At 33.6% G+C, this 72,089-nt stretch overlaps 3 protein-coding genes across 3 annotated transcripts; 2 read left to right on the forward strand and 1 right to left on the reverse strand.

Moving 5' to 3' along the window:
• The first annotated feature begins 24,665 nt into the window (after nt 1–24,665).
• Nucleotides 24,666–25,636, forward strand: LOC139871089 (uncharacterized). Its single transcript, XM_071858830.1, has 2 exons — nt 24,666–24,972; nt 25,167–25,636. The coding sequence occupies exons 1-2, from the start codon at nt 24,666–24,668 to the stop codon at nt 25,634–25,636; spliced, it is 777 nt and encodes a 258-aa protein (XP_071714931.1).
• A 3,090-nt stretch (nt 25,637–28,726) lies between these two features.
• On the reverse strand, nt 28,727–32,381 carry LOC139871090 (YTH domain-containing protein ECT3-like). The gene is made up of 8 exons (XM_071858832.1): nt 32,251–32,381; nt 31,852–31,913; nt 31,568–31,703; nt 30,698–31,068; nt 29,730–30,191; nt 29,273–29,485; nt 29,040–29,186; nt 28,727–28,882 (listed from the first exon to the last, which is right to left on the reverse strand). The coding sequence occupies exons 1-8, from the start codon at nt 32,276–32,278 to the stop codon at nt 28,727–28,729; spliced, it is 1,575 nt and encodes a 524-aa protein (XP_071714933.1). The 5' UTR covers nt 32,279–32,381.
• A 4,356-nt stretch (nt 32,382–36,737) lies between these two features.
• Nucleotides 36,738–40,456, forward strand: LOC139871587 (elongation factor 1-gamma 2-like). The gene is made up of 8 exons (XM_071859287.1): nt 36,738–36,813; nt 36,910–36,954; nt 37,794–37,943; nt 38,024–38,084; nt 38,165–38,208; nt 38,300–38,401; nt 38,748–39,240; nt 39,937–40,456. The coding sequence occupies exons 2-8, from the start codon at nt 36,946–36,948 to the stop codon at nt 40,314–40,316; spliced, it is 1,239 nt and encodes a 412-aa protein (XP_071715388.1). The 5' UTR covers nt 36,738–36,813; nt 36,910–36,945; the 3' UTR covers nt 40,317–40,456.
• Nucleotides 40,457–72,089: the final 31,633 nt, after the last annotated feature.

Genomic DNA, 72,089 nt, shown 5'->3' on the forward strand with positions numbered 1-72,089 from the left:
ACTTAATGATTTTTAAACGAGACATATATGTAACGATTATCGTTGTAAAGACATTTAATATATATATATATCATATTAAGAGATATTCATACATGATAATATCATGATAATATAATAATTTAAAATCTCATTTGATATTATAAACATTGGGTTAACAACATTTAACAAGATCGTTAACCTAAAGGTTTCAAAACAACACTTACATGTAACGACTAACGATGACTTAACGACTCAGTTAAAATGTATATACATGTAGTGTTTTAATATGTATTTATACACTTTTGAAAGACTTCAATACACTTATCAAAATACTTCTACTTAACAAAAATGCTTACAATTACATCCTCTTTCAGTTTCATCAACAATTCTACTCGTATGCACCCGTATTCGTACTCGTACAATACACAGCTTTTAGATGTATGTACTATTAGTATATACACTCCAATGATCAGCTCTTAGCAGCCCATGTGAGTCACCTAACACATGTGGGAACCATCATTTGGCAACTAGCATGAAATATCTCATAAAATTACAAAAATATGAGTAATCATTCATGACTTATTTACATGAAAACAAAATTACATATCCTTTATATCTAATCCATACACCAATGACCAAAAACACCTACAAATACTTTCATTCTTCAATTTTCTTCATCTAATTAATCTCTCTCAAGTTCTATCTTCAAGTTCTAAGTGTTCTTCATAAATTCTACAAGTTCTAGTTACATAAAATCAAGAATACTTTCAAGTTTGCTAGCTCACTTTCAATCTTGTAAGGTGATCATCCAACCTCAAGAAATCTTTGTTTATTACAGTAGATTATCATTCTAATACAAGGTAATAATCATATTCAAACTTTGGTTCAATTTCTATAACTATAACAATCTTATTTCAAGTGATGATCATACTTGAACTTGTTTTCGTGTCATGATTCTGCTTCAAGAACTTCGAGCCATCCAAGGATCCGTTGAAGCTAGATCCATTTTTCTCTTTTCCAGTAGGTTTAATCAAGGAACTTAAGGTAGTAATAATGTTCATAACATCATTCGATTCATACATATAAAGCTATCTTATTCGAAGGTTTAAACTTGTAATCACTAGAACATAGTTTAGTTAATTCTAAACTTGTTCGCAAACAAAAGTTAATCCTTCTAACTTGACTTTTAAAATCAACTAAACACATGTTCTATATCTATATGATATGCTAACTTAATGATTTAAAACCTGGAAACACGAAAAACACCGTAAAACCGGATTTACGCCGTCGTAGTAACACCGCGGGCTGTTTTGGGTTAGTTAATTAAAAACTATGATAAACTTTGATTCAAAAGTTGTTATTCTGAGAAAATGATTTTTATTATGAACATGAAACTATATTCAAAAATTATGGTTAAACTCAAAGTGGAAGTATGTTTTCTAAAATGGTCATCTAGACGTCGTTCTTTCGACTGAAATGACTACCTTTACAAAAACGAATTGTAACTTATTTTTCTGACTATAAACCTATACTTTTTCTGTTTAGATTCATAAAATAGAGTTCAATATGAAACCATAGCAATTTGATTCACTCAAAACGGATTTAAAATGAAGAAGTTATGGGTAAAACAAGATTGGATAATTTTTCTCATTTTAGCTACGTGAAAATTGGTAACAAATCTATTCCAACCATAACTTAATCAACTTGTATTGTATATACTATGTAATCTTGAGATACCATAGACACGTATACAATGTTTTGACCTATCATGTCGACACATCTATATATATTTCGGAACAACCATAGACACTCTATATGTGAATGTTGGAGTTAGCTATACAGGGTTGAGGTTGATTCCAAAATATATATAGTTTGAGTTATGATCAATACTGAGATACGTATACACTGGGTCGTGGATTGATTCAAGATAATATTTATCGATTTATTTCTGTACATCTAACTGTGGACAACTAGTTGTAGGTTACTAACGAGGACAGCTGACTTAATAAACTTAAAACATCAAAATATATTAAAAGTATTGTAAATATATTTTGAACATACTTTGATATATATGTATATATTGTTATAGGTTCGTGAATCAACCAGTGGCCAAGTCTTACTTTCCGACGAAGTAAAAATCTGTGAAAGTGAGTTATAGTCCCACTTTTAAAATCTAATATTTTTGGGATGAGAATACATGCAGGTTTTATAAATGATTTACAAAATAGACACAAGTACGTGAAACTACATTCTATGGTTGAATTATCGAAATCGAATATGCCCCTTTTTATTAAGTCTGGTAATCTAAGAATTAGGGAACAGGCACCCTAATTGACGCGAATCCTAAAGATAGATCTATTGGGTCTAACAAACCCCATCCAAAGTACCGGATGCTTTAGTACTTCGAAATTTATATCATATCCGAAGGGTGTCCCGGAATGATGGGGATATTCTTATATATGCATCTTGTTAATGTCGGTTACCAGGTGTTCACCATATGAATGATTTTTATCTCTATGTATGGGATGTGTATTGAAATATGAAATCTTGTGGTCTATTATTATGATTTGATATATATAGGTTAAACCTATAACTCACCAACATTTTTGTTGACGTTTTAAGCATGTTTATTCTCAGGTGATTATTAAGAGTTTCCGCTGTCGCATACTTAAATAAGGACGAGATTTGGAGTCCATGCTTGTATGATATTGTGTAAAAACTGCATTCAAGAAACTTATTTTGTTGTAACATATTTGTATTGTAAACCATTATGTAATGGTCGTGTGTAAACAGGATATTTTAGATTATCATTATTTGATAATCTACGTAAAGCTTTTTAAACCTTTATTGATGAAATAAAGGTTATGGTTTGTTTTAAAAATGAATGCAGTCTTTGAAAAACGTCTCATATAGAGGTCAAAACCTCGCAACGAAATCAATTAATATGGAACGTTTTTAATCAATAAGAACGGGACATTTCAGGTGGAAGGTTCTTAATAGCCGTTACCTTCGCAGGATCCACCTCAATACCGTCCTTAGAAATCTTGTGCCTGAGAACTATGCCCCCTTGAACCATGAAATGGCACTTCTCCCAATTGAGCACAAGATTAGACTTTTCACACCGTTCCAACATCCGTTCTAAATTCAGAAGGCATGAATCAAAAGTGTCACTAAAAACCGAAAAGTCATCCATGAACACCTCCATGCAATCCTCTATCATATCATGGAATATGGCCATCATGCACCTTTGAAAAGTGGTCGGAGCATTGCAAAGGCCAAAGGGCATGCGTCGGTACGAAAATGTGCCATACGGGCACGTGAAAGTAGTTTTCTCCTGGTCCTCGGGTGAGATAGGAATTTGGAAATAGCCCGAAAAACCATCAAGAAAACAATAAAAGTTGTTTCCCGCTAACCTCTCTAGCATTTGATCCATGAAAGGTAACGGGAAGTGGTCTTTACGTGTGGCGTCGTTCAACTTTCGATAGTCAATACAAACACGCCACCCCGTGACAGTCCGAGTGAAAATTAACTCGTTTTTATCATTGGTGGTAAGAGTCATACCACCTTTCTTAGGTACACAGTGTACCGGGCTAATCCAAGGACTGTCAGAGATCGGGTAAATCAGACCTGCATCGAGGAGCTTAATGATCTCTTTCTTCACGACATCTTGCATGTGTGGGTTCAACCTCCTTTGACGTTGCACCACAGGTTTGGAGTTATCCTCCATTAGAATTTTGTGGGTGCAATAGGAGGGACTAATACCCTTAATGTCGTGAATTTTCCTATCATCTACTTCCATATCTAACAACACAAAATCGGCCGGGAAAAACCAACGACCCGGTCTTAACTAGCATATTCTCGATAATTCCACGAGGGAATTTAATAGAGCGGTCTGCTAGCTGAATAGCCATTCGCGTGGGTTTCAACTCCCCGGGGTCTAGCTTCAAATAAATAGAATAGGGCATTAAATTTATGCTAGCCCCCAAATCTGCCAACGCCCTCATACAATCCAAGTTACCCAATAAACAAGGAATGGTAAAACTCCCAGGATCCTCAAGCTTCTAGGGAAGCTTCTTTGCAACTACCGCTGAGCATGCGGCATTCAACCTAACTGAAGACACATTCTCCAGCTTCTTCCTGTTAGTTAGCAAGTCCTTAAGAAACCTTGCATACTTGGGCATACCTACAATCACATCAATAAAAGGCAAATTAATGTTAACTTTTTTAATCAAGTCCATGAACTTGGACTTTTCCGCCTCTAGCTTCTCCAGTCTCTGCTTCCTCGGGAATGGGAGCGGTGGTTGATACTCTTTAACTACCGGTTTAGCAGCAACAGTTTCCGGTACCCTCACAACCTTCTCAATCACCTGTTCCGACTCCTTATCCCCCTCCGGTTCACTAACAATAACCGGCTCACTATCCTTAACCAAAGGTATTCGTAAATCATCCTCATCGGGCTTAGTCGGTGAATCATATGCTAAACCACTGCATGTAGTGATAGCATTAACGTGCCCATTCTTTGGGTTATTATCGGTCTTACTCGGTAACTCCCCCGGTTTCCTCACATTATTCTGACTAGCAAGTTGACCAATTTGCTTCTCTAGATTCTGAATCACTGCTTGTTGATTTCGAAACATTTGATCATTCTTCTCATTGTTCTGAGTAACAGTAGTAACAAGCTGAGTTTGAGATATCACAAGCTTCTCGATCATAGCTTCAAGATTGGACTTTTTCTCTTCGGCTTGGGGTTTCTGAAAATACCCTGGAGCTTGCTGTTGATATCCTCCACTAGAACCTGGCTGAAACCTCGAACCTTGATTACCTTGAGGATTATAGGGATTGTTGAAATTCCTATTAAACTGCGCACGTCCCTGAAACTGATTGTTGTTCTGCTGACTAATATAAGCAATCTCTTCCTTCTGATTCATAGTCAAACCTGCATCACAATCTTTTGCCAGATGTAATCCCCCACAATACTCACAACCCACCTTCATACCATGAATATCCTTATTTATCTTTTCCAAATTCCTACCAAAGGAATCCAACTTAGCACTTATAGACCCAAAATCGTCAAATGCACCATGGGTTTCGGTCTTCTTAACTGAAGCTGAATAGAATGACTCATGATCTTGATGCCATTCGTGAGAGTAAGCAGCTTGCTTTTCAATTATCTCTAAGGCCTCTTCTTCGGTCTTATCCATTAACGTACCACCTGCTGCTTGATCGATAGTCTGACGAGTTGGGATATCACACCCCTTGTAGAAAATCTGAACCTTCTGTAAATCATTCAACCCGTGTTGCGGACATGAGCGTAACAAAGTAGCAAAACGGTCCCAAGCATCAAATAATGTCTCACTGCTCTTTTGTCTGAATTGTGAAATTTCTGCTTGAAGTCTAGCAGCTCGAGACGCAGGGAAAAACTTCGATAAAAACTTATCCTCCAAAGTCTCCCAAGAGGTAATCGTGCCCTCTGGTTGCTTATCTAACCATCTCTTGGCTTCTCCCTTAAGAGTCCAAGGAAAAAGCCTTGTCTTGACTGAAGTATCGGCAACCTCATGCAACTTAAACAAATTGCAAACATCATTAAAATTACGAAGATGCTCGTTAGCATCCTCAGTATCCTTGCCATAAAATCTGCAATTAGAAGAAATCAAATTCAGGATCGACCCTTTAATTTGAAAAGGCTGAGTGATGTTCGGTTGAGTAATCGAGTTGCCTTGGCCCCCTCGTGTGGCCTTCAACTTTTGTGCCATAGTCTGAGGACGAGGTGGTTGTTCTTGATCGGCCATATCTTCAGTCTCGAAAAGATCTAATGAAATGTAAGATTCTTCTTCTTCTCTGAATTCAGGTGGTGTATCGGGCACCACTGTTTCAGAATTACTTCCCAAATTAATTATATTAGCACTTGAAGAAGAAGATAAATCTACTGTAGACTGTTGTTCGTGACTTAACGCTCTGAATAACTCTCTTTCGGGTTCTGCAAATGGTTGAAGAATCGGAGAATTAGAAGAACGCGTATGCGGCATGCACTACCTGTTACCTGCGAAATCACAACTAACAACTGATTAAACGCACCGATTCAACTAAGAATAACGAAAAGAAATAATAAACTATAACTAAACTAAACTAAGAACAATTAGATAACAATCTTAATTTTCGACACAACTGTCCCCGGCAGCGGCGCCAAAAACTTGATGTGTGAAATCTAGTATATAATTTATCTCTGGAAAATGCCGGTTTAAAGATTACTACACACTAACGGGCAGTGTACCCGATCGTGTAATAGTATAAAATTGGTAATCCGAAATCGTTCCAAGGACAGTTTAAACGTGAGAATTAAGATTGTACTAATAAAATAAAATAAGTTAATCTACGAAAATCGAAAGTACGAGATAGTTTGTTTTGGTGGCTATTTAACGATTAGCCAAATCAAATATTGATTAAAAGTAAAAGACAATATTTTTGTATTTTTAAGTTTATAAAAATAAATGCTGACTCAACAAAAAGTAAAGATATTTGAATTCAATAGATAGAAGAATGTTCGCCTAGATCTCCTATTCGCAGTGTTGGATGATTTGTTACTAGTTCTATTTATCAATGCACGTAATTACAGAGTCGGTTTACCCAGAGTTCTCTTTTAGCAAACACGTCAGACTTAGATTTATTGGCTTAGGGTTCCCTTTCACCAAAGACCTCTTTCGTTTGTGACTTTGTAATTAGCTAATTATAAGATTAAGATTCAATTGGTTACGCGTTCGCCTCACACAATTCACCCCTATTTTGTTCAATCAATGTTACCCGGTTTACCCCCCTTGGTCCAGTAAGCACCCAATCGGTTAAGACAAATCAATTGGAAATTAGATCACTAAATTGAAACAGGGTTCCCTTTGTTCAAACAAGATTCACTAATCAACCTAGTAACAATAATCAACACCCACAAGAATGGTTCTTAATCAAAACTCATAATTATCATGCATTAATTAATAAAACTACATAGTATCATCCAAACACATGCAAATATTCAATCTAGACAAACATTAAAAGTTTAGCCAAAAATTATGGCTAGAACAAAAATCACAATCAAAGTAATAGAAGAATTCATTGTTTTAAACAAAGAGATTAACCTAATTAATGATTGAATCTTGAATGATAAACGGATCGAGACTTGTTTCCAGAATGATTGATGTGTTAGAATGACCTTGAAGTTCTCCAAAGATCACCAAAAATCGTCCAAAAGCTGCCCCAATTCGTCTGGATGGAAGAATGAATAATTAGGGTATTTTTCGGGCCTTTTATACTTGCCAAAAATCAGCTGAACCGACACCCGGTCGTGCCGCGGCCAAAACTGTCACGCCGCGACATATAACTTGAATTTTTAACCTCTTTAAACCAACTTCTGATCTGGAAACTCTTCATTCGTCGCGCCGCGGACGCATTTGTTGCGCCGCGACATAACACTGAAATTTGTTCCTTCGTCATTTTTCTCTTTTTACTTGCTCTAATTATCTCAACACCTCATTAATCAATAAAACATTAACGTTTTAATCCTCGATGCACTAATAATAACAACCAATCGACAAAATGCCTCAAAAGCCTCAAAAACTGCATCTCTTCTACAAATAGCTCTTCAAACTCGAACATTCTCAATATTATCAAAATAAACACCAAATCGTATCCGAACGGACTAAATTATGATCGATATCGCTAAAGAAAACGTGTATAAAATATGCGATATCAAGTTAACATTAATTTGCCTTTTATTGATGTGATTGCAGGTATGCCTAAGTATGCAAGGTTTCTTAAGGACTTGCTAACTAACAGGAAGAAGCTGGAGAATGTGTCTTCAGTTAGGTTGAATGTCGCATGCTCAGCGATAGTTGCAAACAACCTTCCCGAGAAGCTTGAGGATCCTGGGAGTTTTACCATTCCTTGTTTATTGGGTAACTTGGATTGTATGAGGGCGTTGGAAGATTTGGGGGCTAGCATAAATTTAATGCCCTATTCTATTTATTTGAAGCTAGACCCCGGGGAGTTGAAACCCACGCGAATGGCTATTCAGCTAGCAGACCGCTCTATTAAATTCCCTCGTGGAATTATCGAGAATATGCTAGTTAAGACCGGGTCGTTGGTTTTCCCGGCCGATTTCGTGGTGTTAGATATGGAAGTGGATGATAGGATTCCACTGATTTTGGGTTGGCCATTTTTAAATACTGCTAGGTGTATCATTGATGTATATGGCCAGCAGTTGACCCTTCGGATAGATAATTTGCATGCAACTTTTTCAATCGACCATACTTTAAAATACCCTGCGTACACCGATGATGTATGCTATTTTCTTAACACTGTGAATGTCCACTCTGAGTTGTTGCAGGAATTCCCAGAGTTACAGGGTTCAGGAGAATGCTCATTGGTTGAAATTGATGAAGAGTTGCAGGTTGAGGAGGTGGATATTTTGACCATCTTGATGGAAAACGTGTAGAAAATCTGAACCTTCTGTAAATCATTCAACCCGTGTTGCGTACATGAGCGTAACAAAGTAGCAAAATGGTCCCAAGCATCAAATAATGTCTCACTGCTCTTTTGTCTGAATTGTGAAATTTCTGCTTGAAGTCTAGCAGCTCGAGACGCAGGGAAAAACTTCGATAAAAACTTATCCTCCAAAGTCTCCCAAGAGGTAATCGTGCCCTTTGGTTGCTTATCTAACCATCTCTTGGCTTCTCCCTTAAGCGTCCATGGAAAAAGCCTTGTCTTGACTGAAGTATCAGTAACCTCATGCAGTTTAAACAAATTGCAAACATCATTAAAATTACGAAGATGCTCGTTAGCATCCTCAGTATCCTTGCCATAAAATCTACAATCAGAAGAAATCAAATTCAGGATCGGCCCTGTAATTTGAAAAGGCTGAGTGATGTTCGGTTAAGTAATCGAGTTGCCTTGGCCCCCTCGTGTGGCCTTCAACTTTTGTGACATAGTCTGAGGACGAGGTGGTTATTCTTGATCGGCCATATCTTCAGTCTCGAAAAGATCTAATGAAATGTAAGATTCTTCTTCTTCTCTGAATTCAGGTGGTGTATCGGGCACCACTCTTTCAAAACTACTTCCCAAATTAATTATATTAGCACTTGAAGAAGAAGATGAATCCACTGTAGACTGTTGTTCGTGACTTAACGCTCTGAATAACTCTCTTTCGGGTTCTGCAAATGGTTGAAGAATCGGAGAATTAGAAGAACGCGTATGTGGCATGCACTACCTGTTACCTGCGAAATCACAACTAACAACTGATTAAACGCACCGATTCAACTGAGAATAACGAAAAGAAATAATAAACTATAACTAAACTAAACTAAGAACAATTAGATAACAATCTTAATTTTCGACACAACTGTCCCCGGCAGCGGTGCCAAAAACTTGATGTGTGAAATCTAGTATATAATTTATCTCTGGAAAATGCCGGTTTAAAGATTACTACACACTAACGGGCAGTGTACCCGATCGTGTAATAGTATAAAATTGGTAATCCGAAATCGTTCCAAGGACAGTTTAAACGTGAGAATTAAGATTGTACTAATAAAATAAAATAAGTTAATCTACGAAAATCGAAAGTACGAGATAGTTTGTTTTGGTGGCTATTTAACGATTAGCCAAATCAAAGATTGATTAAAAGTAAAAGACAATATTTTTGTATTTTTAAGTTTATAAAAATAAATGCTGACTCAACAAAAAGTAAAGATATTTGAATTCAATAGATAGAAGAATGTTCGCCTAGATCTCCTATTCGCAGTGTTGGATGATTTGTTACTAGTTCTATTTATCAATGCACGTAATTACAAAGTCGGTTTACCCAGAGTTCTCTTTTAGCAAACACGTCAGACTTAGATTTATTGGCTTAGGGTTCCCTTTCACCAAAGACCTCTTTCGTTTGTGACTTAGTAATTAGCTAATTTTAAGATTAAGATTCAATTGATTACGCGTTCGCCCCACACAATTCACCCCTATTTTGTTCAATCAATGTTACCCGGTTTACCCCCTTGGTCCAGTAAGCACCCAATCGGTTAAGACAAATCAATTGGAAATTAAATCACTAAATTGAAACAGGGTTCCCTTTGTTCAAACAAGATTCACTAATCAACCTAGTAACAATAATCAACACCCACAAGAATGGTTCTTAATCAAAACTCATAATTATCATGCATTAATTAATAAAACTACATAGTATCATCCAAACACATGCAAATATTCAATCTAGACAAACATTAAAAGTTTAGCCAAAAATCATGGCTAGAACAAAAATCACAATCAAAGTAATAGAAGAATTCATTGTTTTAAACAAAGATATTAACCTAATTAATGATTGAATCTTGAATGATAAACGGATCGAGACTTGTTTCCGGAATGATTGATGTGTTAGAATGACCTTGAAGTTCTCCAAAGATCACCAAAAATAGTCCAAAAGCTGCCCCAATTCGTCTGGATGGAAGAATGAATAATTAGGGTATTTTTCGGGCCTTTTATACTTGCCAAAAATCAGCTGAACCGACACCCGGTCGCGCCGCGGCCAAAACTGTCACGCCGCGACATATAACTTGAATTTTCAACCTCTTTAAACCAACTTCTGATCTGGAAACTCTTCATTCGTCGCGCCGCGGACGCATTTGTCGCGCCGCGACATAACACTGAAATTTGTTCCTTCGTCATTTTTCTCTTTTTACTTGCTCTAATTATCTCAACACCTCATTAATCAATAAAACAATAACGTTTTAATCCTCGATGCACTAATAATAACAATCAATCGACAAAATGCCTCAAAAGCCTCAAAAACCGCATCTCTTCTACAAATAGCTCTTCAAACTCGAACATTCTCAATATTATCAAAATAAACACCAAATCGTATCCGAACGGACTAAATTATGATCGATATCGCTAAGGAAAACGTGTATAAAATATGCGATATCATAGAGCGTGGTTTCATTCGACCAAGCACATCACCATGGGGAGCTCCTGTTTTGTTTGTCAAGAAGAAAGATGGTACATTCAGGTTGTGTGTCGACTACCGAGAGTTGAACAAACTTACCATTAAGAACCGCTACCCACTACTGAGAATCGACGACTTATTTGATCAACTACAAGGCTCGTCTATTTATTCGAAGATCGATTTACGTTCTGGATATCATCAAATGCGGGTGAAGGAGGTTGATATTCCAAAGACTGCTTTTAGGACACGTTACGGTCATTACGAGTTTATGGTTATGCCGTTTGGATTGACTAACGCACCAGCTGTGTTCATGGACCTCATGAACCGAGTGTGTGGGCCATATCTTGACAAGTTTGTCATTGTTTTCATCGATGACATACTTATTTACTCGAAAAATGATCAAGAGCACGAAGAACATTTGAGAAAAGTGCTAGAGTTGCTGAGAAAAGAAAAACTGTACGCTAAGTTTTCAAAGTGTGCATTTTGGTTGAAAGAAGTTCAATTCCTCGGTCACATAGTGAACAAAGAAGGTATTCAGGTGGATCTGGAAAAGATTGAGACCGTTGAAAAGTGGGAAACCCCTAAAACTCCGAAGCATATACGACAATTTTTAGGACTGGCTGGTTACTACAGAAGATTCATCCAAGATTTTTCCAAAATAGCAAAACCCTTGACTGCATTAACGCATAAAGGGAAGAAATTTGAATGGAAGGATGAACAAGAAAAAGCGTTTCGATTGTTGAAGAAAAAGTTAACTACGGCACCTATATTGTTATTGCCTGAAGGGAATAATGATTTTGTGATATATTGTGACGCCTCAAAGCAAGGCCTCGGTTGTGTATTAATGCAACGAACGAAGGTAATTGCTTATGCGTCTAGACAATTGAATAAAATTATACGACACACGATTTGGAATTAGGCGATGTTGTGTTTGCATTAAAGACTTGGAGGCACTACTTATATGGGGTCAAAAGTATTATATATACCGACCACAAAAGTCTTCAACATATATTTAATCAGAAACAACTGAACATGAGGCAGCGCAGGTGGATTGAATTGTTGAATGATTACGACTTTGAGATTCGTTACCACCCGGGGAAGGCAAATGTGGTAGCCGACGCCTTGAGCAGAAAGGACAGAGAACCCATTCGTGTAAAATCTATGAATATAATGATTCACACTAACCTTACTACTCAAATAAAGGAGGCGCAACAAGGAGTTTTAAAAGAGGGAAACTTAAAGGATGAAATACCCAAAGGATCGGAGAAACATCTTAATATTCGGGAAGACGGAACCCGGTATAGGGCTGAAAGAATTTGGGTACCAAAATTTGGAGATATGAGAGAAATGGTACTTAGAGAAGCTCATAAAACCAGATACTCAATACATCCTGGAACGGGGAAGATGTACAAGGATCTCAAGAAACATTTTTGGTGGCCAGGTATGAAAGCCGATGTTGCTAAATACGTAGGAGAATGTTTGACGTGTTCTAAGGTCAAAGCTGAGCATCAGAAACCATCAGGTCTACTTCAACAACCCGAAATCCTGGAATGGAAATGGGAAAACATTACCATGGATTTCATCACTAAATTGCCAAGGACTGCAAGTGGTTTTGATACTATTTGGGTAATAGTTGATCGTCTCACCAAATCAGCACACTTCCTGCCAATAAGAGAAGATGACAAGATGGAGAAGTTAGCACGACTGTATTTGAAGTAAGTCGTCTCCAGACATGGAATACCAATCTCTATTATCTCTGATAGGGATGGCAGATTTATTTCAAGATTCTGGCGGACATTACAGCAAGCATTAGGAACTCGTCTAGACATGAGTACTGTCTATCATCCATAAACTAATGGGCAGAGTGAAAGGACGATACAAACACTTGAAGACATGCTACGAGCATGTGTTATTAATTTCGGAAATAGTTGGGATCGACATCTACCGTTAGCAGAATTTTCCTACAACAACAGCTACCATTCAAGCATTGAGATGGCGCCATTTGAAGCACTTTATAGTAGAAAGTGCAGGTCTCCAATTTGTTGGAGTGAAGTGGGGGATAGACAGATTACGGGTCCGGAGATAATACAAGAAACTACTGAGAAGATCATCCAAATTCAACAACGGTTGAAGACCGCCCAAAGTCGACAAAAGAACTACGCTGACATTAAAAGAAAAGATATAGAATTTGAAATTGGAGAGATGGTCATGCTTAAAGTTTCACCTTGGAAAGACGTTGTTCGATTTGGTAAACGAGGGAAATTAAATCCAAGGTATATTGGACCATTCAAGATTATTGATCGTGTTGGACCAGTAGCTTACCGATTTGAGTTACCTCAACAACTCGCGGCTGTACATAACACTTTCCACGTCTCGAATTTGAAGAAATATTTTGCTAAAGAAGATCTCACTATTCCATTAGACGAAATCCAAATCAACGAAAAACTTCAATTTATCGAAGAACCCATCGAAATAATGGATCGTGAGGTTAAAAGACTTAAGCAAAACAAAATACCAATTGTTAAAGTTCGATGGAATGCTCGTAGAGGACCTGAGTTCACCTGGGAATGAGAAGATCAGATGAAGAAGAAATACCCGCACTTATTTCCAGAAGATACGTCAACACCTCCAACTGCTTAAAATTTCGGGACGAAATTTATTTAACGGGTAGGTACTGTAGTGACCCGAACTTTTCCATGTTTATTTATATTAAATGAAATTGTTATTTACATGATTAAATGTTTCCAACATGTTAAGAAATCAAACTTGTTAAGACTTGATTAATTGAAATAGGTTTTATATAGACAATTGACCACCCAAGTTGATCGGTGATTCACGAACGTTAAAACTTGTAAAAACTATATGATGACGTATATATATATATATATATATATATATATATATATATATATATATATATATATATATATATATATATATATATATATATATATATATATATATATATATAGTTAACATGATATTATGATAAGTAAGTATCTCATTAGGTATTTTAACAATGAGTTATATAAATAAAATTGAGTTTATTGAATTAAGAAACTCGAAACGATATATATAACGATTATCGTTATAACCACGTTTTACTAAATACATATGAATCATATTAAGATATTGATACACTATGTTTAATCATGGTATTATGATAAGTAAACATATCATTAAGTATATTAACAATGAACTACATATGTAAAAACAAGACTACTAACTTAATGATTTCGAAACGAGACATATATGTAATGATTATCGTTGTAACGACATTTAATTGTATATATATCATATTAAGATATATTAATATATCATAACATCATGATAATATAATAATTTAATATCTTATTTGATATAATAAACAATGGGTTAACAACACTTAACAGGATCGTTAACCTAAAGGCTTCAAAACAACATTTACATGTAACGACTAACGATGACTTAACGACTCAGTTAAAATGTATATACATGTAGTGTTTTAATATGTATTTATACACTTTTTAAAGACTTCAAGACACTTATCAAAATACTTCTACTTAACAAAAATGCTAACAATTACATCCTCGTTCAGTTTCATCAATAATTCTACTCGTATGCACCCGTATTCGTACTCGTACAATACACAGCATTTAGATGTATGTACTATTGGTATATATACTCCAATGATCAGCTCTTAGCAGCTCATGTGAGTAACCTAACACATGTTGGAACCATCATTTGGCAGCTAGCATGAAATATCTCATAAAATTACAAAAATATTAGTAATCATTCATGACTTATTTACATGTAAACAAAATTACACATCATTTATATCTAATCCATATACCAACGACCAAAAACACCTACAAACACTTTCATTCATCAATTTTCTTCATCAAATTGATCTCTCTCAAGTTCTATCTTCAAGTTCTAAGTGTTCTTCATAAATTCTATAAGTTCTAGTTTTATAAAATCAAGAATACTTCCAAGTTTGCTAGCTTACTTCCAATCTTGTAAAGTGATCATCCAACCTCAAGAAATCTTTCTTATTTATAGTAAGATATCTTTCTAATACAAGGTAATACTCATATTCAAACTTTGATTCAATTTCTATAACTCTAACAATCTTATTTCGAGTGGAAATCTTACTTGAACTTGTTTTCGTGTCATGATTCTGCTTCAAGAACTTTCATGCCATCCAAGGATCCTTTGAAGCTAGATATATTTTTCTCATTTCCAGTGGGTTTATCCACAAAACCCAAGGTAGTAATGATTTTCATAACATCAATCGATTCATATATATAAAACTACCTTATTCGAAGGTTTAAACTTGTAATCACTAGAACATAGTTTAGTTAATTCTAAACTTGTTCGCAAACAAAAGTTAATCCTTCTAACTTGACTGTTAAAATCAACTAAACACATGTTATATATCTATATGATATTCTAACTTAATGATCTAAAACCTGAAAACACTAAAAACACCGTAAAACTGGATATACGCCGTCGTAGTAACACCGCGGGCTGTTTTGGGTTAGTTAATTAAAAACTATGATAAACTTTGATTTAAAAGTTGTTCTTCTAGGAAAATGATTTTTCTTATGAACATGAAACTATATCCAAAAATCATGATTAAACTCAAAATGGAAGTATGTTTTCCAAAATGGTCATCTAGACTTCGTTCTTTCGACTGAAATGACTACCTTTACAAAAATGACTTGTAACCTGTATTTCCGACTATAAACTTATATTTTTTCTGTATAGATTCATAAACTTAAGTTCAATATGAAACCATAGCAATTGGATTCACTCAAAACGGATTTAAAACGAAGAAGTTATGGGTAAAACAAGATTGGATATTTTTACTTGTTGTAGCTACGTGAAAATTGGTAACAAATCTATACAAATCATATCCTAGCTAACTTATATTGTATTATACATGTATTCTAATATATTATGTAATCTTGGGATACCATAGACACGTATGCAAATGTTTTGACATATCATATCGACCCATGTATATATATTATTTGGAACAACCATAGACACTCTATATGCAGTAATGTTGGAGTTAGCTATACAGGGTTGAGGTTGATTCCAAAAATATATATACTTTGAGTTGTGATTTAGCCTGAGACGTATATACACTGGGTCATGGATTGATTCAAGATAATATATATCGATTTATTTCTGTACATCTAATTGTGGACAACTAGTTGTAGGTTACTAACGAGGACAGCTGACTTAATAAACTTAAAACATTAAAACGTATTAAAAATGTTGTAAATATATTTTGAACATACTTTGATATATATGTACATATTTATTATAGGTTCGTGAATCGACCAGTGGCCAAGTCTTACTTCCCGACGAAGTAAAAATCTGTGAAAGTGAGTTTTAGTCCCACTCTTAAAAACTAATATTTTGGGATGAGAATACATGCAGTTTTATAAATGTTTTACGAAATAGACAAAAGTAAATGAAACTACATTATATGGGTGAATGATCGAAGCCGAATATGCCCATTTTGCTTGGTAACCTAAGAATTAGTAAACCGATCTACTAATTGACGCGAATCCTAAAGATAGATCTATTGGGCTTAACAACCCCCATTCAGGTTATGGATGGTTTAGTACTTCGAGATTATTATACAAACGAGAGGTTCTATTTTGGGGATATTCTATGCATTAAGTTAACGTCGGTTACCAGGTGTTCACCATATGAATGATTTTTATCTCTATGTATGGGATGTATATTGAAATATGAAATCTTGTGGTCTATTATTATGATTTGATAATATATAGGTTAAACCTATAACTCACCAACATTTTTGTTGACGTTTTAAGCATGTTTATTCTCAGGTGATTATTAAGAGCTTCCGCTGTTGCATACTAAAATAAGGACAAGATTTGGAGTCCATGCTTGTATGATATTATGTAAAAACTGCATTTAAGAAACTTATTTTTGATGTAATATATTCTTATTGTAAACCATTATGTAATGGTCGTGTGTAAACGGTATATTTTAGATTATTATTATTTGATAATCTGCGTAATGCTTTTAAACCTTTATAGATAAAATAAAGGTTATGGTTATTTTAAAAATGAATGCAGTCTTTGAAAAACGTCTCATATAGAGGTCAAAATCTCGCGACGAAATCAATTAATATGGAACGTTTATAATCAATATGAACGGGACATTTCAGTTAGCAAGTGGGTGACACAAAACCGCAAGTTTTGAGCTAAAATTTTAAAATCTGAAACCCACAAAAACATTTTGCAAACACCGGTGAAGGGTTATTTCGGAAAACTCATCTAGGGTAAAAGCTAGAATGAATTTTTAAAAGATCAAATGTTTTCATAAAGATCCAATTTTCTTAAAGGATCTAAATTTTCATAGTCATGTGAGACTGTAAATCACATTGTTACTATCATTGTTTATACCGCCATATCAAAATCGATGTTGTACAAAGTGTGAGAATAAAAAAAAGTGATTCGAGTGAAGTGTGATTTAATTTCAAGTTATGTATTGCTTGAGGACAAGCAACGTTCAAGTGTAGGGATATTTGATAGTACTCCAAATGAACATATATTTAGGCGCAATATCCTTCCAATATGTAAAGCTTTTAGTTGCTATTGATCTATTTTTATGTAATAATCGTTTAAATAAATAAGTGCGAAGACAAAAGAAGAAGACAACGATTTGAAGACGCAAATGACCAAAAAGCTCAAACGTACAAGATATAATTCAAGTGGTTAAATTTATTGATGAGAAACGTCCAAAAATGACAAGAGTACAAGTCGCGAAACGCAAAGTACAAGATATTAAATCGTACGAAAGGACGTTCGAAAATCCGGAATCGGGACATAAACCGAGCATCAACGCGCAAGTCAATGGAGCTAAAATTACAAGTCAACTATGCACAAGAATATAATATAATATATATAAAATTATATATATTATATATATATTTAAATAAAGTGTCGGCAAACTAGAAAACAAAGCATTGTGAGCTGGATCAGGTAGCCATGCGATCGCATGGCATATAGGCACAAAGCCCATGCGATCGCATGGGCATCAGAAGTTGGCCAAGTGCTATAAATAGCCACGAACACACCTCAATTTTCTTTCTTCCTCTGTAAATAAATATATATATTTATATTTATAATTTAAAGTTTAAATTAAATTTAATAATAATTGGGTTAATGTAAGAAATGTTTTAAGGTTTTGTAAGACGGAACTCTGTCCGTGTAACGCTACGCGATTAATCACCGCTGTAAGCTATGTTCTTCCTTTTTAAATTAATGTATAGTAACTAAGTTATTATTATGCTTATTTGAGCCGAAGTAATTGTGATGTTGGGCTAAATATTAAGATGGGGTTATTGGATTTTGTACCATAATTCGGGTTTGGACAAAAGACCGACACTTGTGAACATTGGACTATTAACTTTTAATAGGTAGGGGGTATTGTCTAATTGAATGACAACTCATTGGAACCTATCGAACCTATCTTCAAATTAGTTAATCTAATAATTATTAAATTGATCACGAATGTCCTATTTAGTGACGTTTATACGACATCGTTTACAATCATTTAATTAATCAATTGGATTGGGAAATTGATTATTCATTATGGCCAAGTGAATAAATTAATGTATCATGGACTAATTAAAACAGTGGTGGATTACATACAAGGATAATTGGTGTAATTGTTAACAAAGTATTAAAACCTTGGATTACACGCAGTCGATAACCTGGTGTAATTATTAACAAAGTATTAAAACCTTGTTACAGTTTAAATCCCTAATTAGTTGGAATATTTTACTTCGGGAATAAGGTTAATTTGACGAGCATTTTATAATTTTGACCGATGGACTATTATGGACAAAAATCAGATAGGTATCAAATAAGCCAGGACAAAGGACAATTAACCCGGTAACAATTAATTAAAATCAAAACGTCAAACATCATGATTACGGAAGTTTAAATAAGCATAATACTTTTATTTCATATTTCATCGTACCTTTATTTACTGTTATTTTAATTACTGCAATTTACTTTATCGCAATTTAAATTCTGTCATTTATATTATCGTCATTTATCTTTATGCTTTATTTAAAATTGACAAACCGGTCATTAAACGGTAAAAAAAACCCTTTTTATAATAATATTACTATATATAATTATATATATTTTATATAAATATAGTTGTTAAAAATATAACGTTAAACTCAGCTAGCTCCCTGTGGAACGAACCGGACTTACTAAAAATTACACTACTCTACGATTAGGTACACTGCCTATAAGTGTTGTAGCAAGGTTTAAGTATATCCCATTCAATAAATAAATAAAAAAACTTGTGTAAATTGTATCGTATTTCGTAATAAAAATAATAGTATTTCGTTTACACCCGCTGCACACATCAGCAGCCTCATTGTATCATTGTAAAACCAATTCAAGCATTATCAATAAAACATAATACGATTAGTTTATACAAATCATCATTGTTCTTTATTCTCAATACTTTTAACCCGTTGCGACTCACTGATTCTTCGCCAATTATCCTTTCTGCATTCTGATTCTTCTGCAAATACACCAAAAAAATAAAATAGTTTGTATAAATAATCAAATGTTTATGTTTTTAATTCCCATGCAGATAATTTTCTGAATATTACCTCTGTTTGAAAATCAGCCTTACTAATCCTTTTAGCTTTAAGCGCCTTTTCTCAATCTTCATATAAAGTTAAATCATCTAACAACGAGGTCTTCGATGAGTAGCTCTTAAAAAATCTCATCGCCAAACCTTGTTTTAACCCACCCTAAACAAATAGGTAGGCAATTCAAAATCTAACTAGTACAGTAACAATATAGTATCGTCGATTACATCAGCTTGTCACATATATATTATATATACAGCATAACATAGAAAGTTAATAACTCACAGATAAAAGATATAAATTTTTGAGTTTGTAACTTCTTGTTACCATTTGGTGTACAGAACCAAACATCCACATCGTATTTGATACACTTGTGGACATCACTGTAGGCCAAAGGAATATGCACATACCATACCTACTATCATTAGTTAATTAATACAGAAATTATTGACGATATCAAAATGATCTTTTCCTGTTAGTTACAACGTACTCAATACTTTCGCCAAGTCATCTACGGTCAAAGCTTCCTAGGTTATCAAGAAACTTTCTGGACTTTCAACTTAAACAGATATGAATTAAAAACAATACGTCAACATAGATATGTATTAGAGAGTATCAATTTCACCCGCGTTCAATTAGTTGTCCCAAATATAGCCTTGATGATATAACTATGTTAAACAACCTGAAAAAACCAATTTGATTCTTTTCAGTAACTTCTCACTTCATTTACTAAACTTATGAACAGAGTGTTGATGAGGTAACCCTTTTGTGAACCATAACAATCTTAATATACAATCAAAAATCCAAAATTACAGATTTGTAAACTTCAATTCTAAAACAAGCTAAAACTAAATCATCCGGTACTCAAAACCTGAACATATGTAATTATTGAGCTATTATGATTTACCAGAATAATTTGGATTTCAAATTTGATTTGGGTCATTGGGATGGATTCGGTCACGAATTATGCTCATTCTAGTTTTGTGTTAAACTTGAAACCAAACCATTAAACAGATTTCCAAATCCATACAACACAAAGCACAAATAGATAAGACTAGCCGGCTATTTGTCTGAGTCGAACTATCAACAAACCTAGACATCTCTGACCAAAGGTTCGTAGTTCCATAGCGAGTAAACCATGGCTAGAGTCCTTAAATAGTCTTCGGATTCTTCTTTGAGGATATATTCTAAAGAGTATTTAGATTATTCATTGAGACGATATTTTAAGAAATCATCTTCATTACAGTACTTATATTCTTTGATCCGTTCCATGCATCGTCTTATCAAGTCCCCAACAAAATTCAAGTTAAAACACCTACGGACATCAAGAGATTCGAAGAGAACGCAACCATGTAAAAGGACTTGGAGTCCTTCATGAGTCACATTAATCCTAACTAGCTGCAAATAGAGTAATCTAGACATGCTATTTGCAACACGAAAGGCATCAACATTACATTCATATGCAATTCAGTCATATACTTTGATTAACCTGAAGGACTTGGTGATTGAATTGAGTTGCCCTCAGCTCAAGTCCTTCTTCAGAAAATCAAAGAATATGATGCGGTACCAGATCGACGTAATGTTGATGTTTTTGCTACTGCAAATAGTATGCCCAGGTTACCCCATTTGCACCCACGTATGAGTAAAATAACTGATGAGGGACTCCAAACCCTTTTACATGGCTACTCTCTCCCCGAATTGCTTGATGTTCGTAGATGTTTTAACCTAAATATTAATGGAGACTTGAGAAAACAATGTATAGAACAAATAAAAAATATATAAGTACTTTTATGAAGATAACAACTTCTTAGAACATTCGCTTCAAGATGTGAATATCAATTGCAAGATGGGGTAATGTAGCCAGTCCACATTCGGCCCAGAATAATACAGAACAACTGAAGCCTGATATCGAAAGAAATTTAAAGGCGAATTCCAGGAGATCGAAGACAGCTGCGGTATCCTACTGTAGCGAATGTTATCTGGTGGGTATGACAAATTGTAGAGCATCAACACGTGTTATGAGATTCAAAAAGATGCCTCGATGTGATTCGTACAAGTGCAAAACGTGTGGGAATAAAGGAAAAAAGAAAAATAAGGGCTCGAAGGAGGTTAAATCACAGTCGCATAAAAGGGTGGATGTCCAGACAAGGTCAATTAACAGTGAAGAAGTGAGAAATTATGGGGAGCAAATCGGATTAAGGTGGTCTACCTCAATCCCCCAGTAAGTCCTTTGTTTCGTGCTTCGGTTACTTGTTGTTTTTAATGAAGATTCTATCATTAAATGTTCGAGGGTTTTCGGTTAAAGGGAAATTCGGATGGGTGCGTAGTTTATGTATCAAAGAAAGGCCTTGTATTGCGGTTTTCCAGGAAACCAAATGTAAGGTTGTATCTAATTCTTAGGTACAAGATTATGGGGAGATGATAATTTCGGGTTTGTACAAAAGGAGGTTGTGGGTAAATCGGGGGGTCTATTAATAATTTGGGATAAAAGTGTGTTTGAAGTGGGAAGCTTCACGAATTGTGATTTCTTTTTAGCGATTAGGGGTAAGTGGAGGATCACCGGTAAGGAATCTATTGTCGTTAACGTGTATGGGCCTCATAATAATCGTGGCAAAAAATTAATGTGGGAATTGTTGACCAAACTTTTAGAAAGTGTTAATTCGGCTTGATTAATATGTGGAGATTTCAACGAAGTTAGAACTAGCTCGGACAGATTGAATTCTCAATTTCACCAAGGTTGTGCCGATAGATTTAATGAGTTTATTTTAAAGAACAACCTAGTTGAAATTCCAATAAATGGGAGGAAGTTCACAAGAATTAGCGATGACGGGTTGAAGTTTAGCAAGCTTGATAGATTTTTGGTTACAGATGGCTTTATTAATATTTGGGATGATCTCTCGGTTATCGCCTTGGATAGGAATCTCTCGAATCATTCTCCCTTGGTTCTTAGGGATAAAGTTATTCATTACGGCCCGAAACCTTTCAAGGTCTTTGATGAGTGGTTTAATTGTTTAGACGTGGGTGAGGTAATTCAAGAAGCATGGATTCAACCTATTCATGGGACTAGAAAACATTGTATGTTTAGGGATAGATTAAAGAATGTCAAGATGGCTTTAAAATCTTGGAGTCATTCAAAGTTTGGAAATCTAGATAATGAAATAAAAGATCTCCAAAATGAAGCATTGGAATGGGAACTGAAAGCGGAACGTCATCCTCTTAGTGGTTCGGATCGAGAAAAATGGTTAGAGTGTAGACGAAGATGGGTTGAAAAAGAAAAAGTCAAAACGGGTATGCTAAAACAAAAAAGCGAGAATTAAATGGGTATTTGACGGGGACGAAAATTTGAAATTCTTCCATGCTTCGATTCGTATGAGATATAATAAATGTAATTTTCGGGGTATCACGGTTGATGGTGTCTGGGTGGATGATCCTTCGAGTGTTAAGAATTTGGTTTTTTGTCACTTCAATAACCATTTTTCCAATAATGGTAATCGTAATCCAAGACTGGTGGACAGCTTTTTTTTGCGATGGGCCTGTCCGATATGTTGGGCCTGGGCTACCTTCTTGTGGGTCTGAGCAAGGGAGTAATGAGGCTGATGTACATGACACACGCCCAACTTCTGTTTCTAGTTATTTTCGGTTATCAGAGGGTGAAGCAAGAGGTTTGGAGGAGAAATTCTCGGAAGAAGAAATTTGGGGTGCAATACACGAATGTGCGAATAATAAGGCGCCCAGACCGGATGGTTTTCATATGCGATTTTTCAAGAAATTTTGGGCTATAATTCGCGATGATCTTGTAGAAGCAATAAATTGGTTTTGGTCTTTGGGTGAAATATCCGATGGATGTAACTCTTCGTTTATCACTCTCTTACCTAAGAAGGAGGACCCAGTGAGTTTGAATGAGTATAGACCCATTAGCTTGATTGGAAGCCACTATAAGATTATCGCGAAGTTGCTTTCACTACGGATTTGTAAGGTAATTCCGAACCTTGTGGAATTTGAACAAAGTGTTTTCATTCGTGGGAGGAATATAATGGATGGAGCCCTCATTGCAAATGAATCATTCGAATATTTGAAAAACAACCAGGTCAAAAGCATGATCTTTAAAGTTGATTTTGAAAAGGCATTTGATTGCCTTAGTTAAGAATTCTTAGACGATAAGATGAGGTTTATGGGATTTGGTGCGAAATTGAGGGGTTGGGTTAGTACTTGTTTGAAGACGGCTTCTATCTCGGTCCTAGTTAATGGTTCTTCGACAAAAGAGTTTAAGCTTGGGATGGGTGTAAGACAAGGCGACCCTCTTTCGCCTTTTCTTTTCATTATTGCGGCGGAGGGACTTAATTGGCTTACAAAATCGGCGGTTGCGAAGAATCTTTATAGTGGGGTGGAAATTGGAAATGAAAAAATTCTAATTTCCCATCTACAATACGCGAACGATACGGTCTTCTTTGGCTCTTGGAGTTTGGATAACATTGAAAACCTCATGAAACTCCTTAAGTGCTTTGAATTGTGTTCCGGTCTTAAAGTCAATTATAATAAAAGTAATCTTTTTGGTGTGGGTGTCCATAAAATTGAGGTGGAATCTATGGCGAATCTATTTGGTTGTAAAGCTGGCTCCTTCCCGTTTACTTACCTTGGGTTGCTAATTGGTGCTAATATGAATAAATTCGGAAGTTGGAAACCGGTAGTTGATAAATTCGAGAAACGATTATCGGATTGGAGAGCTCGTGCGATGTCATTCTGTGGACGTTTAACACTTGTTAATTCGGTTCTCAATAGTTTGTCATTGTATTACTTTTCGCTCTTCCGTGCTCCAACTAGCGTGCTTAATAAACTTGAGTGTGTGAGGAGAAATTTTTTTTGGGTGGGGCGGGTGACGAGTCTAAAATCTCGTGGGTTAAATGGGAAGATGTCATCCGTCCTCGGGCGGATGGTGGTCTTAATTTTGGCTCTCTCAAATGCAAAAATCTTGCATTAATCGGCAAGTGGTGGTGGAGGTTTATTACCGAACTCACTTCCTTGTGGGTTAATGTTATCAAAAGTATTTATGGGGTTTCGGCGGCTTTAAAAATGGGTGGGATTAACTCTCTTGCGTACTCTAACACTACCTGGAGTAAAATTGTCAAAACAGGGTTCGAGATTGATGGCTTAGGTGTGGACTTCTCCAAATCGTTTACAAAGCTAATCGGTAATGGAAGAGGTACAATTTTTTGGGAGGATGTGTGGATCAAGGACAATGCTCTAAAAGATACGTACAAAAGATTGGTGCGGCTAGAGGCAAATGTGAATGTGGCAGTTTCGGATAGATTTATATGGGATGGTCATCGGTGCTCATCGAATTGGGTTTGGTCGCGGGCTGTCACAGGGAGGACGAAAGGTGAGCTAGAGGACTTGGAAAGATTGATTTCGACTTTCATGATGGCGCCGGAAAAAGAGGACTCTTGGACTTGGAACTTATGCGGGTCCGATACATTCACAACTAAATCTCTTACAAAGCAAATCATGGCTAAATGTTTTCCTCCGAATGCTTCTAATATAATAACACTAAAAATGACTTTGTTCCAATTAAAGTGGGTGTTTTAGTATGGAGGGCAAGGAGGGGGAGACTTGCCGTCTTGTTTGAATTAGACAAACGAGTTGTTGATCTTAACTCCATCCTTTGCCCTTTGTGCGATGATGCGGTTGAAACGGTTAGCCATGCTTTGTTCGCGTGTAAGTTGGTTCGAGAAATTTGGGATAAAGTTCTTAAATGGTGGGGCATGGATTCGACACAACATAATATCGACAATATTCTATGTGGGAGCTCTTATTTGCCTTGTTCGAGCGTGGGTGAAAAGATTTGGCAAGCAATGGTGTGGACTAGCGTCTATCTCATTTGGAAAAATAGAAATCAAAAGGTCTTTAAAGGATTGTGTTGGTTTTCGCCGGTTGCTCTCAATGACATACAAGTGAAGAGTTATGAATGGATCGCGAAAAGAAATAAAACAACAAGTATCGAGTGGCTAGATTGGTTGCAAAATCCTAAACTCTTAGTTTTGTAATCATTAATCTTTGTTATTATTTCGCTTTGTAATTGAGATGTAAGTAGAAGGTGGCATATAATTCTATCTCGGCATCATTTGGTCACCATCTTGTGAGAACTTTGTAACTTTTGCGTTTTATAATATATATTGCCGTTCAAATAAAAAAAGAATATCATCTCAAGGAAGTATCTTAAATAACAATTAAAGCTTGGGTTCCAATTATTAGTTTATTATGATTAGTTTTATTATTTTATTATCATTGATAAGATATTATTATCGAAATTATCATTAATCATTAATAATAATAATAATAATAATAATAATAATATTATTATTATTATTATTATTATTATTATTATTATTATTATTATTATTATTATTATTAATGTTGCAAAAGGTTCCTAATTCTTAGGAACTTAATGGGCTATATAAATCCCACTAGTTCTAAATAATACTCCGTAAGTAACAAATATGGTTACCTTTGGTTAATACTTAATAGACATACATGTAACAAATAAGAAACATACCAAAAGATGACAAGTTTATTAAATGGGTTGAAAAGGTTAGATGGATGAAATGAATCAAATTCAATAGCTCGGAAAACCAATAACAACGAAACTTACTTTTTACCATCAGATTTGAATCCCGTTAACCTAAAGAAATATTGATAATACGGTGATGTTGGGCCTTTTAAAGAGTATGATGAATCTATACTAGGGCCATAAGTGAAAATTGTTGATAGAATGTTTGAATCCGTTAATTTTGTTGATATTTCGGCAAAATGTTTAATGGCTCGTTTTCGTCAATAAAAAAGATCAAAAGGTTAGATAAACATCATTTTTTGAATACGTTCTATAAAGTGTGACAAATACCGTAACATATTAAATTGGTGTCTTCATGTTGTTGATGTGATAGATAACATAGAAGTATATGGGTTTGATAAAGATTATTCGAGCACGCAAGAAGACGGGTTTGATGAATATTTTTCATCCTCAAAATCATTTTAAATGATTGTTTCGGATTCTCAAGTCGACCCATGATTTTATCTATTCGTGTTTCTTCTCATGGATACTGAGTTGTCATGTAGAGTAGTTAATTTTTAGTGTGTGATTGGGCACGTATTTCGCGGCTTGTGGGCATGAACACATGTAATTATTGAGATATTCAAATTTACCAGAATATGGATTACAGATTTGATTCCATTCTAATTTTGGGTTAAACTTGAAACCAAATCATTAAATAGATTTCCAACACAAATCAAAAATAGATTAGACTGGTTATTTGTCTGGGTCGAACTATGAACAAGTCTAGACATCTACAACTATATCTATGTAGTTTCGTAGCAGCTAACCCATGACTAGAGTAATTCTTCAAAATCCAGATTCTTCTTTGAGGAATATTCTTTTTGTGAAAGGGAAATATTCTAAAAAGTCTTCAGATTCTTCTTTAGAGCGATAAAAGTCGTCAGAAAAAACTTTGATGCGATTTTTATAAGATGTCTTCTTTATTAGAGTATTTACTTTCTTTGATCCGTTACTTGCATCGTTTTACCAAGTCCCGGTAATATTCAGGTTAAAACACCTACGAACATCAAGAGATTCGAGGAAAGGACATCCATTTTAAGCGCTTGTAGTCTCTTATCGATTATTTTACTCCCGAGTAGGAGCAAATGGTGTAACCCAAGCATGCTATCTGCAACAGCAAAGACATCAACATTACATTAATATGTGGACGCGTCATATAGTTTGATAAACCAAGAATGGATTCGAGTTCATGGGTGTGGACATTTGTATATATTCGTGAAAATATTCCTTTTGATTGTGGGTTTCTTTAAAAAACATTTGGAAAGACATTATGAATGATCATCAAGAAAAGTTTGACTAGATATTTTTTGGGAGATTTTTCTATAGTGACTTAAAATTTGTTAGGTTAATCAAAATGCTTATGTATTGATTATATTTTAGTATTTCGTTGGATTCGAGTTCAGGGGTGTGGACATTTGTATATATTTGTGAAAATATTCCTTTTGAGTGTGGATTTCCTTAAAAAACAATTGGAAAGACGTTACGAATGATCATCAAGAAAGGTTTGAATAGTTATTTTTTGGGGATTTTTTCTAGAGTGACTTAAAATTTATTAGGTTAATCAAAATGCTTATGTATTGATTATTTTTAAGTATTTCGTTTGTATACTAGTGGGTGATGATATTTCCATTAATGATATTGATAAATCCACTTTTATCATGCAATAAATATTTGTATTGTACAAACAGTTAATGTATAATAAGTAGTGGATGTATATCACTAGCCATACCAATATAGATAGATATAGATATTAAATCAATGTTTTTTCTGTTTAACTTTGCTTTAAATGGCACTTTCCTTTTTTTCAACCTTGAAAATGATATCCACAGGTAACAAGTAATAACAACAGACTATACAGCCATTGGCCTGGCGGTATCGTGGTGACCCTTTCAACTAAGAGTTTGAGGGTTCAAGTCCCGTTGTGAACATATTTCATGAATTATTGTAAATATTCTTATAAGGTGTGTGTGAGTTTGCCTTTCAATTATGGTTTATGATAGTAATTTATCATAAATTAGTGAGATATCAATTATCAAGCATGATCTAATTAGCTCAAGCTTAAAAATTGACAGCAATATGAATCTAACTATATCAAAAATATTATTCAACATTTGTAAATCACTTTAGTCGAATAACAGTCCAACTTGAACCAAGATTGGTGGTACATGAATCATTATCATTATCTCAACTAAAAAACTAAGAATTAGTGCATAATGCTTAGTTTGGGACTAAAAACAAACCAATTGTCTGAGTATTACTTGACATCTGTGGCAAAAAAAATAATTTAGAGCAACCAAATCACATCTACCATTCGATTCATTCAATTACTGTCTAGATTCAAATACGACAAAACAAAAACCAAAAAAAAAAAAAAAAAAAAAAAAAAAAAAACTGATTTTTACATATCAATATCAATTGATAAACAAATTGAAAAAAAAAAAAAAAAAAAAAAATCACTCAGAAGCATAGAAATTGATAGTAACCTAATATCCTAAAAACTGCATCAAATCGGGATGCAGTCTTACTATGACGCAGAAGATTTATCACCGATGCTGTTATTTGGTGTGTTAGAGTTGAGAGACAAATTTCGGGTCATTTTAATGAGTGACGAAGTTGGATCTTTCAACCCATTGTGACTCATTGATCCTTCACCGATTATCCTTTCTACAGTTTGATTTTTCTACAAAAAAAAAATGTATAAATAATCAAACCTTTAGATATTTGATTCATATCATATTATCATATACGCAGATAGTATATGTACAAATGTGCCTAGAATTAAATATTTAATATAAAAAAGATAAATAGAGATAGATGTTATGACTTATGAGTAGTACCTCTGTTTGAAAAGCAGCCTTATTAATCCTTTTAGCTTTAAGCGCCTTCTCTCGGTCTTCATAAAAGGTTAAATCATCTAACAATGAGGTCTTCGGTGAGTAGCTTTTGAAAATCTCGAGCATCTCCAAACCTTGTTTTAACAAAACCTAAACAAATAGACAATTCAACATATAACAATATCGTATCGTAAATATTATCAGCTTGCCACATAAAGATAAAGAAAAAATGGTACCTCTTGTGTGTCTCTAGTGTATGTAACAGGCCTATTATCGTTGTTTTCAAGAATTATGTGCCTCAGCAATGTGTTAGGAACGTCCTTAACGATATGCCACTTAACTGGAAAAAAACCGCTCCATTTATCAAGCTGCCAAAAATCCATATTCTTTTCGTAATCAATTGGCCCAATCATCTCAGCAACACCAACAAACTGCCCACTACCATTAACCTGTAAAACAAAATAAAATTAAATAATAAATTATGTGGAATTTTCTAACAGCCCTAAAAACTGTCGTTAATGTGCATTAATGTATTGTACAAAGTGGTTAACGTTCACTTTTACATTGCGGTTACTACAAAGTACAAGTCTTTATAGGGGTTGTCGTTAGATAAAAAATCTTAAAATAGATATATAGCATAAAAACAGAAAAAAAGGAAAAAAATATAAAAAAAAAGGCTTAAATTTTACTTACAGAGAAAAAAAGGAAAATTTTTGCATTTCCTTCAGCATCACGGTAAGCAGTATCTAACTTCTTATTACCATTTGGTGTACTGGACCAAACATCGTATTTAATACACTTGTGCACATCATCTTCACTATACGACTTAATGACATAAAACTTGGCATCATCATACTTAATTGGGAAGTCATCAAGATTATATTTATCGCGACTAAGTGACAATCCCAATTTTACATCTTCCGCAGACGTTTTCATCGTCTGAGCCCTGGGCCCGCGCGTTAGTTCCTCCGAATCTCCATTCGTGTACCTTTCCTTTGACTTGTATCCATCGGTTTCATTCCAAAGTTTACCACTAGAAGCATAATTCATCGCATAGTTTGAAAAAATAGCTTGGTTTTGGTACGCATACGATGAGTAGTTGCCAGATGGCTGATACCCCTTTGATAGGCCAGTAGATGAGTAAGCAGAACCATACTGTAGCACATATAAAAATATTTAATGATAATTATTAGTCATGTTAATCATATCGCATTAACAAACAAAACACGTGCCAAATTCAAACAGTTGTATATAGGCATTGATATATCCACCATCTTTTTGATGTATCCGTCACAACTGTGCGTTAAAAGGTTGTACAGTACAACATGATAGTACATACATCAAAAAAGATGGTAAATAAATCATCACCCATAGCCAATATGAGCTATGTTTTATCTCTGAAGGGAAAGACTAGATGATGGGGTCAAAAGTCTCCAAAAGTGTGATTTATAGCTATAATTTTCTATAGTACACTCACAATGTAATTATTTAGCTGATACAATGTACTGAATATACTCAACAAACTATATACTTCTCTAAAAACATGCACAAATCTAAGACCCATTTGAACAAAAAATGCCTTTTAAAGTATCAACTTCGCTTCCGATATGCAACCTCAAAATGACAGCAAAAAAAACATAAATTTAAGTATTTAACTATACCTTATTCAGTGTCCTATATTGCTGTGCCTGAAGCATTGACTTAGTGAAACAAGAAGTGGGTTGTTGTTTAGACATCATATCGATCGGGTAACTTGACGTTTTTCCGGTGTACGTGTTCACGGGTCTTTTCGAATTATAATCATTAGATTTCAGCCCATTTGAGCCTGTAGCAGATTTTGCACTCAAAGATGATGTCGAATTCCACGAATACGGCATGGCGTTTGATGACGAATAGCAAGGTTGTTGTCCATCAACACCCATGTAACTCCCGGAAGCATACGGGTTATAACTAGGCATGTAATAAAGTAGTGATGCATCACTTGAGTTCAAATGACTAGTACCATCCAATTGACTATATGTTCCATTGTGTCCTATCACCGGATAAAAATAGAGTTAAAGTCTTGATCAATAGTTTTAAAAGATTCTGTTTTAACAAAATGATAAACCTAAAGATTCTAGTATAAACATAAGATTGTATAAGTCGCGACTCGGGGCATTGACCAACATTGACTTTGTAATAGATAGATTAAACATATACGGAGTATATATTACACATACAAATATCAAGCATACAACATAAATATATGACACAAAATCTAATTTTAAAAATATACGGCGTACTTTTTAACCAATCTTTGACTTTGACAAACTTTGGCCTGCTCAAACCGACATAGAAGTGACTTATTGACGTTGACCAAAATTTATAACGCTTTTTGAAGACTAAAGACAGGCTAGTCCCCAAACGGACGCGCCAGCCGACTCAGACGAATTTTACAACAGTGATTGTATCTTAATTCATATCGTCTAAAATTGAAGTCTTGAAAATATCATACGTATACAAATAGATACACATTCCATATATCTTCAAACCTGGATACTGATAATCATAACAACTAGTTGGAGGATAATAAGCATCTTGATTAGTAATAGCCTTATTCACAACGCCACCTTTCACTCCTGAAAACGAAGACGTTACACCGGACGCTATGCCATCTTTTCTTAAACCCTGAAATATAATACTCACATTGAAGTATATAAAGTGGTGTTTAATTAGACAAAAACAACTAACACTGAATGTTTATATCATAAACTGTTGAAACTACCTAAGATATTTGCATTTTACAATAACAATGCTAAAAAATTAGATGTCTCACCGAACTTTGATCGTCCATTTTAGCACGAGAATCAGACTTAAGGGCAGATGCTAATGGTTCAGCTGATTACAAATGTTAAGTACAATCATAATTATAAATAAACTGAAAAAGAAAACATAGTTGCAGCCAATAATTAACACATGGTATGCTAATATGCTAAATAATATTAACATTGCCAATAGACTTCAATGTTAGATGTGCTTGCCTTAAAATGGGGTTCAGCCTGTTTAATTTATAAAGTGGTGTTTACTAAGATGAAAAAATGTAACATATGCAAGTTCCTTGATTGTAAAGTAAAAAACAAAATTTAGACTTTGGTCAAACAAACCTAAACTAATTCAAGCAGCACAAATTAAAATAATCCATAAATAATCCCAAATTGCAATTGTATAAGGATACACTGTACAATTTTCTTGTCACCAGGCATACTATTAATTCTTCAATTACAAAAAATAATCACCTGAAACAGATAACCCAAAATTGTTAAAAACAAATAAAAAAAAAAAAAATACCCAATTAATCAAAAAAATCAAAACTTTATAACATAAATGAAATGTTCATGCTTTAAAACATGTCAACTTGAAGGTAGACAAATGCTATTCTCTGTAGATAAAAAGAACAAGATTCTTGATAACAAAAGGTAGACAATTAAAGCAAGATGCACTCTTTTAACCACTTTTAACATATGTCAACAAAAACAAACACCACAAAAAAATTCCAAAAAAAAAAAAAAAAAACTGTAAAAGAAAAAAAAAACAATAGTATAGTACTTGGTATTAAATTACACCAATTTTCCTTAATAAAATATATATAAACAAAAAACCCCATTAAAAATATTAAATAATTCAAAAAGAAACCATCTTACAAAACAAAAACAATAAGCACAAAATTAAAGATTTTTTTTTAAACACAGAGTTATTAATTTTAATGTTGCTTTAAGAAAAACAAAAACAAAAACATTGTGGTAAAGAATGTAAGGGTCTGAAGGGAATGTGACGTAAAAGTAATCACCGGCGGTCAGTGGCAGACCAACCGGCGGCGGTTGGACGGAAAACGGGCGGTGGAAGAGAAGGAGGCGGTGGAGGAAAGAATTGTGTGTATAGGAAAAAAAAGGGTAGAAGGGTTGTGGTGGGCGGGTTGATGAGTGTGGGATTGCTAAACCCCTAAAATTTGATCTGACGGTTGATATTTGTTGATCAAGTTATGATGGAGGTTATTTGGACGGTTAGATGTGAGTGGATGCTTCGGTTACCAATTGAGTACCAAAGTGTGAGAAATCTATCTATGAACAAGTTAAGTTAAGTTAAGTTAAGTTAAGTTAAGTTTAAGTTTAAGTTTAAGAGAAATTCTAAAGTTCGATAATTTTACAAAAAAAGTCTTATAATTTTAAAAGATTATAAGACTGCATGCATAGTTTGATGAAGACAATTAAAATATATGAAATATCATTTAATAATAAGATAAGGTCAAGATTTTATGAGTGATAAGAAAATGTGAGAAAATGCAGATCGCTAAATGAAAACTCATTTTGTATAAACTTTTATGTAGAAACTAGTGAAATGATCCGGGAAATTACGGGTTTATTTAAATGAAATAATTTAATGACATGTTTTAGGTATTAAATGAATGTAAATGCTAAAGTCATTTATTTTAATGACCCGTTGACTAAGAAATTGTTCATTGTTTTTACAAATATATAGATATATGTATTTTCGCATACATATGTAACGTAGTTAATTCCGTAAAAAGAATCCATATTTGAATATTAATAATATAATAATTATAATTATAATTATTATATTAAAAGTAAATAATAATAATAAAGTTTGATCAAAGTTGAGTATTTATTTTTTTAATAATAATAATTATTAGTAATAGTAATAATAAATGTCTTTTAAATTTTTTTAGAAAATTAAAATTACACTTTCGGAGAGATTAGTATTTTCTTTTATAAAAGATTTCGTATTATATTTTAATTAAATTAATATATAATTATGATATCATTAATATGAAAATTAAAGGATAATTAGCTTAATGATGACATCATCATATTAGAGCTTTATATGACTATATAGATTTTTGTAAGTATACATAAATTTATTATGTAATCTTTTTGCTACCACATACATTAGTATTAGTAATCTTATAATTAAAGAGGTGAAAAGAGGTGATATTTCTAGTTGTCTTTTATATAATCCACCAAAATTTTATGTAAGTTTTCATATATGTGCTTGATGAATATCACAATAAATTTGTATAAGATATCATTTAGAGTACAGGCAGTTGTGGGTTTTTTCACCGTCGAGGCAATTCGACGTGGGAAACGGTGACATCGTCCACTCCGTACCGTCATTAAACGCCAACGTCGTTAGGAGCTAGCATTGCTGAAGCGACATTGGTGATGCTTCTTTTTCTTTTCTTTTTTCTGTTTCTTTCATTATTTCAGATGATGTTGGCCTTTTAATGTATTCTTTATTTTTTTGTTGCATGTGTATGATGAAGACAATTAAAATAACCGAGTATTAATTGGAGTTAAGTAGAAGTTGTGATGTGGTCCAGCGGTTGGTGACCTGCCTCCTTTAGGGGAGGTCAGAAGTTCGACCCTCGTTGGCTACATATTAAAAACACAATTTCATACCTGCCATGAAGTATCCACCCATGACACTTTTCCCATATCGTTTGGGGGTAAATGGAAGGGGGGTTTTACTTGACCGAACCCTTGGATCGGTTTCAAGGTTTCCTCCCGCGCAGCGATGGGGCGGGGTTATTATTACTGCAACGACAAAGTCGAAACGGGAGATGATCGCAACGAGTGGTTTAGTCCCCCCTCGGGTGATTCCAATCGCTGTTCAAAAAGAAAAAATTAATTGGAGTTAAGTTGGGCCTAAAAACTTGGGTTGGAATTTTTAAGAAAGTAGGCCGAAATCATTTTCAAGTTGGGTCATATATTTAATTGATATATTTTGTTATTTAAATAATAAATAAAATGATTTAAATGAATTAAAAAATAATAATTAAAATAATATAAATATATTTAAATAACAAATTAGACACTGAACGATTTCTTCACTTTTGAGTTCAGTGTTAAATTTCAGTGTCTTAGAAAACTCTGAAATTTAGACACCGGAAACAGTGTCTCGACTCTTATTACTCTTAAGGATATATTAAGACATTTGAGAGGATTTATAAAAATCCAAATTGGATATGTAAATTCTCTTATCATTATTTCATACTCTAATAACTATCTCATAAATAAATGTAATTTATAATACTCGTAATTTTTTTTAAATAAATGCAATTCATAATATTCATTATTTTTAATTTTCTGAAAGGTAAATTCGGCATCGACTACTCTCATTTGCTATCCACACACGCGTTAGGGAATAATTCCTCACATTCATCGCGCAAAACGTACCCAGAATTATTTCAGGGTAACTGTTTGGCCCGCACATAGTGAATGATATAAGATACACAGTCAGCGTCAGTGTTACTGTTTATTCGGCTTCGACTGATATTATATAGGAATTGTAAACGGAGTGAATAGTGGCCATAGTGACATCATCACCTCTTTATGTTGTATCACCCATAGTTTTGTTTTTTTTTTTTTTGTTAATCTACATATTTTTTTTCAAGCCTATACTAAATATATTAAATTGTAAACGGGAATGAACAGTAGCTATGGTGACATTATCACCAATGATGTTGATGTTATCACTTATAGTTTTTTATTGTTAATTGTTAATTTACCTATTATTTTGTTTCTTTTTTAACGACTGTTAAGAGTGCGAAAGTTCGAACGTGATGTTAACTCATCCATCCGATCATTTCCTAATACGAACATTATATTCATACCGTCCCTCAACCTCCGAGGCTCATGAAATGAGTGGATAACCTCAAAAAATATATTTTGCAGTTCATGGAGATAACACATGACCTCCTTTATGAGAAGTCGAGTCATCACCAATACACCAACACCTTGAGTTATATCCTTTTATCTTTTTTTTATATAAATCAACCATTAATAATTTGTTGGTTTTATTCGCTTTACTACATTTTATATATATATATATATATATATATATATATATATATATATATATATATATATATATATATATATAGCCATTTTTCAATATTTTTTAAGACTCAGGTAAAGTAGTACTCCCTCCGTCCCGCCACAAGTGTCCACATTTCTATTTTGGGATATCCCATTTCAAGTGTCCACTTTGTATTTCAACCAATGAGAAGAGGTTATTCTGGAGAGAGAAGATTTCTGATTGGTGGAAAATGAAGTTAGTGGGATTTCCTAAAACTGTGTGCAAAAAGTAAGTGGACACTTGTGGTGGAACGGAGGTAGTATTAATTTATAATAATTAATTTGATATATACACAAAAGAATATTATCTCCCACCGCAACGTTCGTGGACTTCTTTCCTCGTTATAATTAAATAGTGCTCACAAACAAACTCATCTAAATGACAAATACTTCCATGATCATACATACCAACAATAGTCACGTGATGCAATGGGCAAAGGCCTCCATAGCACAAGTCATAACGCTTTCGTGTGTGATCCCGTAATGCTATTTAAGAAAAAGCTATAAAAAGTATAAAATGGATAAATATGAGAGTTTTATTATTTATATTGGGTATTATATAATATTATGTTATGTAATTTAGTTGGTATATATGTAATTTTAAATATTAATAGGGGTATATAGTGTATGATAATGCAAAAGAAAAACAAATACTATCACGTTAGGGAGTATATATTGGTCTGTGGGCTTATATTATAATAATGGGCTGGAGTTAACATCATCGTTATAATCGAAGTGGCCCATTAATAACACAACAAACCCATGCGCACCTTTTATAATCCCCCCTGCTCTAAACCCTAGATTTGCATTCTTCAGCTCAACATTTATTTGCTTGGGGGAGTTAACGCTCGCAGCATCATCATCAGGTTTCATCTCTACCGTTTCAATTCAATTCAACATTATATTTATGCTTTCTGTTTCTAAAAATTGATTTTAATTACTTTTCAACTATCTTATTTCAGATCGGTTTTATTAGGCGATCGTTTGTTCCTCAAGCAATGGCGTTGGTTAGTTTTTTTTGCTCTTGTTCTTGTTCATTTTGTATAGTTAATTTTGACTTTTTATTGTTATGGATCTTGAGATGGTATTGTAATTGTAGTGATTAGCTGAATCTGTTGCTCATATTGCTTGATTTTATGTAAACAAGTAAAAAGTTTGATTTCTGATTGTATAATATAATAATTTTCGTCTTTAAAATCATGTTATTATACTACAGAGTAATTTTTTGATCATATATTTGAACAAAATTTATTTGGTTGATAAATCAAGCTGTTAATATTTCTTCTGCATTTAAATACTTAATTTTACTATTAATAGCTTGAGTTTAAAGTTTAATCTTAGATGTAAACATCAATTCAATATGATTTTTTTTTTTTTTTTTCTGTTTCTCCTTTTGATTTATTCTGGTGAACGATACTTTGAAAAAGCATTATTTCTAGATGACCCATTTAGTTAAGTGGGTTGAAATTGCCACCTCTATGTTCCATTTTATTGATTGATTTTCTTGTATTCTATTCTTCATATTGTATTTTATACTATCTAGTTCAGGTTAAGAGTATTCAGAATCCAGTAGATACTCTCAAGTGTTATGTTAATTTTTGTGTAATTAATGATTATATAAGTATTTTTGAATCATATTATGATCCCTGATCTTTGATTTTTGTTTTCCTTGCTGTTTGATGTACTTACTGGTCAAGCATATATTTGTTATTGTTGTGTTTTGATCTTACTCTAGTTTTAGCAGTTTTGTTTTGGTATACTGTAGCTTTGGATATGTAAATTTTATTTTGTGCATTTGTTTAGTTGGTTGCTTTATCATTTAATGTGATTCTCAACATGGTTGCAGATTATTCATGCTGGAAAGCAAAACAAGAATGTTTACAAGGCACTAATTGCTGCAGAATATGTTGGTGTTGAAGTCAAAATGGTTGATAGTTTTGAGATGGGCGTTTCTAACAAGTCGCCTGAGTTTCTTAAGATGAACCCCATTGGAAAGGTATACTTTTTTTTGTAGTAATATTATTTATTCATGTCTACTATACAATAATCTGTAACTTGGTTTTTCAAACTATGCAGGTTCCTGTACTCGAGACTCCTGATGGTCCAGTATTTGAGAGTAATGCAATTGCTCGCTATGGTTAGTTACAAATTAGCTTCTCGTTCAGTTTCTTTTGGCTTTTGTTCATGGTGCTTAATTTGTATATTTGGTTGATGCAGTTGCCCATGGAAGCTTTCTCTTTGGTTCCTCACCGATTGAATATGCAAGTTTTTTTCTCTTCTTTTCTTTTTTTTCCTATTGTGAAATAGTGGTACATGTAATTGACGTTTTTGTTCTTTCGTAAAAACCTACAGGGCCAAATTGAGCAGTGGATTGACTTTTCTTCATTTGAGCTTGATATCAATTTGAGGGGTTGGTTCATACCAAGAATGGGATATGCGCCCTACATCAAACCTGTTAGTAACTTTTTTTTTTTTTTATTTCTATGTGTTGACTTGATTCTTGGTTGGATTTTGCTTACCCTTATTCTTCTGTTAAATATATTTAATAAACAATACACTGCCTAAACTAAATTTTATGTCTGTTTGGTAACTTGAAATGATTTCTGTAACATGAAGTCTGTACACTACTCATATCATTTTGAAGTTCATTGAATCACAGTTAGAAATAATCTGCGACATTAAAAAGATTTATCAATTTGCAGTTTTTCATTACTGTTACTGACTTTATATTTGTTTAGATACCTGCTTCTTAAATATGATTTTTATAAAGGTCGAACTGATAACTTTGTGTGTTTTGAAGGCTGAAGAGGGTTATATTGCTGGTGTAAAGAGAGGTCTTGATGCTTTGAATACACATCTTGCTTCACACACTTTCCTAGTCGGCGATTCTGTGACACTCGCTGACATCATCACCACATGCAACTTGATCTTCGGTTTTAGGTTCTTGCTGACCAAGAGTTTCACGTCTGCGTATCCACATGTTGAGAGATACTTCTGGACCATGATTAACCAACCAAATTTCAGCAAGATAACTGGTGAAGTCACGCAAGCGGAAGTTACTATTCCTATTGCATCTGCGAAAAAACCCGAGGCTAAGAAAGCTGAGCCCAAAAAGGAGGTAAAGAAAGAAGAAGCCCCCAAGCCCATACCCGAGGCGACTGAGGAGGAAGAGGCACCAAAGCCCAAAGCGAAAAATCCTCTTGATTTACTACCTCCAAGTAAGATGGTCTTGGATGATTGGAAGAGACTTTACTCTAACACCAAGAGCAACTTTCGTGAGGTTGCAATTAAAGGTATATTTATTTATGTATTTTGTCTCTTTATATCCATTTGAGTATGAATATTGTCTCTGTTTGTGTATCTGTAGATGGAAAATGGCTGGTTAAGTGGTGGGTTAACTATTGAGACACTCATTTTTGATTATGGGTTAACAAGGGTAAGGGTTGGGTCATACTGATTAAAGGCGTTTTTTCTAACTTTCTTTAAAAGTTAATTTGTGAATCAAACTTTGTTACAACATATATATTTGTCATCAATTTTCTATAGTTATCTTTACGTATAATTAGGTTAAAATAAACTTTGGATGGTTTTTAACTCAACCAGATTTATAATTCTGTTCAGCAAAGTACTTTGTTCTATCTGGTTATCTACTTGACATGTTAGCAATAAAACATAAACTGAGCGGACTATGTTGTTAGTAAAATGGTGCAAGATTATCATCTATATTCTGAATATTGTTATATATTTTGCCAACAATTTCTATAGTTATCTTCATTTATATTTAGCTTTAGCTTGTATGCATTAAAATAAACTTTGGATGGTTTTTCACTCAACCAGTTGTAAATCTGATCAAGTGTTTTGTTGTATCTAGTTATCTACTTGACATGCTACTAATAAAACATAAATTGACCACTATGTTGATAGTAATTATATTTATCTTATTATGTAATGTAATATAGTCTTACCTAATGTAATTGTGACAATTGTAGGTTTTTGGGACATGTATGATCCAGAGGGTTACTCTCTATGGTTTTGTGATTACAAGTACAATGATGAGAACATGGTCTCTTTTGTCACCATGAACAAGGTTGGTGGATTCCTCCAGCGTATGGATCTTTGCCGAAAATACGCTTTTGGAAAGATGTTGATCATCGGTAACGAGCCTCCGTTCAAGGTGAAGGGTTTATGGCTATTCCGTGGAACCGAGATCCCGAAGTTTGTTTTGGACGAGTGCTACGACATGGAGCTTTATGAGTGGACCAAGGTTGACTTGTCTGATGAGGCACAAAAGGAGCGTGTTAGTCAAATGATTGAGGATCATGAGCCGTTTGAGGGTGAAGCACTTTTGGATGCCAAATGTTTCAAGTGAGTAAAACGAGGTGATAAATGGTTCCGTTGGTTTAGGTTGTGTTCTATGAGAGCTTTATGAGTGAAGGGTTATCTGACTATTCAGTTTTGGTGTTTTGTTTGTTTTAAGTTTAAGAGTATACGTTGATCAAGTAATCGAATTCTATCTAGTCTTTTTTAGTGTTGAGTAATGTGTCTTGTTCAAATCTTTAAAAAAATAAAAAATCGTACCATTTGCTGTTCTGTTAATTATGTACACCATCTTAAATTTCTGCAAGGCTGAAACCATACAGCATACATTATTACTTTACTATCACTACTCTTAGACCACTTTTATCGCCTCTGTCGTTGAAGCTGCAACGGCGCTGTTGCTTGTGGCCGCGGTTGGTTGCGTCATAGAACTACCGTAGATCAAAATGCTAGCGACTTTTCGGAAGACGTGGTGGGGTCCATTTTCACCTTGTTTTTGAATTAAAAAAATAAGAGCCATTGGTATGATGGATGTTTTTTTTTTTTTTTTTTTTTTAAATCTAATTATTCTTATATAAATAGTATCTCTTTCGTTTTACAAACATCAAACAACATCATAAGGAACTCTCAAACTACCAGGACATTTTGGTCTACCGTACGAGCGGAGTACAAAAGTTTGGTCCGTGAGCCTCTCCGACAAGACATTAACGGAAAATGGAATAAGATGTGTAAAGACATCAAGATCTTCGTTGGAATATACGAAAAACTTTCAAAACATTGGCAAAGTGGAGAGTCGGACGCGGATATTATGAAACATGCGAAATAAGCCTTCAAACTTCAAACGTATAGGACATTCGCATTGGAAGATGCTTGGAAAAGTATAAAAGAATGTCCTCAATTTTTGACTTACGAAGGTTTCAATAACAAACGCCCCCAACCCGAGTCAATTAATCTAGAAGATCCCGACTCGACACCGACACCGACACCGAACACGAATGTACCAAATTTGGAGCATTTATTCCGCGGAGATCTTATCCGTCGTCCTCGAGGTCGTGATGGTTCAAAAAGTGCTAGAAGTTCCGGTTCATCGGATGCAACTTCTCGTTTGTCTTCGGACGAGGCCCGAGCTCGTATTATTGATTTCGCGACTGCTACAAGGTTTACTATGGAGGAGTTATGAAAGGAAGTACAAACGCATACGAAGTTTGACAGTTTAAGACTTCTATCTCAACCGGTTTCTACCGACATTCCTCCGAAACAATATGATTTGGTTATGAAATATCTTAACCAGCTCAAAAAAATACGCCAATGAGTACAAGTCCGAAGACGAAAAAGATTAAACTCTATCTATTTTAAATTTGTAGCTTTTGATTATGTATCTTTTTTTAAATTTTATTTGTACTTTTTTTTAATGTAATGTGTGATTTTAATTTAACGAAAACTTTTATTTTATTATTATTTTATTTTATTATTATTTTTATATAATACAATTTATAAAAAATGATATTAATAACAATAATAATAATCATAAAATACTAAAGTGGGGTCAATGTAGTTGTAGCGATGAATATTAGTGAGTGTGATGAGTTAAGTGAAAAGAAAAAGTTGCTGATGTGACGCTGATATGGCAGCAATATGGTTGTATAACTGGTGTCATAGATAAGAATGGTCTTAATGTATATAACAAGAGATGTGGGGTTCCCGGGGAATGATTAAAGGGGAAAAAAAACTTTAACTAAAAAAAAAAATCGTTAACGGTAGTAGGGATTATGAATATTGTGGTATCTAAAAAATAAAAAGGTAAAATAAAATCATGAATAGTACTGAAGTTGTGAATAGTGGATCAATAAGAAAGCTCCATTTTCCCTTCGTATATATGATAATTATAGTAATAATAAATCATGAATAGTATACAATAAATTATGAATAGTAATTTATTTACTATTATTACTATTGCTATTATTATTAGTAAAGTAACTAATAAAAAAGGCTTGCACTTCGTTGCGAGATGTCGAGACATGTTTTTATTACAGATACATAAGAACTATCTTTGAATATATATTTTCATTAATAATATAATCATTAATTATTATGCAACAACATCATTATAAAACAATTTGTGTTAGTAATAGATAGCAATTCGTCTAAATGTTTTGCTTTTAATAGTCCATTAAATGAGCTTGTATATGAGTTTGTTTGCGCCTGTTAAACGGCCCAACTTCTTACCAATTTGCAAAACAATTTGTGACTTTGTGTAGTAATAAATATTGCAGTACATTAGTCTAAATAAAGAGAGATGTATAGTGAGTGTGGTGGAGAAGGTTATAGAGATGAATAGAAAGGGTATAAAGGTTAGAGATAATTTTTATCATTTTATATTTATAATAGGGTTATTGGTTGGTTAAAATTAAAAAAGAAAAAAAATATCAAATGAATGTAAAGGACAAAGGGAATAGTAATTCCCACTACTAAACTTTCTCTAAGAGTATATGTATATAATATAATAAATTATGAGTAGTAATACTACTCACATCGTTAATGCTATTATATCGTTCAACAACTTCAACGGACAGTGTTGTTACTAGATACCGATTCTTTGGTTGATACTAAAGTCTCTACTTCTTAAATTTGTAAAGACCCGTCATAATCCATAAGAACGAATACAATAACATATGATTACAATGCGAGGTTTTTGACTTCTATATGATAAATTTTACAAACATTGCATTCGTTTTAAAAGACAAACTTTCATTACATCGAAAGTTGACAGACACGCATACCATTCATACTATCCAAACTATAAATGACCTAATTTGTCATTTTGCTTAATGATAATCTTTATTGAACTCGACGATTTGAATGCAACGTCTTTTAAAATATGCCATGAATGACTCCAAGTAATATCTCTAAAATGAGCAAATGCACAGCGGAAGTTTTCTTTAATACCTGAGAATAAACATGCTTTCAAGTGTCAACCAAAAGGTTGGTGAGTTCATTAGTTTATCATAACAATCATTTCTATTATTTTAATAGACCATAATCTAATGACCCGTCCTAATCTATCTGGACGAATACATTACATTTGGTTACATCGCGAGGTACTTGACCTCTATATGATACATTTTACAAACATTGCATTCGTTCTTAAAAGACAAACTTTCATTACATCGAAAGTTGACGGCATGCATACCATTTCATAATATATCCATCTATAAATGACTTAATAATATTCTTGATGAACTCAATGACTCGAATGCAACGTCTTTTGAAATATGTCATGAATGACTCCAAGTAATATCTCTAAAATGAGCAAATGCACAGCGAAAGATTTCTTTCATACCTGAGAATAAGCATGCTTTAAAGTGTCAACCAAAAGGTTGGTGAGTTCATTAGTTTATCATAAATATTCATTTCCATCATTTTAATAGACCACAAGATTTCCATTTCCAGTTTCCATAAATATACGTCCCATGCATAGAGACAAAAATAATCATTCATATGGTGAACACCTGGTAACCGACCTTAATAAGATGCATATAAAATATCCCCATCATTCCGGGACTCCCTTCGGACATGATAAATTCGAAGTACTAAAGCATCCGGTACTTTGAATGGGGCTTGTTGGGCCCAATAGATCTATCTTTAGGATTCACGTCAATTAGGGTGTCTGTTCCCTAATTCTTAGATTACCAGACTAAAAAGGGGCATATTCGGTTTAATAATCCAGCCATAGAATGTAGTTTTAAGTACTTGTGTCTATTTCGTCAAACATTTATAAAGCAGCGCATGTATTCTCAGTCCCAAAAATATATATTGCAAAAACATTTAAAAAAGGAGTAATGAAACTCACGATACGATATTTTGTAGTAAAAATATTCATACGACGATACTGAACAATGCAAGATTGCCCTCGGATTCACGAACCTATATCATGTATATATATTAACACATATAATTGAAATCGAATAAATTTAAATATATATATTTATTAGTTATATCATTTTTATTAATAATTTATATGTTTCCTATATTCATTTTATATATTAATGATTAATGATTAATGATTCTATTAATAATAATAACAATGATAGTTTTAATAGAAAAAGTAATCTTTTAAAAATGTAGATCTTAATACAACTGATAATTTTTATTCCATTAATAATAAGAATGATAATAGCAATAATAATAATAATAATTATAACTATAATATCTATAATAATAACGTTTTTTTACTAATAATGATAATAATAATGATATTAATAATAATAATACTTATAATAATAATAATGAATATATTATTTATAATAATAATGTTCTTACTATAATAATAATGATGATATTAATATTTATATTAATAACTATAATGATGATAATAATAATACTAATACCTATGTTATTAACGATAATGCTAATAATAATATTAATGATAGCTATAATGATGATAATGAAATACTACCTCAAGAGAATAGGCTTTCAAAAAAAAAAAAAAAAAAAAACAATTGCCATAGCCTAGGCTTGAACCAGAGACCTCTCAGTTAAACCCATACCCCTAACCAATCTTCTATCTCATTCATTTCTGATTTATACTTTGCATTAAAACAATATAACTTGTTACTGATCCAGCCTAACATTCTAAATTATTTGAAGCCTAATTTGGTAATCTAGTTTAAGAAAAGCCCGACTAAATTATGGAAGTCCAATAATTTAATATTCAATATCCCGCTAGATGAGTTGTTGGTTTGTGGTTTGGAATTTTGGTCACAATAGAAATCAGGAAACCTGATTGATGGTTTCCTGCGTACACAAAATGTTGCAGCAGCTATTTAGCAAACCAGACACCTCGGCTCACCAACGTATCTATCATCTTATCATCTCATCATGTTCGTTATTATCATCATCTTTTTCACATCATTCATCTTCTTAACATCCTAATCATTAACATCATATGAATATGAATATCATAATCATTTATCTATCATCCGCCCTAATACTCTATCATCACCATCATAAGAATATCATTTGTAATCGATTTTTCTGTCTTCATTAACATCTATATTATTCATTGATATCGTTCAGCTCCATTCGAAAAATAAAAAACCAAAAACTGGTCACGGTCCCAATAACTATACACGGCCCCATAATGAGAACATAATGGCATAAAGAAACAATTAAGGATGACAAGAACTTTGGCTTTAGTAATATTAAATCACAAGTGGGACAAATCGTAGGGTTTTAACAATACGCATTATCTTTAGCTTTCTCATTATTAGGTCTTCCACTATCCTTATCCTCATTCTTTTATCATAAATAACAACTATCACCATCAATATTAAAGTTGAGGGCCACAAGGAAAAAAAATATGTTACAGCAGCAGCTGTTGTGAAGGAATGAAGCAAAAAAATTAATAATAATGGTGATTGGTTGTTTTGGGTGTTGAGTCACGAACAATAATAGCAGCATAAACAGAAAACTAAACTAGTTACAGCAGTAGGTAGTTGAAGTGGTTACATTTGAGGGTTTGAATTGAAGGTGGTGGTTTTTGTGGTTTAAGGAAGAGAGAGAGAGAGAGAGAGACACAGAGAGAGAGAGAGAGAGAGGGGGGTATGGTGTATGTATGGCTGCTCATAGCAGCAGTCGATGATCAAAGTGATGTTTTGTTGAGGTTGAAGCTCCGGTATGATCTAGGAACAAAAGAAAATAATTAATAGAAATAATAACCTTATCTTGCAGCAGATAGGATAGTGTTTAGTTCTATTAAAAACACTGTAACAGTAGCAAAACAGGTTCGATCGATGGGTATTGGTATGGTGATGGTTTGATTTGGTCTCGGTTCCAAATAAACAGAAGTAATCCGTAGGTTATGATGTCGATGATGTGCTTGAGCTGAAACAACAATATAATAGCAGCAGTAGGGAAAACAATGATAATGATGGTGGTGATTTGTGATGAGGTGGTGATGGTTTGGTTTTAGGTGAAGATGGGGATGAGGTGATGGTTTGAGGCTTACTGTCGTAAGGAAGATGGTGAATAAGGTTGTTCAAGCCGAGGTGATGATATGGTAATGGGTTTCACAATTTAGATTTGTGAAATGGTGAGGTTTTTGTACCTCATATAAATATATATCTATATAAAGGTGAAAGGCGATAGTGTAAAGAAAATCAAACATAAACAGTACAACTTGATTCATTATTCTACATTCACGGATTAATAATTAGTGTTTTGTTTGTGTGATTTCAAAAAGGAAACAGTAAATTAATATAATAATAATAATAATAATATTGAAAATATAAACGTGTTATTAATTAGCCGCCACTAATTTCGGACTAAATTTTTGTACTCCGTTAATAATCAGAAGCGGACAAAAGTTTTCAGAAAAATTACATATTTTTAAATTAAATATATTTATTTATTTTGGTCATTATGGTATAAAATTCGAGCATTAACTATTAAATAAAAATTACATTAATTATTCACTCCCAACCCCAAGTAAAATATAAAAAAAATTTAAAACTCAATAAATAGTTCCTAAATATATTTTTAATAATCCTATACTTTATATAACTCATTTTCGAATCACCGTTTATTTTAAAATCACATAAGTTCCTTTTTAACTCGTTTACTGTCAATCGTATGAAAAATTGAGCGTTACGTTCGTTTACTAAATAGATTCGAAATCACAAAATATATATTTAACATAATTTATTTACATATATAGATATGTTTTAAATAATAGTTATCATAATATCATATTTTTATTTTATTTTACATAATTAATTTTAATTACAACAACATATAATATTTAATATTATATCTCCAATTATATTTCAAATAAAAATATATATATGTATCTATTTACAATTAGTAGTTCGTGAATCGTCGAGAACAGTCGAAGGGTAATTGTTTTCATGAGTATAGTTCCAAAACTTTTGAGACTTAATAATACAGACTTTGCTTATTGTGTCGGAAACATATAAAGATTAAGTTTAAATTTGGTCGAAAATTTCTGGGTCGTCACAGTACCTACCCGTTAAAGAAATTTCGTCCCGAAATTTGATCGAGGGGATCATGGCTAACAATAAGAATGTTTTCATGACGAATATAAGTTGATAAATAGAGTTTTATTACCCTAGAGTAATATGGATAAAGCAATTTTATTGCTCGGAGAGTACGAATGAAGCTATCACAAAATAGTGAAATGAGAAAATAGAGTTTCGTCTTAACTTTTGACGTAGTCACTGTTGAATTTCGAAATTCAAGGAATTAAAAGAAAATCTTCGAAATCTTTATAAGATTTGATTAAAGATATTTTGATTAAATGCGATAACCTGCCTCGAATTCTTTGTCTGATATTTTCATTATAAATTTACCTCTCCCGTTTCATTATTCTCACCACTCCTACACTTTCTTCCTCATTTCATACTTCTAAAAGATTTTGAAAATGTTAAATCTAGTTCTGATTTTTTTTATATTTTCCTGATTACCGCATCTGTCATTCTTCTTTTCCATTTACCACCAGAGGAATCTATTCACCTTTACTATTACCTTGGGGTTATAGTATTTTTAATTCTCCCGTGCCTTTACGTTGCAATACGTATTGATATACACAGTTTGTAATTTACGTGTTGTTGTCAAACTTTATATTTTCTTTTATATTCAAGAGTTCCATACTTTTGTCTCCTCTTCCCGACTTCAAGTCAAGCGAATAACGGTCCAGAATTCGTAGGTATGGATTTTGAAATGAAAGTTCTAAGAAGAGAATTGTAATGGCACGACCTTGATTTGTCAAATTACCAGAATACCTCAGAAAAGACCGAATCATCAAGAAAAATATTTTTTCTTGATATTTTTAGAGGTTAAATAGAATACCAGAGTTGTGTAACATGGCACATGATGAAGTTATGATCTGTGAATCATCACGTTCCATTTAGAAACTCAGCATGACTTACTGTAATATAATCACGTTGATCAAGTGTCATTATATTATACTAACTCATGCTTCAGTTCCCAACACTACTTCAAAATTATTCATATTTTGAACTTGAAGGTTTCAGAATTTAGAAACTAAAATAGTTTCTTTTATGATGTAACACAGATAGCGCGAATAGTTAAATAATCTCGGACAATGATAGTTATGATGGTATCTTCAGAAATATCGAGGATATTTATACTGAAAGATTCGATGATGTTTCAGAATTTTAAAATATCTGAAATCAAAGGATGATGCCAGAAATCTGTCTGTGAAGGTTTAGAATAAGGGGTAAGGTGTTTACTAATGGTTTCAGCAGACACTGAATCATTTGGATTCTTTGAAGGCAGGTTTCGTCCTTGTGATTTGTCCACAGCTTCCTTCATACTTTGCTCAACCCGTTTTTCAGTACCAAATTTTTCGTTTGAGCTTTTCCAATCTACTATTCTTTATTATCAAACTTCTGATCATAATTTGCTGTCTACAGTCCTTATTACTTCATCAGTCTTTTTCAAACTTCATGGTACTGATTCATAGACTGGGGTGTTTTTCAGAAACTTCACATTCGAAATAGACATTATATGTATATATAACTGTTGAAGTAAAACCGCTGCGATATTTGAGATTGATGATTGATGGTTTCCAACAGTTAGTATGGCAATTATTGTTACAAGATGCAGATGAGTAGATGATGGGGTTTCAATGTGTACATATAATGATTTTTCGAAGAGACTTACGCCAAAGGGGTAACGAGTTGTTGGTACATCTACTGATAATGTAGTGGAATATAAAAGGTTCCCTGGTAACAAAAGGGTAATCGTATATATCAGGGTTATAATAAGGTTACTCTGAATGAAAAATCGGAGTTGACTTGCTGGAGCTGTGACAGAATTTGCTACTTTGAAAAGGATTCGCATGGTTATTTTTGCTAATAAATGCCAAAGAATTTGAAGCAGATATGTGTTAAACTTTTACTTTGGTTTTGAGAGTTTTTCAGGTACATAACTGTGGGTAACATGTGGTTGGATCATCATTTTGATTGTTCATTACTTGAAGTGTCTTCAGGAATTTCGAAGGGTTTGAACACGGATTATAATCGTTAATATACATATGATGTTCTAACACAGTTTTGAAGTCAAAGTATAGCTTTGAAAGATGTAGAAATCTAAGAGTGTTGTCTTCGGTTAGATCTTGACTTGAATTTTGATGGGTTAAAATCAGAATATGTAATTGAATTTGATTGAGAATGGTTGTTTTGATTTCTATGAAAGAATGTATATTGTTGTGAAAGTAGTGAGTATAGTTGTTGATTTGTTGAATCGGAATCGAAGAATGTAACATATTAATTGTGAATTTATATATATCTCTCGGGTATTACCTACCCGTTAATTTTTTTTTCACAATTAATATTTTGTACAAAAGAATTTTATTACAGTCTTTATGAAAATATATGTGTATATTTTCTTCAGATGTAACATAGATTTAATGAGTTAATATTAAATCAAACTCATTTGATTTACGGTTGAAACTAGAATTGAATAATTCCTAAAACCTTTAGAAATTACGTAATCTTTGCTGAGTATTTCTTCCATTTGGATGATGTTGGTGTTCGTGGAAATTTTGTGAACTTCGCAAGATACGAATGATAATTTCTAGAAAGTTTCGAGTATATCGAAAATGAAAGAGTGAAATCAAACATGTACTTGATTAATACACTTGGTTTATTATGAGATGGAATTCATTGGGTTGAAACAGAGATTGTAGTTAACGATGGTTAAGTCGCTGACAAGGGATATACATCATAGCATATTAGTATTATGAATTAACCGAGTAGTTAAGATTCACACATAATAGCTTAGTACGAAAAGATCCATTATGGTTTTTTAAAAAAAAAATTTATATATATAAGATATATATATAAATCCTTCAGTGGAAATGAGTTAATACTTCATAACTCGTTAATTCGATATACCTATTGGTGATTGTGTTGTCGATATCGTTGATGGTTATGTAATTGATGGAGCTTGTAGTGTTACAGGTGTTGCTGGGGTTGGGAATACTGATGGTGATACTGGCGGTGCTAGTGATGCTGACGGTACTGTTGATGCTGTTGGTAAACAAGTCTAGCTTGTAAATCACGCGCCATTCTCGTCAGGGTTTCTATTCTTCCTTCTATCATTTCGGTTCATTCATTTGATTTAAGGTTAGGGCTAGAATAGATAATCTCTAAGACTTTAGAGATTATATAATCGTCGCAGAATGCTTCTTCAATGAAGTTTTGAATCAATACTTTATCGGATAATGTTGTTGGTACTCCTTGGTATCTATAGTGCGTATGACATTGATGCTCGGGGTACGAATTGTGATGTTGAGGTGTGGGATGCAGATATTGTTGTTGATGGTGGTGATGGTACTATTGCTGCCGGTGCTACTGCTGGTGCTTGTAACCTTTGAACCATATTCTCTAAAACCATTACCCGAGCGCGAAGCTCGTTGACTTCTTCTATTACACCGGGATGATCGGTGGTTCGGACGAGTGAATGAATAAGATCTAGAATGTGAGATAGTATATAATCGTGACGAGATACTCTGGAAATGAGAGAGAAAATGATATTACGAACAGGTTCGCCGGTAAGTGCTTCAAGCTCTTCACCAAGAGGGCAATGTGGTGGATGGAAATGATCACCTTCTTCTTGCCTCCAATGATTAAGTAGGCTACGAACCCATCAGATGAATTGGGGATGGCTGATTGGTTGATTCATTCTGGTGACGCTGCTTCCGGAGCTTAGGTGAATATTCATGTCGGAATAGCTGTTGGAATAACTATCGGAATAGCTATCGGAATCTGAGGGACTCGAACTTGTTGAGGGATTCATCTCGTACGATCAAATGAAGGATTTTCGATAAGAAATAGATTATAGGATGTAGATTAGTACCCTGCAATACATAGTGTATATATGCATATATAATACTAAAATCCCATAAGTTACGGAGGAATCTACGGAAGCTGTCAGGCAAAGGTAACAATAACAGATACGCTAAGATATGAATTTATCTATATACTGTCTATGCAATAGAGGCACTAAGATGTGTCTAGACTTTATGGATGATAAGCAACTAATTTTTGACACTAAATGATAAGCAAAACTTTTGACATGCAGACACGTTCGAAGTCCAGACCCACTAATGCATCTAAACAACTATCAGTTAGACACACTAATGCAAGACCTGGTTCGCTAAGACCACCGCTCTGATTCCAACTCTAATGACCCGTCCTAATATATCTGGACGAATACATTACATTTGGTTACATCGCGAGGTACTTGACCTCTATATGATACATTTTACAAACATTGCATTCGTTTTTAAAAGACAAACTCTCATTACATCGAAAGTTGACGGCATGCATACCATTTCATAATATATTGTCACAACCCGGAAATTTCAGACCAAATTTAAACTTGATCTTTATATGTTTTCGACCCGATAAGCAAAGTCTGTAACATTGAGTCTCGAAAACCTTGAAACTATGTTCATATATTCAATTACCCTTCGACTGTCCTCGATGATTCACGAAACATTGCTTGTAAATATGTGGATATATATAAAAATGTGTATATATAAATATATGTATAATATATATAATAACTTGAACATTAATAAACTATTACGTACATTTATTGTTATAAATAAATATGTACAATACATTGTAATCTAAACTATTATTTTATATGTATATTTCTTGTATATTTAATTTATTTATTTAATATATATTTATTTGCGTAGTAAATTTTGTTATTTAAAAATGTTTATATATATATACATAGCATATTTTAAATATAATTAATTTTGAGTTTAAATGGTTAATGTCTGTAACTTTCGGTTGACGTTTAATTATTTTTAAAATAGGTCTAATATATATATATATATATATATATATATATATATATATATATATATATATATATATATATATATATATATATATATATATATATATATATATGAAATTTAAAAATAAAAGTTGTTCCAAAATTTGATTAAAAAGATAATAGTTTTGATAAATATTTTTGTTACTTTTTCAGACTAAGTTTTAGTACTCCGTACATATAAATTGGAACAGAAAATAAATAATTTTTGAATCTTTTTGATCAGGTTTCGAACAGGTAATGAGTGAAATAATTAAATAAGTTTAATCTAAAAATTTAGGATTTTTAGGAACACTTTTATACGACAACTGTTTAGCAATGGACATGATATAACACTATGTTTGAAAACTATCGGTAACCTATGACAAATAAAATTCACTAGATTCACTATGTTAGTCACTGTGCTTGATCTTTTCATTCCACTTGATTTTATTATATATTATAATATTTATATTATATAGTACATGATTGTTATAATATATAATTATTATTATGATATATTATAATTATATAATTTTGATTCGATCTATGTAAATATATCTATATATATGTGAGAGGAGATGGAGAACTACACCATCTTAACCACCTCCCTTTTCTCCTTGAGCTTATCAACCGAACACCCACCACCTTATTCCTTCGAACCACCATCTCAATCGTGAACCTCCCTCTCCCTCTCATATCTTCTTTGTCAACCCACAACAAACGTGTTATTCTGTTTATTGTTCGAACCCGGCAACCCTATCCATCACCCTACCACCACCGGTTAATCCCATTGTTGTGAACCTACACCATCACAACCATCACAATTACTTTCGAGCTTTATTATTCGTTTACCATCACACCACTCCATCATCTTAGAACACCATCAGGTGAACCACCACCACTATCAACATCTATATATTTTTCTCGTTGTTCGTTTGTTTCAGTCTTACAATCACGACAACATCTATCACCTACAAACCCACCTTAACACCATTACAAACCTACTTTGTGTTTTATTTTCTGTTTACTGTTTCCTTCGAACACAAACCCAACAAAAACCACATTGTCAAATTGATCATGTATTTTTCTGAACACCATCGAAGCTACTACAACACATTTAGTTGTTTTCTGTTTTTGTATCAGTCATAACCCACAAAAGAAAACCATCGAAAACCCCATAAAAACCACCATTAACCCCTAGCTAATCGACTTGTCTTCTATCTTCCTGTTACAAACAATACTACTGCACTATTACTTCTGTTTTGTCGATACAACCAACAATCATCCACCACCTTCATTTTCCATTCACGTTCAACACCACCTACAACCGGAGCACCACCGCCACCATCTTAAAACACCAAACCACCCATTTACCTATTATTTCCATTTGTCCGCTGTTACTACTTCTACTTGTGGAATACCATCGAAACCCACCCCAAAGTAAACCTTTTCGGTTGAGATTCTAACCGAGAACAAACGCACTAAACACCACAACCTGGTTCACCGTTATCCTGTTCGAATTAAAACCAAACCGCCACCCTTTAATGAATATGCTTTCTGTTTCTTCGAACTCACAACCAAGACCATCATTGTGTTCTTGTTAACTTCTGTTTTCTGCTACTATACGTAACTTTTGTGTCCCTTTTTGCTCACAGTACAAGTACAATATAATTATATAAGGTTAATATAATAAATATTAGAATATTGAATGATGATGATATATGGGGTTACAGCAAAAAATAGATGGTGCATTTGTTAATTATGTGTCCTAATTTCCTAACAACAAGAACCCACCACAAGAAAAAGGAATGGTAACCGAATCTGTTTAATATCAAGTATCATCGAGTCAACTAATGGATTATGTATTTGGATTCGTTTAGTATTGGGCCGCAGGAACTAGTATTGGGTCATTCATATTTTAAATGAAATTATGGAATCCATCTTGGGCCGTATGCCTTTTGGGGTCATTGAATTGAGATCCAATTTATATTATATCAAATGATGATGAGATGAACGGGTTAGGATGAAAATGAACGAGAGGATAATAATCCTTAATGATAATGATAATTAAATGGTGATGAGTAATATTTATATTTAATGATCCGAGATACAAGATGGTTATGATGATAATGAATAATGATGATGATATGTTACGAGATCATAATAATGATTATGTATGATGAACATAACGATGGTTAACAATGATATAGATGACGGGTTAAATATAGTTAGGGTGTTAAATTTTTTTAAAAAAAAAGGTAGACGGATCGATGAGTTAAGGACATATCGAGTTAGCGGGACGTCGCGGATTCAAACCCGGACTTGGACATATTTTTAAGGGGCTACTCCTTGAGGTAGTTATTTACTTATTTATTATTCTTATTAATATTATTATTAATTAATATTAATATTATTATTAGTATCATTTTTATTAAAAACTACCATTTTCATAAAAAGTATCATTTTAACTAATATTACCATTATTTAGTATTGATATTATTAAAACTTATTATAAACTATACTATTAATATTAGTATTATTTTTACTACTAGTATCATTACTATTATTATTATTAGAACTATAGTATTATTAAAAGAATCATTTTTAATAAATTTTTTATCAAAGTTATTATCTTTATTAAATTATCATAACACTTGTATTATTATTATTATTATTATCATTATTATTAGAACTATTATTTTTATTAACATTATTATTATCATTAAAATTATTAGCATTACAGTATTATTATTACTATCAACATAATAACGTTACTTACATATACATTTACATATAATCAATATATTACTAAATTAAATAAGTATTACGTATAAACTAGTTTGATTATTATTACATGTCAATTATATGTGTTAATATATATAAATGACATAGGTTCGTGAATTCGAGGCCAACCCTATACTTGTTCAATATCGTCATATGTATTTTTACTACAAAATACAGTATGGTGAGTTTTATTTGCTCCCTTTTTAATTGTTTTTGCAAATTATATTTTTGGGCTAAGAATACATGCGATGCTTTTATAAATGTTTACGAAATAGACACAAGTACTTAAAAATATATTCTACGTTGAGTTGTACCACTGGCATACTTCCCTGTAGCTTGGTAACTACTATTTACATGTGGTATTGTAAACACGAATCCTGTTGATAGATCTATCGGGCTTGACAACCCCAACCGGACTGGACGACCAGTATTCAACGGTTGCACATTACTTCATTTCGTTACTACACTTGGTACAGTGTAGGGAGATTTCATAATAAAGGGAATATGCGACGTTGATTAAATGTTAAGTATGGTTACCAAGTGCTCAACCACTTAGAATGCTTTACATATGTAGTGACCCGAACTTTTCCATGTTTATATATATTAATTGAGATTGATATTTACATGATTAAATGTTTCCAACATGTTAAGCAATCAAACTTGTTTAGACTTGATTAATTGAAATAGGTTTCATATAGACAATTGACCACCCAAGTTGACCGGTGATTCACGAACGTTAAAACTTGTAAAAACTATATGATGACATATATATGGTTATATATATAGTTAAAATGATATTATGATATGTAAACATATCATTAAGTATATTAACAATGAATTACATATGTAAAAACAAGACTACTAACTTAAAGATTTTGAAACGAGACATATATGTAACGATTATCGTTGTAACGACATTTAATGTATATATATCATATTAAGAGATATTCGTACATCATAATATCATGATAATATAATAATTTAAAATCTATTTTGATATTATAAACATTGGGTTAACAACATTTAACAAGATCGTTAACCTAAAGGTTTCAAAACAACACTTACATGTAACGACTAACGATGACTTAACGACTCAGTTAAAATGTATATACATGTAGTGTTTTAATATGTATTTATACACTTTTGAAAGACTTCAATACACTTATCAAAATACTTCTACTTAACAAAAATGCTTACAATTACATTCTCGTTCAGTTTTATCAACAATTCTACTCGTATGCACCCGTATTCGTACTCGTACAATACACAGCTTTTAGATGTATGTACTATTGGTATATACACTCCAATGATCAGCTCTTAGCAGCCCATGTGAGTCACCTAACACATGTGGGAACCATCATTTGGCAACTAGCATGAAATATCTCATAAGATTACAAAAATATGAGTAATCATTCATGACTTATTTACATGAAAACAAAATTACATATCCTTTATATCTAATCCATACACCAACGACCAAAAACACCTACAAACACTTTCATTCTTTAATTTTCTTCATCTAATTGAACTCTCTCAAGTTCTATCTTCAAGTTCTAAGTGTTCTTCATAAATTCCAAAAGTTCTAGTTTCATAAAATCAAGAATACTTTCAAGTTTGCTAGCTCACTTCCAATCTTGTAAGGTGATCATCCAACCTCAAGAAATCTTTGTTTCTTACAGTAGGTTATCATTCTAATACAAGGTAATAATCATATTCAAACTTTGGTTCAATTTCTATAACTATAACAATCTTATTTCAAGTGATGATCTTACTTGAACTTGTTTTCGTGTCATGATTTTGCTTCAAGAACTTTGAGCCATCCAAGGATCCATTGAAGCTAGATCCATTTTTCTCTTTTCCAGTAGGTTCATCCAAGGAACTTAAGGTAGTAATGATGTTCATAACATCATTCGATTCATACATATAAAGCTATCTTATTCGAAGGTTTAAACTTGTAATCACTAGAACATAGTTTAGTTAATTCTAAACTTGTTCGCAAACAAAAGTTAATCCTTCTAACTTGACTTTTAAAATCAACTAAACACATGTTCTATATCTATATGATATGCTAACTTAATGATTTAAAACCTGGAAACACGAAAAACACCGTAAAACCGGATTTACGCCGTCGTAGTAACACCGCGGGCTGTTTTGGGTTAGTTAATTAAAAACTATGATAAACTTTGATTTAAAAGTTGTTATTCTGAGAAAATGATTTTTATTATGAACATGAAACTATATCCAAAAATTATGGTTAAACTCAAAGTGGAAGTATGTTTTCTAAAATGGTCATCTAGACGTCGTTCTTTCGACTGAAATGACTACCTTTACAAAAACGACTTGTAACTTATTTTTCCGACTAGAAACCTATACTTTTTTTGTTTAGATTCATAAAATAGAGTTCAATATGAAACCATAGCAATTTGATTCACTCAAAACGGATTTAAAATGAAGAAGTTATGGGTAAAACAAGATTGGATAATTTTTCTCATTTTAGCTACGTGAAAATTGGTAACAAATCTATTCCAACCATAACTTAATCAACTTGTATTATATATTATGTAATCTTGAGATACCATAGACACGTATACAATGTTTCGACCTATCATGTCGACACATCTATATATATTTCGGAACAACCATAGACACTCTATATGTGAATGTTGGAGTTAGCTATACAGGGTTGAGGTTGATTCCAAAATATATATAGTTTGAGTTGTGATCAATACTGAGATACGTATACACTGGGTCGTGGATTGATTCAAGATAATATTTATCAATTTATTTCTGTACATCTAACTGTGGACAACTAGTTGTAGGTTACTAACGAGGACAGCTGACTTAATAAACTTAAAACATCAAAATATATTAAAAGTGTTGTAAATATATTTTGAACATACTTTGATATATATATATGTATATATTGTTATAGGTTCGTGAATCAACCAGTGGCCAAGTCTTACTTCCCGACGAAGTAAAAATCTGTGAAAGTGAGTTATAGTCCCACTTTTAAAATCTAATATTTTTGGGATGAGAATACATGCAGGTTTTATAAATGATTTACAAAATAGACACAAGTACGTGAAACTACATTCTATGGTTGAATTATCGAAATCGAATATGCCCCTTTTTATTAAGTCTGGTAATCTAAGAATTAGGGAACAGACACCCTAATTGACGCGAATCCTAAAGATAGATCTATTGGGCCTAACAAACCCCATCCAAAGTACCGGATGCTTTAGTACTTCGAAATTTATATCATATCCGAAGGGTGTCCCGGAATGATGGGGATATTCTTATATATGCATCTTGTTATTGTCGGTTACCAGGTGTTCACCATATGAATGATTTTTATCTCTATGTATGGGATGTGTATTGAAATATGAAATCTTGTGGTCTATTGTTACGATTTGATATATATAGGTTAAACCTATAACTCACCAACATTTTTGTTGACGTTTTAAGCATGTTTATTCTCAGGTGATTATTAAGAGCTTCCGCTGTCGCATACTTAAATAAGGACAAGATTTGGAGTCCATGCTTGTATGATATTGTGTAAAAACTGCATTCAAGAAACTTATTTTGTTGTAACATATTTGTATTGTAAACCATTATGTAATGGTCGTGTGTAAACAGGATATTTTAGATTATCATTATTTGATAATCTACGTAAAGCTTTTTAAACCTTTATTGATGAAATAAAGGTTATGGTTTGTTTAAAAATGAATGCAGTCTTTGAAAAAACGTCTCATATAGAGGTCAAAACCTCGCAACGAAATCAATTAATATGGAACGTTTTTAATCAATAAGAACGGGACATTTCAGTTGGTATCCGAGCGTTGGTCTTAGAGAACCAGAAAATTTGCATTAGTGTGTCTTATCGAGTTTGTTAGGATGCATTAGTGAGTCTGGACTTCGACCGTGTTTTCTTTAAAAATGATTGCTTAACATTTTTGTTGGAAACTATATATTTTTAACATATGAATATTATGTGATATATTAATCTCTTAACGTGTTTGATATTATGTGATAGATGTCTACCTCTAGAACAAGTCCCATTGACTCACCTAATAATAATGAAGAGTCAAATGTAAATTGGAATGATTTGTGGACTGATGCACAAGTTCCCGAAGAGGAACCGGAAGAAGAGTCGGAACCGGAAGAAGAATCGGAACCGGAAGAAGAATCGGAACCGGATGAAGAAATAGAACCGGTGGGGGAAATAATAAAACGGTTAAGTAAAAGAAAATCCTCAACCAACCGACCAAAGTTAATTATGGTCAATGGTGTTTCCGCCAAGGAAGCAAAATATTGGGAGGATTACCAATTCTCCGATGAATCGGATTCCGACGAGAATTCCGATGATGTTATAGAAATTACCCCAACTGAATTTAAAAAGGCAAAAGAAAATAATAAGGGAAAGGGCATAAAAATAGAGAAATCTAATTCCAACCCCGATGAACTTTATATGTATCGTCAACCCCCGAAGTCCTTAAGTTGTAACAATGACCCGGGAACCTCTAAACCACCAGGTTTTTCTAAACCAATGTGGACAACGACGGCTCGTATTAGGGGAACATCATATATCCCTAGAAACTTGGCAAAACGAACCAAAACCGAAGAAGAAGAAACGAGCGAGTCGGAATAAGATAGTTGTATTCGTGTGGTGTAATATATGGAATATAGTGTTCTTATGCTTTATGATATATGTAAAAATTGCTTGTATTAATAAGTATTTTTTTTTATGAATCTAACTCTTGTCTATTTTACAGTTTAAAAACACAAAATGGATAGACAACCCAATATTTTAAGAGACCTACCCGGAGACATGATTGATGAAATCTTGTCTAGAGTCGGCCAGAATTCTTCGGCACAACTATTTAAGGCGAGATCAGTTTGTAAGACATTCGAAGAACGTTCCAAGAATGTCTTGGTTTATAAGAGACTTTCGTTTGAAAGATGGGGGATATCACATTGGGAAACCCATAAGTTACGATGTGTTTACTTTGACGCATATATTGCGGGGAACCCAAATGCTATTTTACGCAACGGGTTAAGAAATTATTTTGACTCAATATATCCGAATATTGGACTTCGTGATTTAGAAAAAGCGGCTAACATGCAACATAAAGAAGCATGTTATGCTTACGGATTAGTAATGTTCGCTTCTCACCAAAGTGAGAACAAGAACATCGGGCTACAACTATTAAACAAAACGTTTCCACAAGTGACGGAGTCGGTAATTGGGGTAAGAAATGAGGTTTTTAGATTATTACGAGACTGTTGGACATTACGTAACCCTCGTCCCTTTGATGACGTTACAACACGCTGTCTTATCAACGGCCATAACGGTTATGTTGCACAAGACCAAGGATGGGAAGTAGTCCTAGTAAAACCAGAATGCATGACTTGTTTCTGGACGTATGAATTACGTGTCTTTATTGCCTTTGCTGAACGACTTGTGTACTAGCTAGAATTGTCTTCACAACTATCTTGTATCAAAGTTATTGTGTGCTATATTTCATGCTTTATGTAAAATAAACGGTATTGTAAGTTTGTAAAATATTGTATAAAAGTTTGAACGCGAAATATTATTATAATCAGTTTTTCATATAGAATTGTAGTAGTTGAATTGTATATTAGCTACTAAGTATGAACTTAACGGGTAGGTACTACCCGAATTTAAACTTATAAAACGCTAATATGAAGAAAAAGCTTTTATAAATGAGTTCATATTATGCTACGAAATACTATTAACTACTCTTAATATTCTGTATGATTAACTTGTTCCATTTAACTATTTTGAAGGAAATGGCACCGACTACTCGACACACCGTGAATATGAATGAAGAGGAATTCCGTACTTTTCTAGCTTCAAACATAGCCGCAGTACAGGCTGCGCTACATACCAACAATAACCTTGGATCTAGCAGTACAGGAAATCGTGTAGGATGCACCTACAAAGAATTCACTGCCTGCAAACCTTTGGAATTTGATGGAACCGAAGGACCGATCGGATTGAAACGGTGGACCGAGAAGGTTGAATCGGTGTTTGCCATAAGTAAGTGTACTGAAGAGGACAAAGTGAAGTACGCTACGCATACCTTCACAGGTTCTGCGTTAACATGGTGGAATACCTATCTAGAGCAAGTGGGACAAGATGATGCGTACGCACTACCGTGGTCAGCATTCAAGCACTTGATGAACGAGAAGTACCGTCCCAGAACCGAGGTCAATAAGCTCAAGACAGAACTTAGAGGGTTACGAACCCAAGGATTTGATATTACCACGTACGAAAGACGATTCACAGAATTGTGCCTATTGTGTCCGGGAGCATTCGAAGATGAGGAAGAGAAGATCGACGCGTTTGTGAAAGGATTACCGGAAAGAATCCAAGAAGATATAAGTTCACACGAGCCCGCCTCCATACAACAGGCATGTAGAATGGCTCACAAACTAGTGAACCAGATTGAAGAAAGAATTAAAGAACAGACTGCTGAAGAGGCCAATGTGAAGCAAGTCAAAAGAAAGTGGGAGGAAAACGGTGATAAGAATCACCAATACAACAACAACAGCAATTACAACAATAATCGCAACAATTATCCCAACAATCGCAACATCAATCGCAACTACAACAAACGGCCCAACAACAACAACAACAACAACAACAGCAACTACAACAATCATCCCAACAACAATAATAACCGCAACAACAACAACAATCAGAAGCAACTATGCCAAAGGTGTGAAAAGAATCACTCGGGGTTCTGCACCAAATTTTGCAACAAGTGTAAAAGAAATGGTCATAGCGCGGCGAAGTGTGAGGTCTACGGACCAGGGGTTAATAGAACGAAAGGAACAAATGGTGTCGGAACGAGTAATGGCGGAGCAAGTAGTGTCGGAGCAAGTTATGCCAATGTAGTTTGTTATAAATGTGGAAAACCAGGCCACATTATTAGAAATTGCCCGAACCAGGAGAACACGAATGGACAAGGCCGTGGAAGAGTTTTCAATATTAATGCGGTAGAGGCACAGGAAGACCCGGAGCTTGTTACGGGTACGTTTCTTATTGACAATAAATCTGCTTACGTTTTATTTGATTCGGGTGCGGATAGAAGCTATATGAGTAGAGATTTTTGTGCTAAATTAAGTTGTCCATTGACGCCTTTGGATAGTAAATTTTTACTCGAATTAGCAAATGGTAAATTAATTTCAGCAGATAATATATGTCGGAATCGAGAAATTAAACTGGTTAGCGAAACATTTAAGATTGATTTGATACCAGTAGAGTTAGGGAGTTTTGATGTGATAATCGGTATGGACTGGTTGAAAGAAGTGAAAGCGGAGATCGTTTGTTACAAAAATGCAATTCGCATTATACGAGAAAAAGGAAAACCCTTAATGGTGTACGGAGAAAAGGGCAACACGAAGCTACATCTTATTAGTAATTTGAAGGCACAAAAACTAATAAGAAAAGGTTGCTATGCTGTTCTAGCACACGTCGAGAAAGTACAAACTGAAGAAAAGAGCATCAATGATGTTCCCGTCGCAAAAGAATTTCCTGATGTATTTCCGAAAGAATTACCGGGATTACCCCCACATCGATCCGTTGAATTTCAAATAGATCTTGTACCAGGAGCTGCACCAATAGCTCGTGCTCCTTACAGACTCGCACCCAGCGAGATGAAAGAACTGCAAAGCCAATTACAAGAACTTTTAGAGCGTGGTTTCATTCGACCAAGCACATCACCGTGGGGAGCTCCTGTTTTGTTTGTCAAGAAGAAAGATGGTACATTCAGGTTGTGTATCGACTACCGAGAGTTGAACAAACTTACCATCAAGAACCGCTACCCACTACCGAGAATCGATGACTTATTTGATCAACTACAAGGCTCGTCTGTTTATTCAAAGATTGACTTACGTTCCGGGTATCATCAAATGCGGGTGAAAGAAGATGATATTCCAAAGACTGCTTTCAGAACACGTTACGGTCATTACGAGTTTATGGTCATGCCATTTGGTTTAACTAATGCACCAGCTGTGTTCATGGACCTTATGAACCGAGTGTGTGGACCATACCTTGACAAGTTTGTCATTGTTTTCATTGATGACATACTTATTTACTCAAAGAATGACCAAGAACACGGTGAACATTTGAGAAAGGTGTTAGAAGTATTGAGGAAGGAAGAATTGTACGCTAAGTTTTCAAAGTGTGCATTTTGGTTGGAAGAAGTTCAATTCCTCGGTCACATAGTGAACAAAGAAGGTATTAAGGTGGATCCGGCAAAGATAGAAACTGTTGAAAAGTGGGAAACCCCGAAAACTCCGAAACACATACGCCAGTTTTTAGGACTAGCTGGTTACTACAGAAGGTTCATCCAAGACTTTTCCAGAATAGCAAAACCCTTGACTGCATTAACGCATAAAGGGAAGAAATTTGAATGGAATGATGAACAAGAGAAAGCGTTTCAGTTATTGAAGAAAAAGCTAACTACGGCACCTATATTGTCATTGCCTGAAGGGAATGATGATTTTGTGATTTATTGTGACGCATCAAAGTAAGGTCTCGGTTGTGTATTAATGCAACGAACGAAGGTGATTGCTTATGCGTCTAGACAATTGAAGATTCACGAACAAAATTATACGACGCATGATTTGGAATTAGGCGCGGTTGTGTTTGCATTAAAGACTTGGAGGCACTACTTATATGGGGTCAAAAGTATTATATATACTGACCACAAAAGTCTTCAACACATATTTAATCAGAAACAACTGAATATGAGGCAGCGTAGGTGGATTGAATTATTGAATGATTACGACTTTGAGATTCGTTACCACCCGGGGAAGGCAAATGTGGTAGCCGATGCCTTGAGCAGGAAGGACAGAGAACCCATTCGAGTAAAATCTATGAATATAATGATTCATAATAACCTTACTACTCAAATAAAGGAGGCGCAACAAGGAGTTTTAAAAGAGGGAAATTTAAAGGATGAAATACCCAAAGGATCGGAGAAGCATCTTAATATTCGGGAAGACGGAACCCGGTATAGGGCTGAAAGGATTTGGGTACCAAAATTTGGAGATATGAGAGAAATGGTACTTAGAGAAGCTCATAAAACCAGATACTCAATACATCCTGGAACGGGGAAGATGTACAAGGATCTCAAGAAACATTTTTGGTGGCCGGGTATGAAAGCCGATATTGCTAAATACGTAGGAGAATGTTTGACATGTTCTAAGGTCAAAGCTGAGCATCAGAAACCATCAGGTCTACTTCAACAACCCGAAATCCCGGAATGGAAATGGGAAAACATTACCATGGATTTCATCACTAAATTGCCAAGGACTGCAAGTGGTTTTGATACTATTTGGGTAATAGTTGATCGTCTCACCAAATCAGCACACTTCTTGCCAATAAGAGAAGATGACAAGATGGAGAAGTTAGCACGACTGTATTTGAAGGAAGTCATCTCCAGACATGGAATACCAATCTCTATTATCTCTGATAGGGATGGCAGATTTATTTCAAGATTCTGGCAGACATTACAGCAAGCATTAGGAACTCGTCTAGACATGAGTACTGCCTATCATCCACAAACTGATGGGCAGAGCGAAAGGACGATACAAACGCTTGAAGACATGCTACGAGCATGTGTTATTGATTTCGGAAACAGTTGGGATCGACATCTACCGTTAGCAGAATTTTCCTACAACAACAGCTACCATTCAAGCATTGAGATGGCGCCGTTTGAAGCACTTTATGGTAGAAAGTGCAGGTCTCCGATTTGTTGGAGTGAGGTGGGGGATAGACAGATTACGGGTCCGGAGATTATACAAGAAACTACCGAGAAGATCATCCAAATTCAACAACGGTTGAAAACCGCCCAAAGTCGACAAAAGAGCTACGCTGACATTAAAAGAAAAGATATAGAATTTGAAATTGGAGAGATGGTCATGCTTAAAGTTTCACCTTGGAAAGGCGTTGTTCGATTTGGTAAACGAGGGAAATTAAATCCAAGGTATATTGGACCATTCAAGATTATTGATCGTGTCGGACCAGTAGCTTACCGACTTGAGTTACCTCAACAACTCGCGGCTGTACATAACACTTTCCACGTATCGAATTTGAAGAAATGTTTTGCTAAAGAAGATCTCACTATTCCGTTAGATGAAATCCAAATCAACGAAAAACTCCAATTCATCGAAGAACCCGTCGAAATAATGGATCGTGAGGTTAAAAGACTTAAGCAAAACAAGATACCAATTGTTAAGGTTCGATGGAATGCTCGTAGAGGACCCGAGTTCACCTGGGAGCGTGAAGATCAGATGAAGAAGAAATACCCACATCTATTTCCAGAAGATTCGTCAACAACTTCAACAGCTTAAAATTTCGGGACGAAATTTATTTAACGGGTAGGTACTGTAGTGACCCGAACTTTTCCATGTTTATATATATTAATTGAGATTGATATTTACATGATTAAATGTTTCCAACATGTTAAGCAATCAAACTTGTTTAGACTTGATTAATTGAAATAGGTTTCATATAGACAATTGACCACCCAAGTTGACCGGTGATTCACGAACGTTAAAACTTGTAAAAACTATATGATGACATATATATGGTTATATATATAGTTAACATGATATTATGATATGTAAACATATCATTAAGTATATTAACAATGAACTACATATGTAAAAACAAGACTACTAACTTAATGATTTTGAAACGAGACATATATGTAACGATTATCGTTGTAACGACATTTAATGTATATATATCATATTAAGAGATATTCGTACATCATAATATCATGATAATATAATAATTTAAAATCTATTTTGATATTATAAACATTGGGTTAACAACATTTAACAAGATCGTTAACCTAAAGGTTTCAAAACAACACTTACATGTAACGACTAACGATAACTTAACGACTCAGTTAAAATGTATATACATGTAGTGTTTTAATATGTATTTATACACTTTTGAAAGACTTCAATACACTTATCAAAATACTTCTACTTAACAAAAATGCTTACAATTACATTCTCGTTCAGTTTTATCAACAATTCTACTCGTATGCACCCGTATTCGTACTCGTACAATACACAGCTTTTAGATGTATGTACTATTGGTATATACACTCCAATGATCAGCTCTTAGCAGCCCATGTGAGTCACCTAACACATGTGGGAACCATCATTTGGCAACTAGCATGAAATATCTCATAAGATTACAAAAATATGAGTAATCATTCATGACTTATTTACATGAAAACAAAATTACATATCCTTTATATCTAATCCATACACCAACGACCAAAAACACCTACAAACACTTTAATTCTTCAATTTTCTTCATCTAATTGAACTCTCTCAAGTTCTATCTTCAAGTTCTAAGTGTTCTTCATAAATTCCAAAAGTTCTAGTTTCATAAAATCAAGAATACTTTCAAGTTTGCTAGCTCACTTCCAATCTTGTAAGGTGATCATCCAACCTCAAGAAATCTTTGTTTCTTACAGTAGGTTATCATTCTAATACAAGGTAATAATCATATTCAAACTTTGGTTCAATTTCTATAACTATAACAATCTTATTTCAAGTGATGATCTTACTTGAACTTGTTTTCGTGTCATGATTTTGCTTCAAGAACTTTGAGCCATCCAAGGATCCATTGAAGCTAGATCCATTTTTCTCTTTTCCAGTAGGTTCATCCAAGGAACTTAAGGTAGTAATGATGTTCATAACATCATTCGATTCATACATATAAAGCTATCTTATTCGAAGGTTTAAACTTGTAATCACTAGAACATAGTTTAGTTAATTCTAAACTTGTTCGCAAACAAAAGTTAATCCTTCTAACTTGACTTTTAAAATCAACTAAACACATGTTCTATATCTATATGATATGCTAACTTAATGATTTAAAACCTGGAAACACGAAAAACACCGTAAAACCGGATTTACGCCGTCGTAGTAACACCGCGGGCTGTTTTGGGTTAGTTAATTAAAAACTATGATAAACTTTGATTTAAAAGTTGTTATTCTGAGAAAATGATTTTTATTATGAACATGAAACTATATCCAAAAATTATGGTTAAACTCAAAGTGGAAGTATGTTTTCTAAAATGGTCATCTAGACGTCGTTCTTTCGACTGAAATGACTACCTTTACAAAAACGACTTGTAACTTATTTTTCCGACTAGAAACCTATACTTTTTTTGTTTAGATTCATAAAATAGAGTTCAATATGAAACCATAGCAATTTGATTCACTCAAAACGGATTTAAAATGAAGAAGTTATGGGTAAAACAAGATTGGATAATTTTTCTCATTTTAGCTACGTGAAAATTGGTAACAAATCTATTCCAACCATAACTTAATCAACTTGTATTATATATTATGTAATCTTGAGATACCATAGACACGTATACAATGTTTCGACCTATCATGTCGACACATCTATATATATTTCGGAACAACCATAGACACTCTATATGTGAATGTTGGAGTTAGCTATACAGGGTTGAGGTTGATTCCAAAATATATATAGTTTGAGTTGTGATCAATACTGAGATACGTATACACTGGGTCGTGGATTGATTCAAGATAATATTTATCAATTTATTTCTGTACATCTAACTGTGGACAACTAGTTGTAGGTTACTAACGAGGACAGCTGACTTAATAAACTTAAAACATCAAAATATATTAAAAGTGTTGTAAATATATTTTGAACATACTTTGATATATATATATGTATATATTGTTATAGGTTCGTGAATCAACCAGTGGCCAAGTCTTACTTCCCGACGAAGTAAAAATCTGTGAAAGTGAGTTATAGTCCCACTTTTAAAATCTAATATTTTTGGGATGAGAATACATGCAGGTTTTATAAATGATTTACAAAATAGACACAAGTACGTGAAACTACATTCTATGGTTGAATTATCGAAATCGAATATGCCCCTTTTTATTAAGTCTGGTAATCTAAGAATTAGGGAACAGACACCCTAATTGACGCGAATCCTAAAGATAGATCTATTGGGCCTAACAAACCCCATCCAAAGTACCGGATGCTTTAGTACTTCGAAATTTATATCATATCCGAAGGGTGTCCCGGAATGATGGGGATATTCTTATATATGCATCTTGTTATTGTCGGTTACCAGGTGTTCACCATATGAATGATTTTTATCTCTATGTATGGGATGTGTATTGAAATATGAAATCTTGTGGTCTATTGTTACGATTTGATATATATAGGTTAAACCTATAACTCACCAACATTTTTGTTGACGTTTTAAGCATGTTTATTCTCAGGTGATTATTAAGAGCTTCCGCTGTCGCATACTTAAATAAGGACAAGATTTGGAGTCCATGCTTGTATGATATTGTGTAAAAACTGCATTCAAGAAACTTATTTTGTTGTAACATATTTGTATTGTAAACCATTATGTAATGGTCGTGTGTAAACAGGATATTTTAGATTATCATTATTTGATAATCTACGTAAAGCTTTTTAAACCTTTATTGATGAAATAAAGGTTATGGTTTGTTTAAAAATGAATGCAGTCTTTGAAAAAACGTCTCATATAGAGGTCAAAACCTCGCAACGAAATCAATTAATATGGAACGTTTTTAATCAATAAGAACGGGACATTTCAACATACACTTGCGAGTGTATTATGTTTATGATTATGAAATCTTGTGGTCTATTAAGATATTAAAAAGATTGTTATGATAAACCTATGAACTCACCAACCTTTTGGTTGACACTTTTAAGCATGTTTATTCTCAGGTACGAATTAAGTCTTCCGCTGTGCATTTGCTCATTTTAAGGACATTATTTGGAGTCGATCGTCGCAATGGGACCAAATGTTGAAGACTTCGTCCAGGTGGATAAGGACGGGTCTTTACAGGTGGTATCAGAGCGGTGGTCTTAGCGAACCAGGTCTTGCATTAGTGTGTCTAACTAGTAGTTGTTTAGATGCATTAGTGAGTCTGGACTTCGACCGTGCCTGCATGTCAAAAGTTTTGCTTATCATCCTTAAAGTATAGACACGTCTTATTTCCTCTAGTGCATAGACAGTGTATAGATAAATTCATATCTTAGCATATCTGTTATTGTTACCTTTGCCTGATAGCTTCCGTAGATTCCTCCGTAACTTATGGGATTTTAGTATTATATATGCATATGTAAATTATGTATTGCAGGGTACTAATCTACATCCTATAATCTATTTCTTATCAAAAATCCTTCATCTGATCGTACGAGATGAGTCTCTCAACCAGTTCGAGTCTCTTAGATTCCGATAGTTATTCCGACAGCTATTCTGATATGGATGTTCACCTAAGCTCCGAAAGTAGCGTCACCAGAATGAATCAAACAATCAGCCATCCCCAATTCATCTGATGGTTTCGTAGTCGACTAAATCAATGGAGACGAGAAGAAGACGATCCTTTCCATTCACCAACCTGCACTCTTGGTGATGAACCTGAAACACTTACCGGTGAACCTTTTCGAAACATCATTTTCTCTTTCAGAGTATCTCGTCACGATTATATACTATCTCACATTTTAGACCTTATTCATCCGCTCATTCCAACCGACAATCATCCCGGAATAATAGAAGAAGTCAACGAATTTCGCGCTCGAGTAATCAATTTGGAGAATATAGTGCAAAACTTACCAGCTTCAGCAACGTCACCGGCACCAACAGTATCACCAACATCAATACCAGTACCACCAACAACCCAAGTTTCAACATCACACGCCTCAATATCACCATCTGTACTTCGAGTATGATCTTCGTTCTACGTATCGTTCTACATCATTTATCTTCGTACGACATGATGATTATGTAATCTCTAATGTTCTAGAGATTATATATTCTTGTTTTAACGGTAAATCAAATGAGTTTAATATCATATTGACTCATTAAATCCATGATTACATTTGAAGAAAATATATATGTATATATATTATCATAAAGATTGTAATTATAAATTCTTTCGTACAAACTGTTAATGATGAAAATATTTTAACGGGTAGGTAATACCCGAGGAATATTTATATTTCACATTAATAAGTTACACTGTACATTCTTCGAACCTAATTCAACGGTCAATTACCATCCTACTTACATCCACAGATATACGAATCTAATTCACCACAGAATAACCATTTTCATTCAATTTCATATTTGGATTTTGACCTATCAGAATCCAACAAGTGGCATAAAGAAGAAATAATGGACACAATAAAAATTGATTTGAAATAGACTAATTAACAATATGAAATTTTGTAAAGAATCAACGCTAACAAGATCCTAGCTAACTGTTCCTAGCTAACTGTTTATTTCGTATTACATTTTATTTTATCGCAATTTATTTATCGCAATTTAATTATCGCAATTTATTTATCGCAGTTTATTTATCGCAATTTATATTCTCGCAATTTTATTTATCGTCATTTAATTTCTGTTATTTATTTTACGCACTTTAAATATCAGGACACGTATACAAGGTTTTGACATATCATATCGACGCATCTATATATATTATTTGGAATCACCATAGACACTCTATATGCAGTAATGAGCGAGTTCTCTATACAGGGTTGAGGTTGATTCTACAATAATATATATAGTTTGAGTTGTAATCGAGTCTGAGACGTATACGGGTCACGAAACGTATTAATTAATTCGAATATTATATATTAAACTATATATGAATTATTGGACTGTTAACTGTGGACTATCGACTGTGGACTAATAATATTAGACAATTAAAATGAATTAAAATATTGATTATAACATATGAAACTAAACATTTCTTCAAGTTTGCCACTTGATTTCATTTTAAACTTCATTTGTATCTTGGCGATTACAATCTGCGTTCAAACCTTTTATAATTCTTGAAAACACCTCGATCGATAGGATGAACCAACCGCACTTCATCTACGGACGGAAAGAGTTATACATATAGTTATGCACCTGAAAAACTCTCGGAAACTGAGTAAACGTTTAACACGTAGTTGTGCTAATTCCTTTTGTGTTATTATTATCTAAAATAACTTTGCAGTTCTTCTTCAAAGTAGCAAATTTTGTCACAGCTCCAACAAGACAATTTCGACTTTTCGTTCGAAACAACCTTATTATCACTTTGATACATATGTGTGCTATTTTATTGTTACCGGGGAACCTTTTATATTCCACCATATTACCATCAGCGTTTAATCATCTAAAAACACAACTCTCCTGAAACCACCTCGGATTGATAATCGGCGATTCAGATATGGCTGCATTAAATGTAGAGGAAACAGTAAAATTGTAGATGGCCTAAATGGCCAAGAGTTTGATGATAAAGAATGGAGTGTTGGAAACACTCAATAGAAAATTTGGTACTGAAAAACGGATTGAGCTAACCATGAAGGAGACCAAGGAAAAATACAAGGACCAAACCCTATATTCAAAGAATCCAGGTAATTCTGGATCCGATGAAATCTTTAGAGAATATCTTGCTCCGAAATCATGTTAAAATCTTGCGGAAAATTTTTCTTCATCAACCTTCAAACTTAGAAATTCCAAAATATCATCATAAATATCTTCGATATTTTTGAGTGTATTTTCATAAATATTCTTGTCCAAAATTATCTATCTCTTCGTGTTTCCTGTATCCCATTATATTGGAAACTTCTGTAAAATTTAAGTATGAATTAGGAATGAAATGTGAAGAAGTGTTGGGAATTGAAGCATGGGTTAGTATAATATAATGACGCTCGGCCAACGTGATTATATTACAGTAAGTCATGCTAAATTCCTAATGTAACGTGATGATAATTCACATACCTTATCCTCATCATGTGTCATGTCACATGACTCTTTCATTCTACTTAACCTCTAAACATATCAAGAGATTATTTTCTCGATATTTCTATCCTTTCCATAATTCCGACAGTTGCTAATAAATCGTGCTATTACATTTATTTCTGATTAGAAGATTTCTTTAAATTCCTTGAAATCTAGAAGAATAATCATGACTACGTCAGAAGTCAGGTCGAACCTTAATTTTATCATTTCACTCTTTTGCGATAGCTTCACTCATACTCTTCGAGCAATCGAATTATTTTATCAATATTACTCAATGTTGA

This window comes from Rutidosis leptorrhynchoides, chromosome 10 (assembly GCF_046630445.1).
Source record: "Rutidosis leptorrhynchoides isolate AG116_Rl617_1_P2 chromosome 10, CSIRO_AGI_Rlap_v1, whole genome shotgun sequence".
NCBI classification, from domain to species: Eukaryota; Viridiplantae; Streptophyta; class Magnoliopsida; order Asterales; family Asteraceae; genus Rutidosis; species Rutidosis leptorrhynchoides.

Coding starts and splice junctions, on each gene's coding strand:
- LOC139871089 (XM_071858830.1), top strand. CDS start 24,666: ATGGGTGGGATTAACTCTCTTGCGTACTCTAACACTACCTGGAGTAAA. Junction 24,973..25,166: donor TGTCACAGGGAGGACGAAAG/GTGAGCTAGAGG, acceptor TTCCAATTAAAG/TGGGTGTTTTAGTATGGAGG.
- LOC139871090 (XM_071858832.1), bottom strand. CDS start 32,278: ATGCCTGGTGACAAGAAAATTGTACAGT. Junction 31,704..31,851: donor AAATGGACGATCAAAGTTCG/GTGAGACATCTA, acceptor ATTATATTTCAG/GGTTTAAGAAAAGATGGCAT. Junction 30,192..30,697: donor AATATAGGACACTGAATAAG/GTATAGTTAAAT, acceptor TATGTGCTACAG/TATGGTTCTGCTTACTCATC.
- LOC139871587 (XM_071859287.1), top strand. Junction 38,085..38,164: donor TAATGCAATTGCTCGCTATG/GTTAGTTACAAA, acceptor TGGTTGATGCAG/TTGCCCATGGAAGCTTTCTC. Junction 39,241..39,936: donor TCGTGAGGTTGCAATTAAAG/GTATATTTATTT, acceptor TGACAATTGTAG/GTTTTTGGGACATGTATGAT.